The sequence below is a fragment of the Petaurus breviceps genome, unplaced genomic scaffold (assembly GCF_028583685.1).
Source record: "Petaurus breviceps papuanus isolate PSGF00001 unplaced genomic scaffold, PetGlider_PUasm1.0 90330, whole genome shotgun sequence".
Taxonomy (NCBI): domain Eukaryota; kingdom Metazoa; phylum Chordata; class Mammalia; order Diprotodontia; family Petauridae; genus Petaurus; species Petaurus breviceps.
In genome coordinates, this window is record NW_027187219.1 from 67,569 (window position 1) to 139,657 (window position 72,089).

The 72,089-nt window shown below is 40.1% G+C and overlaps 5 protein-coding genes across 5 annotated transcripts in view; 1 reads left to right on the top strand and 4 right to left on the bottom strand.

The window, feature by feature from the left end:
* Window positions 1-11,014, top strand: part of LOC138177010 (extracellular calcium-sensing receptor-like) — a 13,526-nt gene extending 2,512 nt beyond the window's left edge. The window contains exons 2-5 of the mRNA XM_069107993.1: window positions 2,461-3,285; window positions 7,951-8,178; window positions 8,453-8,576; window positions 10,107-11,014. Coding sequence (XP_068964094.1) covers window positions 2,461-3,285; window positions 7,951-8,178; window positions 8,453-8,576; window positions 10,107-11,014 — 2,085 coding nt within the window. The remainder of the gene's footprint in view (window positions 1-2,460; window positions 3,286-7,950; window positions 8,179-8,452; window positions 8,577-10,106) is intronic.
* Window positions 11,015-16,859: 5,845 nt separating this feature from the next.
* OR10W1 (olfactory receptor family 10 subfamily W member 1) lies at window positions 16,860-17,810 on the bottom strand. The gene has a single exon (XM_069108079.1). The coding sequence runs from the start codon at window positions 17,808-17,810 to the stop codon at window positions 16,860-16,862; it is 951 nt and encodes a 316-aa protein (XP_068964180.1).
* Window positions 17,811-27,099: 9,289 nt separating this feature from the next.
* LOC138177012 (olfactory receptor 10Q1-like) lies at window positions 27,100-28,062 on the bottom strand. Its single transcript, XM_069107994.1, has one exon. The coding sequence runs from the start codon at window positions 28,060-28,062 to the stop codon at window positions 27,100-27,102; it is 963 nt and encodes a 320-aa protein (XP_068964095.1).
* Window positions 28,063-43,622: 15,560 nt separating this feature from the next.
* On the bottom strand, window positions 43,623-44,570 carry LOC138177089 (olfactory receptor 10Q1-like). Its single transcript, XM_069108081.1, has one exon. The coding sequence runs from the start codon at window positions 44,568-44,570 to the stop codon at window positions 43,623-43,625; it is 948 nt and encodes a 315-aa protein (XP_068964182.1).
* A 14,637-nt stretch (window positions 44,571-59,207) lies between these two features.
* Window positions 59,208-60,170, bottom strand: LOC138177013 (olfactory receptor 10Q1-like). The gene has a single exon (XM_069107995.1). It carries the CDS (start codon window positions 60,168-60,170, stop codon window positions 59,208-59,210), a length of 963 nt encoding a protein of 320 aa, XP_068964096.1.
* Between the last annotated feature and the right edge of the window lie 11,919 nt (window positions 60,171-72,089).

Consider the following 72,089-nt stretch of genomic DNA (forward strand, 5'->3'; position numbering starts at 1 on the left):
ACTGAATTTTATTTTATCAAGAAATTAGGGAGCTCAAGTAACTTGCTTAAATAAATATAGAATGAAAATGGTGAAGCCAGGTCCCAAACCCTGGTTTCCTGACTCACAATCCAATGTGTTTTCCACTGAATTAGTATAAATATCTCTAGGTTAATAAAGGTTCATTCCCCTACCCCATGCACATGCTCAGCATAAAGGGATAAAGCATTAATTATGACACTTAAAGTTTTATTAATAAACCAGGAGGGGAGAGATTAGGGTGTATAACTGCGCATCAAATCATACTACTGCCCATTCTGCCATAGAATAGAAGCAGCTTTGCTTTGTATCAACACTAGTGCCAATGATTATTTCCCCCTAAAAACAATCTTCTACATGGGACCTTCTTCTAAGTATGACTTGGCCTATGACCTTCTTTCTCAGACATGAAACCACCTTCATCAAACAGCAAAAAGATGCCTATGATTTCAGGTCACAGTGTAATCTTTCCAAGGGATGGTGAGCTCACCATTCATACATACTTCTCTGAAATGGAAAAAACACCTCTTTCCACCCCCATCTCCCAGTGTTAACATATATTATTGGGAGTGGTTCTGGAGTATATAGAACTCTAGACTTGGGGTGAGGACGGAAGATCTGGTTTGACTCCTGCTTCATATGTGTCTTAGAGGTGTGGTGGTGAGCAAGCCACTTCATCTGTCTGAGGGGATAACAATAGCCCCTAAATCACAGGCTTGTGAGGATCAAGTGAAATAACATGTACCCAAAGTGCTTTGCAATCATTAAAATTCTATAGAAAGGCTACCTGTTGTTACTGTTGTTAATTACTGTCATCCAGCTATGGTATTTTTTTTTCTCACACATCCATATTAGACCCAGTCCAGTTGATGTAATTATAGAAGGTAAGAGTCAGATAACAGACTAATGAGTTGCTGTTGTGTTAAAATAAATTCAAAGACATGTCTATACCATGCTATTCATTTACAAAAATGTGAAGAAATTTCCCTGATGGAATTAGAAGGTGAACCAGACATTGGCTGACAAAAGATGGGCCATGCTTCTAGTGAAACTTGAAAAATTTAATGCTGGCAGCCTAGAGAGAAATTGAGACATTCAAGGCTGGCAGCAGTTTTGTGGAGTGACCCTTGTGCCTGCACCAGAGGGAAAGGAGAGGGAACTTGCTCTTCGCCCTCTCGCAATAGTTATTTACCCTGCAAGAGACACTGTATCCAGCAGGGAGCACAGTGAGATGCAGAGACAGAGAGAGTTGGGGGTAGGAAGAATCTGGAAGCAGCCCCATGGAGTGTAATCTCTGCCAGCAGGGAAGGGAATTGACAATACCTTTCTGTTTTTCCCCAGCACTTAGCACAATGCCTGGCATGTGGTAGATGGTTATTAAATGTTTATTGACTGAGCATGGATTTAAAAGGGAACTCTTCCTTGGAAACGGTGAGTTGAGTCATAGAAAGGAGCAGATTAGAGAGCCCAGATGAGTGGTCTATATGGTAAATACATTAAGCACAGGGAGAAACAGCATGAGTATATAATGAGAAGAGGAAGGACACTGGGACCCCACATTGTGGAAGAAAGGAGTTTGTCTTAGCCACCAGTCTTCTGCACATGTGTTTCCCACTGCCACTGTACTCTAAGTGTGTGACCATCTTTCCCACTGGTGCTGTGTGTATTTGTGAGATTGTGACCCAGACTTTTTGTCAAGCTGGCATCAGCTTAGCAAATGCCTTTGTTTTGACCTAATTGTGTCTACTGTCTAACTGTTAAGGGTGAATCTACTGGTCTGGGCTTGTGTGCCATAGCTTTAGGAAGGCAGACCCATAGTCTATGGTCCCAACTTAACAAACTTGTGAATTCTCAGTGCTAGTCCCTGAGTGGGGGGAGAAGTAACATGATAGGGCATCCATTAGAGAATTGCTTAAATAATAATAGCTTCTATTTATATTTTCATCTTAGAATTTTTAGGTTTATAAACTGCACTTTTCACAGCAACTTTAGGAGTTAGGTGGTACCTATACTACTGCTACTATTACTTACTTATTAATTGGGAGCACTCATATAATACTTTGAGCTTCTAAAAGCATATAATACACATTACCTCATTTAAATCACAACAATCCTACTAGGCAGGTGCCATTATTATCCTTATTTTAGAGATGAGGAAACTGAGGATGAGAAAAATTAAGTAACTTGCCCATAATCATGCAACTATGTGATTGAAACAGGATTTGAATACAGGGCTTCCTTACTCCAAGTTCAGAACTCTATTCTCTTTGCCACCTAGCTCCTTCTATCTCCAGTTTATGGATGAAAGGTCAGGTCTTTGTGAATGATGGTGAAAATCAAGCAAGGTTAATCCCCAGGAAGCTGCTGGGAAACCTCAAGAAATATCAAGCCAAGTGCTGGGCTTTTCTGGCCAGGAACATTTGGCCCTTTTTCTTCCCCCAGATAAGTCATGGATCTCAGCATCCCCAGTTTTCTGACCACCACCGGTTCCCCTCCTTGCTCCGCACAGTCCCCAGCAGAGCCCATCTACCTCAGGCCATGGCCAAAATACTTCTCTACTTCAACTGGACCTGGGTGGGCCTGGTGGGATCAGATACTGGTGCCTTTGAGTGGCTGGACCAGGAATTCCAAAAGGAGGTTGGAAAGAACGGAGGCTGCGTGAGCTTCTCAAAGAGGATTGATTACCACAAAGTCACTGTGGATGATGCAGCTTATACCATCCAAGGTTCCACTGCTAAGGTGGTCATCTGTGACTGCTACCACATTCACTTTATTCTCCTTGCCAAGGCCCTTCAAAAGAAAAGCGTAGCCAACAGAATCTGGCTCATGTCCACTTCTTTTTCACCAGATGCCTCAGTGTTGAGCAGAGAAGCCAGAGAGATGCTAAATGGGGGACTGTTTATGGGGATACACACAGGGCCAATGCCCGGCCTCGAGCACTTCCTGTCCACTCTGCACCCAGCCATGTACCCTCACAACCACCTGATAAAGTTGTTCTGGCAGGAGCTGTTGGGCTGCACCTGGCCTGGGCTGAAGCCTGAGGGTCCTCAAGCAGGACGTGTTCCCCCTAATTGCACAGGGCTGGAGCATCTGACACCCACCCATCTGTCTGTACTGAACCTGGATGATTTGACTGCTACATACCAAGCCTACCTAGCAGCCAAAGCCTTCCTGGTGGCCTATCAGAACCTGAGGGTCTGCTCCCTTGGGGAGGGACAATCTACTGGTAGCAGTTGTGCCAGCACAGGAGATGCCAGGCCACGGCAGGTGAGACAGGGACAAGGAATGTGTGTCCTTATGTCCTGCTCTGTCTAGGATGGGATGAGTGCTTGTGGGCACTAAATAGAACAAAGGAGGCCATGAGCAGGAAGGGAGTGGCAAAGGAGATTAGGAGGGCTAAGAATCCCTTGGATAAGTCTCTTGATCTCCTTGGCCTTCAGTTTACTCATCTATAAAATGAGCAGGTTGGTCTAGATTGTCTCTCAGTTCCTAGCTCTGTGTTCTACAATCTATGATACTACGTATGAATGAAGGGCAAAGACAAAGGTGGGAGAAATGTAGGAATAAAAAGACCTGGCAAAGAACTAGTCGCTGTTGCCATAAAAGGCAAAGCTAGAATAACCCTAGGGATGGGCAGAGATGTATCTCCCCTCCCATGCTCAAGGTTTTCAGCCAATCAGAGAACCAGACATGGAAGGGACCTATCCCCCAGAGACTTCAGGAGAAAGTTCAATGATAAAGGTAAGCAATGAGGGTGGGACGAACAAAGGGCTTCTCAGGATGGCAAGAGGCTCAATCTTCTGGGTCTTTCAGTCTTCCCTGAGCCAGCTTCTTTAATATTATGGTGGAATGATTGGTGAGGAGGACTCTACGTTTTCATTCTTACTACCGATATGCCCCGAGTTTAAAATAGATTCTCTTTGAAGCTAGGTAGTACAGTGGCTAGAGTGCTGGGCTCATAGTAGGGAAGATCTGAGGTTCAAATAGCCCTCAGACATTTACTTGCATTGTGATGTAGGCAAGTAACTTAACCTCTTTCTACCTCTATATCCTTAATTGTAAAATGGAGGTGATAATAGTGCCTAACTTCCGGGATTATTGTGAAGCTCAAATGAAATAATACTTGGAAAGCACTTAACACAGTGGCATACAGTATGTATTTAATAAATTCTTGTTTCCCATCTTTCTCATCCCACCCTCACCATTTTACTAACCTAAGCATGACTGCATGAAGCATTCACTTCTTCCTTATAAAACAACTCTGAGAATAATTTCAAGATAGAATCTGATAATTTTATCTTAAGGTACTGATACCCATACCATCCAGAGCTATTATTTACAGCCATTTCATCCCCCAATAACCAATCAAAATTAGACTGATAAAGGCAACCAAGAAGAAATAGTTCTTGAGTGTTTGCTCTCCAAGGAGATCAAAAATATCCATGTATTTTTCTATGATGCTATCAGATGATTAGTCAGTGTCTCTTTGGTATGAGTCCCTTGGATATTAGCCTTGGATATGTGACTAATTATATTGTGATCTTGGTAAGTTGCTTAAGAAATATTTGTTGTCTTACCACATTGAACTGTTCTCTTCTGCCCCCATGAATCTTAAGTGGCTTCCAATGGTCTGTAAGGTAATCTACAAATTCCCCTATTTGACCTTGAAAACCCTTCATAACCTGGCTCTTGCCTATCTTTTCCAGGCTTATTGTGTGTTATTGCCCAAAGTAGGATGTAAACTCTTTGAGGTAGGCAGCATTTCATTTTTGTGACCTGTGGTAGAGCCTTCCAATCTTGTATTGGTCTGCTCAGCTACAGTTGGATGCACCATACCTTGACACCAACATAGTGATGGAATTTTGGTCCTCTTTGAGAATAAAGGAAGACAAACAACTATCTCATTTTTGGATTTACGCACAGAACAGTAACTGGCACAAAGAAGGCACCTAAGAAATGTTAGTTGATTGATTGAGTAAATCCCTTAACCTTTCTAAGCCTGTTTCCTCAACTTTAAAATGGGGATAATAATAACCCTTGTCATGCCCTGTAGCACGTGGGTGAAAAGAAGATATCTTTAGGAGCATAAGGGGGCTTTTACATACAGAATCAATCTGCCTGTTAATAGAACCCTAAAACATTCCAGCTAGAAGGCAACTTAGAGAGGAAAGGGAGGTCTAAAGACATAAGTGATTGTATTGCCTAAAGCCCTTTGGGTGCTTAAAGATGTGTGAAGTATGTACCTTACCCTCAAGGAACTTATGCCCCAAACCAAGAAAGAATTCTACACTGAGTGCCATAGTCACTATACAAAGATTAAGCCTGCCTTCTGGATCAAGGGATCCAGGCAAGCTTTTTGGAACAGTTAACATTCACTAAAAGTTGTTATTTATGTAATTATTTTACATGTGCTAACATTTAATGTCTATATGTCATTTTACAGTCTCAACAGTCCTATGAGATAGATATTACTTCTCTCTATTTTCAAGAAGGGGAAACTGAGGCTCAGAATAGTTAAATGGCCTGTCCATAGTCACATAGCTAAATGATAATAGCTAACATTTATATGAAACGTCAGGTTTGGAAATCACTTTATATATATTATTTTATTTGATCCTCTCTATGACATTGTGAGAGAGGTATTATCACCCCTGTTTTGCAGATAGGGAAACTGAGGTTAACTCTAATTACCTCAACTTTTTAGGAGCATCTGCATTTCTAAAAAATCCTCTAGGAGAAATTATACCTTAACCTACTTTTTCCTAGAGGCTTCTAAGGGCCCCCCAGTATCCTTAATATTGAAATTTCAGATACTGTAGCAGGTGGTGATGGTGTTTTTAGGGATATTTGAGCATTTTCATATAATAAAACCAACTTTTCAACTGATGAACATTATTATACTAAACTAGAAGGCATCTCTGAGCTCATTTAGCACAAACAGCTCTATCTTTGGGTACCTTCTCACAGGACGTTTTTAAGGAAAGACTCTTTATTTTTCTTATGTTTCCTTGTACCAAAGGAGTGATATCTAGACTGGGAAGAATAAAAGATCCAGGGAGTTGAATCCCAAGATAATTGAGGAGATGTTAAGAGAGTTTCCCTCAATAGGTTCAAGTCATTAAGCCTGGATAAACTACACTCCAGAGTGCTTAGAGACCAGGAGAAGTGATTTTTGAAACTACCAATGATCTCTTGAAATATTGTGAAATGTGGAGATAAATGCCATAGACCTGGAAGGAGGGCAAATGTTGTCAATTTTAAAAAAGAATATGAAAGAATCTGAACATGACAAAACAGTGGTCTTGATTTTAATTTCTGAGAAAATTCTATACCTTTCTATTAAAGGGATTGTTTGGGACAATTCAGAAAGGGAAGGAGTGATCACTAAAATTCAGTGTAACTACCACAAGTAGTTAATATCAAACTAACCTCATTTCCTTTATCAACAGGACTACGAAGCTGGCAAAGTAGGGGAGGGATGAAGATATGGATTTAAGGGATTCTGGCAGAGCATTTCAGGCTAATTGGATAGGGCAAATGACAGCGTAGTTATATAGACTTAGATGTGTGTGTGGGTCACAATAGCTGCACAGTTTTGTCAGTTGGTAATGAATAGATAAAGATAGAATAGATTAGGTCTACATGTGTAGATTTTGGAGGTTTTATACATATATGAATGCTTAATATACATATGTGTACAATTACACAATACATATATGTATACAACAAAAGGCCACATATATGTATATGTCTAAATTTGTGTGTATATATGTATATAAACACACACATATATCCTTTCTTTTTGTCTTTTATCTTAATACAAGATTGAAGATAAGTAAGTGAGAAGGAATGATGGAGAGGGCAAATTATACGTAGGAAGAAATGGGAGGGAAATATTAAAAAAAGTTGACCTTGGCAAAGAGTAGGGCAACTCTCATTCAGAGACTGGTACAAAGGAGAAGAGAATGCAAGCCAAAGTGGAGAGGATTAGAGGTACTTAGCAAGGAGAAGGAATTCAAAGTGGATGGCTTCTACTTTCTTAGTGAAATAGGAGGTGGGGTGTAGGGTGTGATGCACAAATTTGGAGAATCCTTCCTAAATGTTCACATGGACTATTTGTGCCTGATGTGTGGTAGAACATTCTGAGGTCATATTGGTCTGATCAGCTGCAGTTGGACGCACTGTAACTTGACTTTAGCATAGTGATGTCACTTTGGTCCTCTTAGAGAATGAACCAACCAACCTATAAACCAATCAGAAATGGGAGGTGAAGTCCATCAATACTAATTGGAAGATTGCCATGTAATAGCGAGGGGATCATTTGAGATTAGATAACCAATTTGTGGTTGATCTGGTCAGAACAATTGTGTAACTTCATCTAGGATTAGATTATTCCAAAGGCTCCTTTAAGCTCTAATAATCTATGAAGATATAATTTTGAACTTCCCCAAGGAGAGTTACTAGACTGTCTCCAGAGGCAGTGGGTTTCTCCTCAATGGAATTCTCTAAGGTGAAGAAACCATTTGTTAAATATGCTTTAAAGGTGATTCTTGTTTGGGTGTGGGATGAATTTGGTGACTTTGGGGTGACCTTTCCATTTCTGAATTTTTGTGATTCGTTGAGTCCCAGCCTAGCTACTTAGTATTTGGATGACCTTGGGCTAGGAGCTCACTTTCTTTAAGCCTCAGTTTCCTTCTCTCTATAAAGCAAGAAGTTTTTTAAGTCCCTTCTTTTTTTTATCAATCTATGGCTCTGGGATCTTACAATCTGGGCACTTGAATATACAAGGTGTAATTAATTGAACAGCCCCAGAGAAACCCATTGAGAAGAGCCAAAATATGTGAGAATATTTACTCTGAAGGGAGTGGAAGTGGCTTTGGGCCCTCTTTTTGACTCCACTTCCTCATTGCCATACTTGTGTGTTTGTATCAGTTTTTACAGTATCTAAGGGCCGTCCACTTCACTACTCGAGCCCAGGAAGAGATTTTCTTTACCCAGGATGGGGAGATCCCAGCAATTTATGATGTCATAAGCATAAACCTTGCTCCTGACCATACTTTGCAGACTTCCAAGATTGGACACTTAGACTTCAGAGAACCTCCAGGGAAAGAGCTGGTGATAAACAGCAGCACCATCATTTGGGCTGAGGGTCCTGGGAAGGTGAGAATTAGAAACCATCCCCTTCCACTTGCTCCCCTTCAATATTAGCACCAACTAACCAGAGGAAAGAAATAACTATGGGCCCAGTCATTACATCTTACTTCCAACTATGGCCAATTGAAATTTCTTCCATTAGTGACAACTCAGAAAAGTAGAGATTTGAGGACCAGCTTTCTAAGCATAAAAAGCTCTGGCTAGTGACTGATTTTACAGATGCTGTTAGGTCTCCTCTAAACTTCCCTCAAACTCTTTTTTTCTGTCTGTCTATGAGTAGACCCCTCTTTCAGTCTGTAGTGAAGCATGTCCTTTGGGAACTCGAAAGTCAGTCATCCAGGGTCAACCAAGCTGCTGCTACCAGTGCCTTCACTGCCCCAAAGGAGCAATAGCCTATGTACCAGGTAAGCAAGGCAGGAGAATGGTGGGACCATTTTGACCCTAAGCAAATAGTGGAGCTAGGTAAGAGGTAAAAGCATTATGCAACTAGTTGGAGAAGTAAGTGGGTTGGAAGTCAGAAGAGTCAGATTGGAGAAATGGAAAAGAACAATGCTAGCAACTTCTGATGGAAGAATATGGAGGACATGAAGATATTAATTCTCAGAACTTTGCAGTTGGAAGGGTCTCAGTGGATTTCTAGTCTGATTCATACTTAAAATTTTTTTTACAGCATAGCTGAAAAGTCATTATTCAGCCATTTCTTGAAGGTTTCCTTCCAACAAGAGTAAAAAAACTAGTCTAGTTTAAAATGAGCCAGAGAACAATTGGAAGACTTGAATTCAAATCCAGATTCTACTTTGAACTAGTATAACAGAAAGATGGGAACCATAGCTGAAATGTGGCATGATGTGACTAGCATCCAAAAAGATCTCAATAGGCTGGAAAGGTGAGTTAGAGCTGTCAAGTCAGAAAGCTTATATTAACTACTATGTGTTACACAGTAAGCGAAGTTAACAAGGGAAAGTGATTTAAAATGATAATAGCTAATAATAACATTTATGTAGCACTTACTATGTGCCAGACACTTTTATCATCCCCATTTTATAGATGAGGAAACTGAGGCAAACAGAGATTTGTGACTTGCCCAGGGTCACATAGCTAGAAAGGATCTGAGGTCTTCATGAACTCAGGTCTTTGAACTCAGGTCTTCATGACTCCAGGTCCAGCTCTCTATCCACTGTGCCACATAGCCATCTCAAGTACAGAACTTGGGTCCAAAAGACCAACTGAACAAGTATAGGAAAGGAAAGATAATGTTAGAAGGCAGTTCATATTTAAAAGACCTAGAAATTTTAGTGGACCATTATTAAGTGCTTTCTATTTTTCAGGCAATGTGACTATGAACACAGTGTCATGTGGGAACTAAGAAGCTAATAGGAATCAAGTTTGTTTTAACAGAAGTAAATTTTGATAGTGAGGGAATCTGGGGATAGCTGGGAATCCTTCTGATCCCTGCTACTTGGGAGGTCAAGGTTAATGGATTGCTTGAGTCCAGGAGTTCAGAGCTGCAATAGGACCAAGGCATTCAGACCAAGGTCAGCACCAATATGGCAGACCTCTACAAGTAGAAGACCTTCAGTTTACTGAAGGAGAGAAAAACTAGCCCAGGTTAGAAAAATGCAGAAGGTTAAAGCTTCCATGCCAGTCACTATTGGGTTTAAGCCAACAAATAGCTTTTGTACTTTCAACCTGGATGTTAGAAAAAATGAAATTTCCTAAAAATCCTGAAAATTTGTGGTGGATTGTGAGCATGATGAGAGCCAGCAATGTCATATGGTAGCCAAGAAAATCTGATGAGAATGTATATTGCTTTCATACAATATAGTATCAAGAGGAAACAAAGATTTACTTGACTAAGGAAAAGTTCTCCCAGTGTGAAAAGTCCCTCTCCTCTCACTTCCTTTATCTGACTCATTACCCCAAATCTCTTTCAGACAGTGCCAGTTGCCTGAAGTGCCCAGAAGACCAATGGCCAAACAATGAAAAGGATCAGTGCATCCCTAAGATTCTTGACTTCCTCTCCTACAAGGAGCCGCTGGGCATAGCATTAGCCACCTCTACAACCTTTCTATTTCTTCTTGCCCTGACCATCATTGGCATCTTCATAAGGCATCACCACACTCCCATAGTCAGAGCCAACAACCAAAAGCTAAGTTACATCCTCCTTTGCTCCTTGGCGTTATGCTTCCTCTGCCCATTCATGTTCATTGGCCACCCAATACCCCTGACCTGTGCCCTGCGCCAGGTATCCTTTGGGATTATCTTCACAGTCTGTGTGTCCACTACTCTGGCCAAGACCATCATTGTTGTGTCTGCCTTCAGGGCCACCAGACCAGATATCAGACTCAGAAAGTGGACTGGATCAAGTTTCCCCAATTCCATCCTCTTTGGTTGTTCATTGTTCCAGGTTGCTTTGTGTATGTTCTGGGTCATAGGCTGGCCTCCAGTGCCCATGAAGTCTACAGAGGCAGGACCCAAAGTCACCATGCTGTGTGGTTCAGGCTTCTCAGAGCTTTTCTATGCTATGCTGGGTTACTTGGGTTTCCTAGCTCTGGTCAGTCTGGTGGTGGCCTTCCTAGCCCGTCGACTGCCCGACACCTTCAATGAAGCCAAGTACATCACCCTCAGCATGTTGGTCTTTTCCTGTGTGTGGATCTCCTTCATCCCAGCCCACCTGAGTGTGCGGGGCAAGGACACTGTAGCTGTGGAGATCTTTGCCATTTTAGCATCTGGGGCAGGCCTGATGGGCTGTTTATTCTTCCCTAAGTGCTATATCATCCTGCTCCAGCCTGACAAGAACACAAGGGATCAGATGAGGGGTAATCATCATTTCAAGAGATGAAGCCAAAAGCAGTCCTTCCATTTCCTCATCATAGGGGAGGAGGGATTCCCAGCACTCCCTAGCTCTCTCCAAGCTATCTTCATGTCATGAAAGGGCCAGTATCTCATTTAAGCTCTTCATACCTGGCTGTCATTCATATGGGCCACGAATTTTCTCTCCCAGAATGGGAGAGTATGTTCATGCCTTTACTTTTATGTCAATCCAAATCCGACCAGTCCTTTAGGGCCAACTCAAAGATTCCCTCCAATTATGAAGCTTTGCATGACTGTTTTTTAGTCATTCAGTCCTGTCTGACTGACCCCTGCAGGGAGTTTTGTTGATTGAGTTTTCTTGGCAAAGGTACTAGAGCGGTTTGCCATTTCATTCTCCAGTGTTGTATTTGTACTGTTCACACAGGGCCTGCTCCTCTCTTGGAATGGCATCTCCATTTGTCTTGTCGTTTTGGAGAGTCTCTTTACTCCTAGAATTGGGGCTTCACATCTTCATAGCATCTGTTGGACACTGGGGCTCCTACTTGCTATAGCAACTAATAAGTCTCTCTTTATCAGGCTATCAGTTCTTTAGTCATAGTTAAGGCTAGGAACCACCATATCCACCTAAGTGGCCAAGACGCAAGCAAAATTTTCCCTGGATATGATTAGTACATTCTTTTACTCACTTCTTCCAATTTGCACAATCACTATTTCCATCCCAAGACCTTTTCTAACTTAGCATTGGAAAGCTCTTGAAATTCTCATGAGTTCCTGGTTGCCAATTTGCATCCCTTTCAAACCAGTTCAGGTTCCATCTTCTAATAAACCCCCAATGACCATGAAGATCTGAAGTACTATGGTTTTCTTGGGCTGTCTCCCAAACCTCTAAGTCTTCCATGGAAATCAATGGGTAGGGAAGATGCAAATCTCAAAGTATCACCCTCTACTATAAGCCCTTTTTTCCAATTTTTTCATATGCAAGTGCTTCCAGAAACAAATCTCCCAGGCTACAAACCTCTTGGCACTAGTTTTTTTTTGGTTCAAAAAATCATTTCCATTTATGTAACAATTTAAATTAGTTTACTTAAGTTTACCCACTTTGTAGATGAGAAAACTGAGATAGTCTGAGATTCAGTCATCTCTATTGACTCTAAATCAAGGGCTCTTTCTTTTTTCTCTCTTTCCTCCCTTGCTCTTCCCTCCTCTCCATTCTTCTCCCCCCTCTGTTCTCCTTATTTTCCCTTACCTCTCTCCTTCCTTCCTTTTCGTATGGTTATTTTTTGAAAATATGTATAATGGGAACCACATAGTGTTGGAACCCAAACACGTGGGTTTGATGCCTGGTATAAACATTAAACTTAGTAATTTTCAGCAAATAACTGCTTCTTTGAGCTTGTCTCCTATTTGTGAAATGAAATGAATCATAATTGTGTTACCTACCTCCTGGGATGATTATATGTGATGATTATATGATATAATTATGTGAGATATTTTGTAAAGCTTTAAGCACTAAATAAATATCCACTAGATCTTCAGTTTTCTTAGCTCTAGTCCCATCTCTACTGCCGCACAATAGGGCTTCCCTAAGATCTGACAGACTCTAAGTGGAAGGAATGTTGCCCTTCAGAAATGGGGAAGGAGTGAGTACATATAATGAATCTGAATTCATAGGGTCATAGGATTACAAATCTAGAGTTAGGAGGCACTTTAAAGAACATGTAGCTGCCTTCATCCCATTTTATACCTAAGGAAAATGAGATGAATAGATGTTAAGTGATTTGCCCAGGGTCAGCCTCCTAGTAAGTGTCAGAGACACGATTTGAAAAGATGTCTTGCTGACTGCAATATCAGCATTCTATCCATTATGACAAACTACCTGCTTCCAAAGGGTTAAAAGTTCAGGCTTTGGCTTAAATGACACACTTGGATTGCAATAGTGCTAAGCTTTACCAAGATCACTAAAGTGTACAAGAATATTAACAAATAATATGATGGAAAATTGGACCCACAGAAGCTTCAGTTGGCCATAATTCCCCTTGTCTTTCTAAGTTCTTCACAAAGACTCATCCTAGGTACTTATTTATAGTAACAAAGTTTATGAATAGTGAGGGTATCCCTAGGTCAGAGGAATAATCACTTCCTCTTTGTCTGGCTTTTATCCTCTAAAATGCTTCATGCCGTAATCTGGACTTCAGGTCATCAATAATCAAAATGACATGACTTGGGTCCCCCCCCCCTTCTATTTTATGAGCTTGCTATTTGGGACTCCCATTGAACCTTATTTTCATGATCTGACCTAATTAAATTATTAGTATTACTACCGCCTTGGGAATGTACAATCATTCTAGTTCATTGTACAGCAATTAAGATTTTGTGGGGTGGAAAAGTGTGTATGTGTGTGATCAGAGATCATGACCAATTCTTACTATGTATCCCTGTCTCTTCATCCTCTGGAAAGTTTTAGCAAGAATTTAGATGGCCAGTGAAATAAAGACTAGTAATCCCCAAGATGAAACTGACTCTGTATCCTTTATCCAATAGTATTATTAGCAAGAGTTTGCTGCTGGGGTCACTGATGGTGGTCTCCCTTTAAAATGAGTCCCACATTGCATTGCTTGGAAGTACTGGGTGATGTTTTAGTCATTGACTAAGGGCAAAATTGTAATTTCTCTCATTTTTTTTAGTATTCATTTTTCCTCAGTTAGACACAAAATGATTTTTAACATTTATTTTTAAAATTTAGAGTTCCAAATTCTCTCCTTTTCTCCCTCCCTACCCCACCCCCCTTATTGAGAAGGCAAGTAATTCAGTATAGGTTATACATGTGTAGTCACGCAAAACATTTCCATAATATTCATGTTGTGAAAGAAAAGATAGAACCCAGAAAGCCCCAAGAAAAATAAAGAAATATTAAAAAGTCTGCTTCAGTCTTTATTCATACGCCATCAGTTCTTTCTCTGGGGATGGACAGTATTTTTCAGCATAACTCCTTCAGAGTTGTCTTGGATCATTGTATTGTTGAGAATAGGTAGGTCATTCACAACTGATCATCACACAATATTGCTGTTACTTTGTACATAGTACAGTTCACTTTGCACCAGTTCATGTAAGTCTTTGCAGGTTTTTCTGAGAGCATCCTGCTCATCATTTCTTATAGTACAATAGTATTCCATCAAAATCACACATCACAATTTGTTCAGTCATTCCCCAATTGATGAACATCCCCTCAATTTCCAATTTTTAAAAATTTTTGTACATATATGTCTTTTTGATTTTCATTTTAAAAAATCTCTTTTGGTATATAGACCTAGTCGTGTTATTACTAGGTCAAAGGGTACACATGGTTTTATAACCCTCTGGGCATAGCAATCCAAATTGCTCTGCAGAATGGTTGAATCAGTTCACAACTCCACCAACATTAATGTCTCATTTTTCCCCTATGCACTCCACCATTTGTCATTTTACTTTTCTGTTCTATTAGAAAATCTAATAAGTATGGGGTAGTACCTCAGAATTGTTTTAATTTGCATTTCTCCAATCAATAGTGAATTAGAGCATTTTCCCATATAGCTATAGATAGCTTAAGGGAGTAATCTCTTGTTAGGTTAATACAAATTTCATTACTCCTTTTGTTCAATTCCATCATGTCGATGCTAAAGAGAGTCAAAATGGTTAATTAAGTTAGAGGATAGTTGTCCTAGAGCAGGTGAAGGAAAGATTCCTTGTCTATAAGAGATGGTCACTGAAAATTCCTCTGACATCTCATCACCCTGTGGCCTACCTGAGAATGGAGTTTTCCATCTCCAATAAGAATGATCCTATAATGATGGGTGTAGTCAACTCTTGACCCATACTTAGGACATTTCCATCTTACATTTTGCCAGAACTTGTCCTCTGTTAACATGGCCTTTAAGAAGATTGTCACAGTCTATACCATGTTGAGAGATATAAGAAAAATATCAGTGAAGTAAAAATCATGCTACTACAGTGGTCAAGGAATTGATGTGATAAGTGAGAGACAACTTGGCAAGATTCAGCTCAAATCCAAGGACAAGAGTTGTGATAAAGCACTTAGTAGCTTAAGGAAAACTGCAAGGGTTGTTTTTCCCATTTTCTCCCCAATCCTTACTTGGTAGGGCTTGTAAACATTTTAAGGATTGATGACTAGTTCAGGAAATAAAGAGGAAGAATAATGAATGCATATTAATAGCAACTTTTAAGAAATAAACAGTAGAATCCAGAAGGAGGAGGGCTGATGACAAAATGTGTGATAATAACCTCCAGGCCCATGTATATGACAGGAGAACTGTCCTTGAATTGTGTCAGGGAGCTTTTGGGAGTGTGACAAGGAAATGGCTGGTTGGGATTATACCTGCATATATAAGAGGAAAAGGAGGTATGAACAGTCCTCTATGGCATCTGAGAGGTTGAGTAGGATCCTGAATGTATTAGGAATCCTCTACTCCCATGATCAAGCTTAGTTACATGGGATCCTCTTCATCTGCATTACCTTGCAACCCAATTCCCTATAAGAGGTAGAGGAGGGAAGCCAAATCAACATGAACTCAAAGGATAAAAATTGGTAATAATAAAACTGTTCTGTTATCAGCTATAGTGAGGTTCATGATCTCAGTTACCAACAGCATGCATAGTTCTGTAGAGTAAGATGTGTCATGAAAAACCTGAGGATATGATTTACAAGAAAAGCCATATGGTGCATAATTGAGAGTTAGTTACATTTGGATGCAGGCACATCAGCTCATTATAGGGTGATACCAAACCCTTAGTAATCATGGAATTTAAACCCCTGACCTTAAGAAAGACTGAACATCCTACTAGTTATGTATAATAAATGATTTTCTTGCCTTGACCTAATCTAGTGTTTTGAGTAACAAGTCATTCACTTCTCAAAAAGGAACTTGGATACGGAGGCAAGCTGCAGGGCTGACGGTTTGGGGGTAGCATTCAAGATAATTATACTGAACATACCTCTTTTCTCCAACTGCCCCATCCCAGACTCAACATTTCTGTCTAAGTGAAAGTGGTATAGGACCTCACCAAACTGAACTCACATTCATGCACTCTGTGCCCCACATTAACCAGTCTTCCTCGCCAGCTCCCAGTCAGGATATTTCATCTCTTGCCTCCATGACCTTGCTCAGGCTGGCCTCTGGGTGTGGAGTATACTCCCCTTTTGCCCTTGCCTCTTGGAAGAGTTCATCTCCTCCTACTCTCAACTGAAGTGTCACCTCTTTTCAGATGCCTTTTGTGAACTCCCCAGTTGTTTTTGCCCCCTCCCAATGGTAGTCATTTTGCATCTTAATAGATACATACATATATGTATGATATATATCTATATCTCTGTATCCCTAGCACCTGAGTCGTAGTAGGTGCCCAATAAACTTGTTGAATTAATAAAGTAATGAATGAATTGCTACATTAGTAGGGGGTGTCATAATAATACCTTCTGTATGGATAGCACATTATATACTAATACTTTAAGTATTAAGTTCATTAAGTGCTTTTGTATGTGTAGCTCATTTATTTCTCCCAAATAATCTATGAGGTAGACAGGGAAAGTCTTCATTTCCCAACATTTCAGATAGAGAAACCAGATCAAAGAAATGAGACGATGTTCCCAAGACCATGCAGCCAGGAATCCACTCGAATTGCCAGATCCAAGTCCAGCTCTTTGTCTTTTGATGGAGTATGTATGTTTGAATCTTGAGTCTTTTTAGCACCACACTAGGGAGACTCCTCTTCTCTCATTGACTAACCACACACCTCACTGCCCCCAGTCTCTGCCCAATGCCAGGTATATGGGCTCTCATAATTAGAGACCCAGAGTTAGCACCTTGGTTTACCATAGTACCTTAGGGACAGCTTTTTTTGGAGAAGACGTTTCTTGTGAGCACTTTTCTCAGGGCCCCCTTTACCTCACTGTTCCTTAGGGTGTAGATCAGAGGGTTGAGAAGAGGAGTGCCTAGTGTGTATACCAGCGAAAGCAGCTGGTCCTTCTTGGGTGAGTAGCTGGAATTTGGTCGAAGGTACATGAACATGCAACAGCCATACTGTAGTAGGACCACCATGAGGTGGGAAGAGCAGGTAGAGAAGGCCCGCCGGCGGCCTGATGTTGAGTGGATGCCCAATATGGCAATAGTAATGAGGGCATAGGATATAGCAATGAGGAGGAAGGGGAGGGCAATGGCCAGTGTGCCTGCCACCAGCACTGAGAGCTCATGGAGGCGGCTGTGGGTGCAGGTCAGGCGCATCACAGGGGGCACATCACAGAAGAAGTGCTCAATGCCTCTGGAATGGCAAAATGGCAAGTGGAAGATGAAGGCCACCAGTTGCAGGCTTAGGATAAAGCCTATGGCCATGGAGGCCACCACCAGGTTGACACAAAACTTCCGAGTCATGATCAAGGGGTACTGCAGGGGATAACAGATTGCCACATAGCGGTCATAGGCCATAACAGCCAATAGGAAGCAGTCAGTACTACCAAGCCCAATGAAGAATAGCATCTGGATGGCACAACCCAGCAACGTGATGGCCTTATGCCTCTTCATGGTGTTTACCAGGATGTGGGGGACCACGGTAGCAGTGTACCAGATCTCCACAATAGAGAGGCTGCCTAGTAGATAGTACATAGGTGTGTGGAGGCGAGTTTCTGTCTGAATGGCAGCGACAATAAGGATGTTTCCTGTGAGGATCATGGTGTAGACCAGACAGATCCCCAAGAAAACCAAAACCTGCATCTCTGGGTGTGTAGGATAAGCTAGGAATACAAACTCTGTTGATAATGATTGATTCACCCAAGTCATTGAGATACTGAGGTCCCCTGTATGGTGAGAGATAAAAGAAAGGATCAGTTTGTGAATACATAGGGATATCTTACCCATCACAGCAGAAGGTCTGCTCTAATCAGATCTTGAGATTGGGAGAGAGAGAGGGTGGTATAATGGAAAGAGTACTAGATTTGGATACACGCTTAGGGTTCAAATCTTCCCTATAAAACATTAGTTCTGTGATCTTAGGCCAATCATTTAGCATCTCTGAGCCTGTTTCTTAATCTGTAAAAGTAGGTTAATAATACATTAACTACCTACATCACAGGATTGTAGCAAAGATCATTAAAGTGCTTTGCAAACTTTAAAGTGTGATATAGCATTATTTTGGTGTCAGTGATGGGAAATAGAAGAAGAGTGAGAGACAACTTGGTTCAAGGGGAAAAACCCACTGGATTTGGTGTTAGATGACCGATAGTTCTGCTATTTGTTACCTGTGTTATCTTGGGTGAGTCATTTTCTTTCCCTGTGTCCATTTCCTCCTCTGTAAAATGGTGGTTGGTCTAAGAGCTCTCTGAGCTAGGGGTCCTTAACCTGCCATCCGTATACTTTTTAGAAAAATATTTGATGATGATATTACTAGGATTTTTTCAATTCTAGTGCATTTAAAAAAATTCTGAGAATGCCTCTGGAGGCTTTCCCAGATTGCTAACAGGATGCATGACCCCAAAAGATTAAGAACCTCTGCATATGTCTATCTCTTTTGTCTTTAAATCCTATGATTTTCTGGTTCTGTTTCACTTGGCCTTGGCCATTAACACTGACCACCTGTCCACTTGTTAATGACATCCTGTGAGATGATGGATGAAGTCTGGAAGAAGGAAAGAAGAAGAAAAGAGGGTAGGGAAAGTGGAAGTGATTATGGAGGGAGACCTGGGCTAGTTTTCACCTTCTCAGGTGATGCAGAAGGAAATTTAAACATTCCTAGAGAGGTCAGGATATGATGTAGTGACGGTATTTCTGAGTTGGAAGGTACCTGAGAGGACACATATCCTAACCCTATATGAGCTGAAGCCCTCCCTCACATTGCCATGACTCTTCTATTTTCTGGGGTGCAAATCTCCATTTCCCCCCCCAGTGACTCCTCACTTAACTAGGTCTCCTGTCCACTCATCACCATGACCATCCTTCTTACCTTGTGCTTGATCTGGTCCTTTCCCTCCATAATACATCATGTCCTTGATACAGGAATGACCTTGAGGGTTGGGAGACTAGGAGGCAGTTACCAGAGAGCCAAGAGGGCAAGGCATGATATGAGATTATGACAAGTATGAGGGGATGCTCTAGTAATGGAGAGGCAGGACACAAGAAGAAAAGGAAGGTCTTTGTTACCTTACCTGGAGGCTTATCCACACTCAGTCTCTCCAACAGCCTCACTTTAGGAAACTTGTGGGAACTGTAAGAAGCAGAGGGTGAGCTCTCATGGGACTTCTACTCCCTCTAGAAAGAGCACTGGACAAGAAGCAAAGAAGCAGGGTTAGAGTCCTGGCTCCCTTACCTATTAGTTAGGGTATCTCTCCTGGGTCTCAGTTTCCTCATATGAAAAATGAGTGCATATGAGCTCAGAATAACCTATTTGACATTGGGATTTGTTCTATAAAGTTTGGACTCAGTCAAAAAGCCATACTTGAGGACCTAAGAGGGCCACATATGACCTTGAGGCTGCAGGTTCTCTACCCCTGTGCTAATCATTTGCAAATACATTAAAGTAAGTCATTAGGGAGAAGGGTTAGACTCCCTAAGTAAAGCTACCCCGAAAGAGAATGAGATGCCTTTACAAATGATGAATTCCTTATTTTTATAGGTTTGCAGACAGATGTCAGATAATTAGTTGCTTCTGTTATTCTAAAGGTAATAATTCTTGAACAGTAAAGAGTTAGATTAGATGGACTCTGTACCTAAAAATGGGAGATATTATTACCCCAGTGATCCTGGAGTTGATCAGTGAAGATACCATTTTAAGTATGGAGAAACTGAAGTATGGGGTGGAATGGAATTCTGATCATGGTTTAACCCTAATAGCCTAAGACAGGGAAGAAGCCAGAAGTTCTGACTACAAGCTCATGATTCACTCCTTCTTCCAAGCCTGGGAAATGATCATACACTTGGGTAGTCAAAAAATCAGAGTTCAGGGAGATGCTAATGAAGACAGCACTGGATGAGCAGAACCGTTAAGTGATGGGAGCTTTATTTTTGGTTTGGCTACTAACAAGCTATGTGACCTTAGGCAATCTAAATACCTTTTGCCTTTCCATTTGGAAAATGAATCAGGTTGAATGAGATGATTTGAAATGTCCCTTCCAGCTTTCCAATTCTATGATCCTATAACATCTCATTACCTCAGAAGTGTGAGTGCTGTAGCTCCCAGATCTTTAGTTATATCTGCATGCTCAGAACTGATCCATCAGAGCAAATATCTGATGGGGAGTGCTCATATTTTTCCAGGGGATTGATCAAGGAGGAGGCATCTATAACCTGGAAAGCCTATTCAACAGGGATAGACATTTATATAACTGTCTTAAACAAAACCTCAATTCTTCATGCGTTAGCACTTAGAAGAAATAAATGGCAATGGGTCTTAGAGTCCTGTCTCCTCAGTCCCATCTCCCAGAAGTGAACAGTGCAGCAAAAGCTAGTTTCCCCTGAGACTGTGTTGGGAGGTAATTAGCCCAAAGTAGATTGGTCTCTCCACTTGGGATCTCTGTGTCTCTGAAAGATGGAGGGGACACCTCTGGAGAAGCAAAAGAAGCTGTTAAACACTTTCATGGCCATGTCATCATGGATTGTGCTCAAGGTTGGAGGTTCAAATACATTGAGGGGGAATATTAGAAAGATTGCCAATGGAAGCATTGCATGGAAGCAAGCACACCCTCCTTAGTTCTCCACTTCACAATTATTTGCCAACAAAATGAATAACTAAGAGCAAGTAGATGAATACTTATAAAATCTGAGTATGAAATTCTCAGAGTAACAGAACAAGAAGTAGAAAATTTAAATAACCCAACCTTAGATGTCTCATAGCACAGTTTTGTACCATTCTTGTGCATTTTTAATAAAATTCATTATATTACAGTTATCTGGGTTTAAATTTTATCCCTCTTCTAGACTGCAGACTCCATGAGGGAGAAGGAAATGTCCTGCTTAGATTATTTTCTTTTATCAGGCACAGTGAAATATCACCAGCAGCTAGAACTGGGCTACGCAAATTGCCTTGAAGCTTAGATAAACATCAGGGAGATACTAAGTAATATTGGACTCAGAGCAAGGCTCATGATCTTTGCTTTGTATTTCTACTGTTAGGGCAAAAAAACCAAACCAAAACAAACCTTGGTATCCTTATGTTAATAATCATCCTCATAATTTTAATTTAAGGATTTGCATTTTTTCCACTGTGGAGAGTCCTTTCACTACCATAGATCAGAGCCCTTCTATAACTAATAAATTTCCTAGAATTGCTGGTGAGGAACCTCTGTGGACTTTTCTAGGCTGATCTAGTCAACATATAATCCACCACTATCCCTATATATGAAACTTTCATAGCCCAGGCTTGCCAGAGTTTCTGTTCTGTTGACTGAGCTTTTGAGGATCCAGGATCACACTCATGTAATGAGGCATCATGGTAAAACTTTTGTTGGGAGACAAGTGGATAATTAAAAATATAAAAAAACAAATTAATTGATGGAATACTTGGAGAATGGAGTCTTGTAGTTTAGGAAAGCAACATAATGGAAAGACTATCAAACATCAATGCAGAACCCAAGATACACTCTCTGTGGGGCAAAAAAGTAATAGGGGTATGTTTTTACAAAAAAGTAAAATGGGGCAAAAAAATAAGGGGTATGTTTTCCTACAGAAGCTGGGAGTTAGGGTGAATGTCTGAGAGTGTGTCAGTATGAGTAGTAGAATTATTCATATGCATTTCTGGTCATACACTGGGCAAATGCAAGTGAATGTTACTTCCCTTGGGTACCCTAGAGGGTTAATGATACAATATGCACATGAATGCATTTAGATGTAGACCCCTGAGTCAGTAGCTGATGCAAAGTCTTCCTTAATATAGTCCTGTCACTCTAGCCACTATGCCACCTACCTGCTCTTACTCTGTCCATTATACCACACAAATGCCATAGATTAGGTTACTGTATTGGCACTGCCATCCATCAAGTCTTGGACTAAGATGAGGAAAAGATGAAATATGAGAACTAGATACTGCAGTGGAAAGAATAGGAGATTTGAAGGTCCTGCATTCAAATCCCAGCTTTTCTACCTTTAATTGTATGATCTTGGACAAGTTACTTCTCTCTAAACCTCAATTTCTTGAAGTTAGAAAACAGGGGGATTGAGCCAGAACATTGAATAATCCAGGATATTCCATCTTTTAATCTATTTTTAAGGATCCTCTCTAAAATAAGAACCAGTAGGAATGGGCTAAGTTATTACATAGTAAAGGCACTTCCATGGGCCCTTACAATCTCAGATACAGGGCAATCTGAGGTAATGTTTGGGACAAGCCACAGAGCATAAAACATCAAATGGGAATAATAACATCTATTTCTCATAAGGTTGGTGTATGGAGTAAACACACATAAAACACTCTGAAAACTTCACAGCCCCATCTAAATGCTACCTATTGTAGTGTGACTCCTTGCTCCAAGGCTCCCATGGCAGCTTTATCAGGGTCACTCTCCCACTTGAGTCACAATGGTACCATGGACAGAGCACAAGCTCTGGAATTAGAGGAATAATCTGATTTTAAATCCCATCCCATGCATTTACAACTTGCATGACCTTGGGTAAGTCATTAACCTATCTGAATAACTCAGTTTCCTTAACTTTAAAAGGAGGGGATTGGACTAGAGAGCTTCTAACACCCCTGAGAGCTTGAAAGCCATGGAATGGCGAGGAATTTTTGCAGTCAGTATTTTAGGCAGGGAAGTGACTGATGGGAAAACTGTGACAGCTATTAAGCTTTCCAAAATCTTCTTGATGAAGAGATGAGAGTTGCTTTCCACATGCTGAAATAACAAGAAGCCCTTGTGGGTTGCCAGATTTTCTTCCTGGCAGCTGTAAGCTAAGGCTCAGATTAGGGCCTGGGTGAATATTCAGCTTTCAACATTGTGGAAAGACATTGTACTTTTCCATTTCCCCTCTCTAATTTGTGTTCATGAGAACTATGGGCTACTTATTGTAGGTGACCAGTGCCATGCCTGGTCCTTATACAGTCTGTGATCATCCTGGCTTCTTTGGCCCTCTTTACAAGTCCAAGCCTCAGTCTCAGTCTAAGCCAGCTCAGGCCAGTGACCCTTAAACATTCTTCCAAGCATTATACTGCTATTTCCTCAAATGCCTGTGACTGAAGAGCCTGGTCACAGACACATCCCCTTTTATCTCTATCTTCCACAACCTCCAATTCTGTAACCACAATCAAATTCGCTTTGCTATTATTTCTAGAGGGAGTGCATCAATAGATTCTCCTTTTATTTTTGTCACCATCCATGGAACTTTCTAGATTAAAGTGCTCCTTCCTGGACATTAGAAGATCCCTTTGGGGGCTTACAATTTGTGACAGCAGTAGGAAATACCATTTCCCTTTTTATGCTGCATCCCATGTTAAGATGTAAGCTCCTTAAGGTTATACACTGTCTTTGCTTTTGTGTTTATATCCCCAGTATTTACATAATGCTTATTATATAGTAAGCACTCATCAACATTCATTCATTCATGTTCAGAACCAAGCCATCAGTCCAAATATTCAGTGAGGGAAGATTGTATTTTTCTAGGGGGTAGATTAAAGAGGAGATACTCATAGCCTGGGTCCCTACTTAATAGAGATGGGAATTTATATGACCTTAAACACCCCAGGTTTTCATGCCTTAGAACTCAGGTCATGGGATTTAGGGTCTTGACTCATTTCTCTCATTCAGTCATTTCTCTCAGATGTGAATGGTACAAGAAAGAGACCTGGTTTATCTTGAGACTCTTTTGGAAAGCAATTAACCCACAGTAGTGATCTCTCTCTCCCCTTGGGATCTCCTTGCCCTGGAATATGTGGGAGCATCTCTGGAGTAGCAAGGGAAGCTGTTAAACCTTTGCATGGCCACACCATCACTGATCTTGCTCAAGGTTCAAAACACATTGAGGATCAATACCAGGAAGGCAGAGACAAACAAAGTGGAACGATGGAGAAGTAGGCAGTACAAGAGTCATGGGTTGGGTGACTAGAGAACTGGATCCTAGGCCTGGCTCAGTCTCCATTTGTGTGACTTCAGGCAGATTGCTCAACCCCCAAATCTTGGCTTCATGTATGTGGGCTGATGAAGTTGTTTTAGGTCAAGGATTGTGGGCCCTGGATCCCTTTGGCAATCAGGGGGAGCTCATGCAGCCCTTCTCAGAGCAAGGTTTTTAAATGCACAAGATGATCCACAGAGGATTAAAAAGGGAAGTCAATCATACTGAAATTCAGTTATCAAAATACTAAAAAAAATCAAGTTTATAGACTCCAGGTTAAGAATCCCTGCTCTGACTGACTTATAACATTGTTATTAGCTCTCAAATGCTAGTTTTCAGAGTGGAGTCATATGTTTGGGAAGGATTTTGGCATAAAGAACCTTGAGGGTAGCTAGGTGGCACAGTGGATAGAGACTCCTCTTCCTGAGTTCAAATCTGGCCTCAGAGACTTACCCTGGGCAAGTCATTTAACCTGTTTGCCTCAGTTTCCTCATCTATAAAATGAGCTGGAGAAGGAAATGACAAACCATTCTAGTATCTTTTTTGTTTATTTTTTTTGAGGGGGGAAGGCAAGGCAATTGGGGTTAAGTGACTTGCCCAAGGTCACAGAGCTAGTTAAGTATCAAATATTTGAAGCTGGACTTGAACTCAGGTCCTCCTGACTCCAGGGCTGGTGCTCCATTCACTGTGCCATGTAGTTGCCCCTATTATAATATCTTTGCTAAGAAAGCCCCAAATGGGGTCATGAAGTGTCAGACATGACTGAACAACAAAAAGAACTTTGAACTTGGAGTGAGGAAGCCAAGGTCTGAGTACATTACTTATTAGCTCTGTGACCACAAACACCACCTTTCTGAGTCTCACTTTCTGCATCCATAAAGTAAGGATAATGATGCCATTTTTTGACAAGACATGGTTGTTCAATCAAAGTATTTATTTACTACTTTTTATGTGCTAGGTGAGGAAAGTTCTTTGTAATATTGAAATTCCAATAGAACAGTGAGTTCTGAATATCTGACCCAGTCTTCTGGCTCTGGGTGCTACCTGTTTTCCCTCAGCCTCAAAAGAGAAAAGAAACTCCTTTATTTTCAGTAGACTCTCAGGGAACATCAAGTTTCTCAGGCTGAAAAGATGGCTCTGTCCTGTCTTCTCATGAAAGTAAAGGCACTCTCAAAAAACGTAGGACCCTAAGTCAAGGGATGGAAGGAACCTGAGAGGTCAGCTAGGGGGCAGGAGGGAAAGGGCGATTCAAAGCAGCTCTCTTCAAATACTGATTTTGCAATGCACTGCCTGTATGACCTTAGTCAAGTCATTTCTCTGTGCCCAAGTCTCCTCATATGCATAAGGCAGAGGTTGAACTAGACAATCTCAAGAGACTCTTCTAGCACTAAACCTGATTCCCCTCATTTTATAACTAGGGATCATAAAAGGAAATGGACTTGTTCAAAGCAACATAAAGAATAAATGAGCAAGACAAGATCATGGGATTTTAGAATCACAAACATAAAATAAGGGACCTTAGAGGACAGTTGGAGAATGATAGAAACATAGAACTTAAGTTAGAAGGAGCCTCAGAGGCTGTCAAGTCCACCCCATACCTGAAAGGCATCTCCATTCTAACATACTCAACAAAGGGTCAGACAGTTTCTGCTTGAAGAGCCCCAACAAAGAGAGGCCCAACTCCCTCATTTTCCAGATGAGGGAACTCAGGCACAGAAGCAAAGTGAGTTTTCCAAGGTCACACAGTAAGTAGCAGAGTTGGGCTCTTTATCCAAATCCAGCACTTTCCCAACCACACCTTAGTGTCTTTATAATAGGTCTTAACAAAGGAGACCTGAGGGTTATCTGTGATTTTCTGCCCCCTAATCTTGATCTTGGTATTGCAGGCTTTCCCCCTGGATTTGTGATTTTATTAAAATTGGAAAGTCCTAGTGAGAAGTTTCCTTTACTAGGGCAGATCAGCCTCTGCTCTGTAGTTTATGATCTTGAAGCGTAGCCTGGGACACTTAGAAGTCAAGTGACTTATTCAGGGACACACAGTCAGTATATGTCAGTGGCAGGTATTCCCAGCTGCAAAACCAACTCTATTTACTATGCCAATCAACTTATCATCATCACACTGCAAATGGAAACTAAACATGTAGTACATCCAAACTGCTGATTTTATGTTTCCTAGGGACTGGCTAGAGTAGGAATATGCAAGTAGAGGGTAAATTAAGGTAACTATAATTACAAATAAAGCTCTAATGTCAACAAAAATAATACAGTGGTTCTGGTGGACATTTCTTGCCTACAGCATCCTTGTGTGGAGAGGCTATTAAAGCCCCCTCCTCAGGATGTAGATCCAAAGATAACAAAGATTCTTGAATGTTTTATATCCAGATTCCTCTTTGGTGGCATAGGCAGGGTAGTGGATGTTGTTGTTCAGTTATGTCTGACTGTGACTCTTTTTTTTTTTTTTTGGCAAAGATACTCTAGTGATTGGCCATTTCCTCTCCAGTTCATTTTATAATGAGGAAACTGAGGCAAAGAGGGTTAAGTGACTTGCCCAGGGTCACATAGTAAGTGTCTGAGGCCAGATTTGAATGCAGAAAGATGAATCTTCCTGACCCCAGGCTCAGAGCTTTGTCCACTGTACCATCTAGCTGTCCAGGGTTCTGAATAGAGGACTGAATTTAGGAGTTTAAATTTCAGTTTTGTCATTTACTCCTTGCATAACCTTGGGCAAGTCACTTAACCTCTATATGTGTCAGTTTCCTCATATTATAAAATGATTGGCTTGGACTAGATGACCTTTAGGATTCTAGCCTGTTAATTTGCCCTATTTGTAAGTCCCCTGTAAATTCTTTGGAATAACTTCTTTGTCTGTCCTTTCCTGGAATAGTTTTATTGTTAACAATGTTGAAGTATACTTAGTATTTCAGAGAACAGACAACAAATTTAAGAGACTATGTACAAAGTGCGGGGAACTGTGTTAGAATAGTGCTTTTTAAATGTCTCAATGTCTTAATAACCACAAGGTTTCCACCCTGCTTCTTCAAGGGGTTTCAGAGGTTGCTTTGCTGCTCATGGATTTTTTGAGGGCACCTTTGACATCCTTGTTCCGTAGTGTGTAGATGAGAGGGTTAAGCAAGGGGGTAACAAAGGTATAGACCAAGGCAATCTGTCGATCCTCATCCTCTGAGGTGCTGGACCTGGGACGCAAATAGACCAAGCTACAGCAGCCATATTGCAGCAGAACCACAGTGAGATGGGAAGAGCAGGTGGAGAAGGCCCGCCGGCGGCCCTCGGCTGAGCGGATGCGCAAGATGGTGGTGGTGATGAAGATGTAAGAGATGCAGATGAGCAGGAATGGGACAGTCAGTACAAGGATTCCTACCACATAGAGGACAGCCTGGTGAACTTGGGTATCGGCACAGGCCAGGCGTAGGACAGGTGGTACATCACAAAGGAAGTGGTTGATCTCCCGGCGGTGACCACAGAAGGGCAGGGTGAAGATCAGTCCTGTCAGCTGAAGGGAGAGAAAGAGAGCCAGGCCCAGGGAGCCCACCACCATCTGGGTACACAGCTTCTGGGTCATGATGAGGGTATAGTGCAAAGGATGACAAATGGCCACATAGCGGTCATATGCCATGACAGCCAATAGAAAACAGTCAGTACTGCCAAGGGTGACAAAAAAGAACATCTGAGCCCCACAACCAGCCAATGGAATGGGTTTCTGGGCTCCAATGATGTTGGAGAGCATCAATGGTACCACAGTGGTGGTATAACAGATCTCCAGGAGGGACAGGTTGGACAGGAAGAAGTACATGGGGGTACGGAGGGAAGTGTGGGTGCACACAACCCAGATGATGGCAGTGTTTCCACAGAGGATCATCAGATAGAGGAGGAAAAAGAGAAGGAAGAGGAGGACCTGGATCCTTGGGGAAGTAGTGAACATCCGGAATACAAATTCAGTGGGACTAGACTGGTTGAAATGGATAAAGTTGGGAAGAAACATCTTACCTGTTAAAGAAAAAATAAATTACTCACTGATTTATTTAAATGAAATCAGCAACCTGAAGTTTCATTTTTATTATCACTCAGCCTATGTCACAGTGGAGGCTAATTTGGTTGAGGTGTCCTTCCTCCCTCCCTTCAGTGGGGTGACTGGAACTGATTCTCCTTGACCACACCTGTCTCCATCTCCTGAGACCGTCTCAGGATGTCATCGCTTGAGGTCCCTATACCTGCTCATCATCCCTTTTCTTCCACAAGGGTAGAGAAATCCCAAAGTCTCCTCATTCAAAATAACCTGTTGGTTCAGAGATAAAAAAAAATATAACTCATGAGGGTTTTAGTGTAGGTCTCATTTCCACCTAACTTTTTTTTCTTTATAAAGTTGGAAAACTTAAAAATGGAACATAATTAATCAAATTAATCTAAAGCTCCGAGCCCCCCCAACGATCTCTTAATAACCAGCCTGGAAATGTAGTTTCTAGCTAGTTAAGTTTGGTATAAATAGCTATTTGTCTTCTTGATCTCTATAGAAAAGATGCTAATTCAGGATACAATGGAATTGTCTTTATCTAGAAAAGCTATCATTAAGATATAAACATATTCGAAAATTTAAAAGAGCAAAGAAACAGTGGGAAACAATGATCCAAGGTCATCTATGGCAAGGAAGCAAAAAGAGTAGGAACAGAGAGGATTCAGCAGCCTTCCAGAGCCTTCTCCAAGTTGATATGGTTCTTTTACTCCCTGCTGAGTTATTGTAATAAGATTCTTTAATAAAGGAAAGGGTTGACGCCAATTTGAGGCTTAGAGTCAACGTCATGGAAAGTATTCCCCATCTCCCAATGCTGTTTGCTACTCACTACTATTCCCCTTTGTCCTCCCTCACTTTCTTTGACTCTCTTATGTCTTCCACAGAGAGATTTAAAAAATTCACTGCAATGGAAAAACAAAACAAAACAAAACTCTGACCTCCAATGTCAATCTCAGTGATAGCTTCATCCTTTCACTGTCTGAGAAAACTACAACTCCCATTGCCATTGGAGAATTAGTGCCCATATCAAGGCAGTTGGTTCACTCTGTCTGAATTACCATTACACTAGGATGAGATTACACCATTTCAGACTTTGAGGTCCAGTTAAAATCATCTTAGCCAGTCATTTCATCTCTCTGGGCTTAGTTGTCCTTATCTATATGAGGAAGGGCTTGGATTAGATGACCCTATTTTATTCTAGTTTCAACAGTCTGTGATAGTTACTAAAGTTCCTTTCAGCTTAGAGATTCAAAGATCAAAGTTCTAGGGTTCATTGCAACTTAGACCTAAACCAGTGTCCCACTCTACCATTTTATTTTCTAAAGTTCTTAGTTCTGAATCCTGGGTTCAAAAGTATTTCCTGGTTCTGACATTCTATATTTTATGTTCTAAAGTACTTTCTAGCTCTGATTGTCTACATTACTTTCCTTGGCATGACAATATTATGTTCTAGAAATAAAAGTTGAATTAGCTCTTCTATGACAGAGCTTTTGCTCTTCCACAACAGCATTATGGTGCCTAGCACATAGAAGTATATAACCATTCTGTAGGCTCCAAACTTGAAGAAAGAAGAAGAGAAAGAGAAAACAAAGGAAGAGGGGGGAAAAGAGGAGAAGGGAAACAGAGAGGAGCAGGATAAGAAGAAGAAGAAGAAAAAGAACAAGAGGAGGAGGGAGTAGGAGGAAGAGGAAGAAGGGGAGGAGGAGGAAAATAAAGAGAGGTGTGTCAACAATGATTATCATGATGACAAGAGTTGGCAAGTGGATAATAGCAGGAGAGGTGGAAGAGAACAAGAAAAAAGGAAGAAGTGAGAGAAGATAAGGAAAGGGAGGAGAAGAGCAGCAGAAAGGCAGTTATTTCAACTAATATTGGTTATGCACCACCATGCCTAATGGTCATACACTCTGTGTTAAGGCTCTGGAGGCCATAAATAAATGGAAAATATCATAGAATCTCAGGGTTAGGAGGGGCCTTAGAGATCCTTTAATCCTACAACATACTTCCTGCTACATACCTATAAGCTATTTTTGAACCTTTACTGATAGACCCTAGTAAGGAATGAACCATTCTCTCCAGAGACAGTCCATTCCTTTTTAGGATAGAAAGAATTTTTTAATTCCTTGTGCTTAACACATTGCCTGGTTTATTGATGATTGGTTATTCTATGATATATTTATTTCTCTCCATATAGAACCTAAAAATGATGGATAGGCATCTAAATCTGGCATTTCTCTTTTCAGTGAGACCAAACATGTCTAAACAAATTTATTATCTTGGAATAGGATTGTAACTCATACTCAGGAGAAATGGAGACAGTTCTAATATCACCACATAAAACCTCTCTTTGATGTATAGGCCAAAAGATGGAGAAGAAATGACTGAAGGTGCCTTAATAACTGTCTTCAAATATTTGAAGCATTGTCATGAGGGAGAGGGATTAAGCTTGTTTAGGTTCACTCCATTGGAAAGAACTAGAGTCAATGGAGGAAAGTTACAGAGAAATTGATTTGAGCATGAAAAAAGGCAAATCTTGCTTATACAAGTGTAATGGGTTGTTTTCAGAGACTGGAAGATATTCATCCCTGATCATTTGTTAGAAAGATAGTAGAGGAGATTCCTGCTCCAATATGGGCTGGGCAAGATGACCTCTAAGGCCTCTTCCAAAATGGCTGTATTAAAATTTTATAAAGTAACAGAATATCATTATCCCTTGAATAAATCCTAGAACATTAATAAAACCATAGATAGGTGTAGAAAAGTACTTATAGAGGAAACTGGGGTCCCAAAAGTTATAATGACTTGTCTGAGGTCACACAGCTACTGAATAGCTTAGTCAAGATACAAATCCAGCTCTTCTGCCACCCAGTCTAGCACTTTCTGCTCCAGAAAGGCTTGCAGTCTCATTAGGTAGGGGGACAAATCGCATCCCTTAGACAGAGCACATAACTTAAAGGACACATATTCATTTCCATTAACCAGACAGAGGAACTGGTATACTCTTAGTAACTGAAAAAAGATTCTCTACAGGAATGCTCTTGGTTACATTATAGATTTGCATTATCTAACTTCATCTGGACTCTCACAGAGTTGAGACAATTCTTTTATTATTCTTTTTCTGTTTCTTTATCTTGTTCTCCAGAAAAGTCTTTCTAAGCATCCTTTTCTCTGCTCAAACCTCACAACTCTCCTCTCCCTTCACCCTTAGTTGAGGACTCTGTGGATTACTCTTTTTGAAAAAATTGAAATTATTCACTGTGAACTCCCTCTTCTCTCTTTTTCATCTCGACCCCCTTCAAATTCCCCACTCTCTATTTTACATCTCTGACAAAGAGGTAGCCATTCTCTTTCATGAGACCAATTCCTCTATATGTCCCCTCGATCCCATCTCCTCTTATCTTTTCCAGTAGATCAAAACCTCAATCATTTCCCCATCAATCTTTAGCCTTTCCCTATCTACTTGCTTCTTTCCTCCTACTTTTTTAACACATCTCCCCCACATTAAAAGAACAACTTCACTAGACTTAACCACCCCCTCCAGCAATTGTCCTATTTCCCACTTTCCTTTCTCAATTATACTCCAAGAATAAACTACACTCACTGTTTCAACTGCCACTTTTCTCAATCATGCCTCAATCCTTTACACTCCGACTTCCAATCTCATTACTCAAACTCATTATTCTCTACAAAGTTACCAAAGATCTCTTAATTGATTAAACTGATGTTTTTTTTCAGTTCTCATCATTCTCAAACTGTCCGTGGAGTTTAAGCCTGTTGAACCTCCTCTTTTCCTAGATAATTTATCCTCTCTGGGCTTTTTGACATTACTCTCTCCTACCTCTTCAATTGCTACTTTCTAATCTCCTTTGCTTATTCATTATCTTGGTCATGCTTGGGGGTGTCACCCAAGACCCTGTCCTAGGTCCTTTACTCTTCTCCTTCTGTATTCTTCTTGTTGACCTCATCAACTCATATTTTAAATGATCATTCTGTGCCAGTGATTCTCAGAGCTGGATATGTATTTCCAATCTCTCTTCTGACCTTGAGTCTTATATAACCAATTGTCTATTGGTCATTTAAAAATGGGTGCCAGGAAGATATCTCAAACTTCATGTGCTCCACACAGAACTCATTATCTTTCCCCATAACACCCCTCTTCCAAAATTGCTCATATTTATTGAATTACTCCCCCTTTTTCAGGTTCATAATCTTGGTGTTATCCTGTACTCCTTACTCTCCTGTATCTCACTGGCCAAATCTTGATGTCTCTACCTTCCCAACATCTCTTGCCCCTTCTTTCTGCTCACACGGTTGTCACAGTTACTTTAGTATGGGCTCTCATCACAACAAACCTAGATTAGTGCAACACCCTCTTGGCTGGTTTCTCTGTCTTAAGTATCTCCATACTTTAATCCACCATCCTCGATGCTTTTTTAGGAAAAAAGTAATTTTTTCTTAAGTACAGATCTGACTATACCAACTCCACTTGCTTCCTATAGGTTCTAGAATAAAATATACATTCTCCTGTTTAGCTTTTAAAAATCTTTATAATCTCTTTTACCTAGCTGCTGAGCTTAGACAAACAACTACCCCCCCACTATGGGTCATAGGTTCCTTGTCTATAAAATGAGGGTGCATCAGATACTATTTAAGAATTTTCATATAACCTGTGATTTCATGACCCACAATGCTCCTACTCTGATGATCGACATCAGTTTTCTTCAAGCTTATGCTTCCTGGTTTATGTGTCATGGCACTAGGCAATGATAAATTGATAAATGACAGATACACTGAACTGAAAGAAAGTGTTGGTGGGACAAAGCTACCTTGTGTATAGGGTAGTAGTGACTTCAAGACAAAGAACACTGGTAAAGAACCTGGGTATTTCTCTTCCCTTCTAATGGCTAAAATCTCTAGGGATTTGAGAGGGATAATGAAATATCTCAGGTGATGTAAAAGAACTCAGAAAATGCAAAAAGACCTAGAACAGAACTTTTTAACCTTCTTTTGAGTCGTTGGACCACATTGGCAGTTTGGTGAAATGTGTGGGCCCTTTTCAGAAGGTTTTTAAATGAGTAAAATAAAATACATAGAATAGCAAAGGAAACCAGTTTTTGCTGATTAAGATGTAATTTACCACTTAAGTTCTATGAAATTACTCCATAGTTTCCCTATGGATATCCTGGGGTCTGTGGACCCTAGGTTAGGAAGCCCTGATCTAGAAGAAGGCAGTCAGTACACTGAGTAACTTCTCTATGGAGGGTATTTGGGAGAATATAGAGAAGAATGACTAGAATAAGGTATAAATATCTTATCTCTTCTTCCCAAGGAAGGCATAAGATTCTTAAGGACAGCATCTGTGGGCTGCCATCTGTACCTGTACAGATGAATATCCATATGTGTAGTAAAGAGGAAAGAATTCTGGCAACTAGGCAGTGAAATGGATAGAACATAGGACTTGGAATCATGAAGACCTGAGTTCAAATCATGCCCCAGACTCTCATTAGCTAGGGAATCCTTGGTAAGTCATTTAATCTCTATTTCAGTTTCCTTATCTGTAAAATGGGGAGAATACCATCTATTTCATAGAGTTATTGTGAGAATCAAGTGAATTAACAAATACAAAGTGATTTGTAAACCTTAAAATGCTATTTAAAGGATCACTACTACTATTACTACTGCTGTTACTGTTGCTGCTGCTGCTGCTGCTACTACTACCACCACTACTACTACTGCCACCACTACTACCACTACCAGAATGCCTAGATTCAAATTGAAGTCTTAGATTGTGTTTTTCCTTTGTTCTCCAAGAGGACCATGACATCAGGGAGATGATGACATGACTTGCAGTTGACTTCGATTTGAGTGAGGGAGGGTTGTGAAACTTTAGAACTCCCCGAGTACCCATGAGCAAGTTCACTTCTCTGGTATTCTTGAGTTTCATCATGTAATAGCAAGGGATTGGACTGGATAGATAGATAGACTCCATCTCTGAGTCTATTATGCTATGAGATCATAGATTATCCCTGTATTTAGCCATTTAGGTGAAAGTTTAAATAAATTTCTAAGGATGATCCCTTTTCCATGAATTATAGGGATGAACATGTCCTGCAACATGGTCCTGAGGGATGCCACTTCATCATTATAGGGTAGAAACTTGGCTGTTTTCTGACTTAAGAAAGTTGCACTCCTTGGGCCTTGGGCTCTGAGCCTAGGATGGATTAACCAAGGAGGGAAAGGTGAGCAGGAAGATGCTGTGTCTACTTTCTCCCTGATGCAATCGAGAACCAAAGCTAGCGGACCTTTCTGGTGCTGTGGCATGAAGTCTACTTAAGTTTACTTAATCATTGAATGAACAAACATCTATTGAACATAATTATGTGCCCACAGTGTACATGGTGCTTTGGGGGATACAGAGGAGTGGGAGATGTGGGTCCTGCCCTTAAGGAACCAGAGTCGTTGAATGTTACAGCTGGAAGGGACCTTAAAGATTATTAAGTCTACCATCCCTTTAATTTTACAGATGAGAAAACTGAGGCAAATAGGTGGCACAGTGAATGGAATGTTTGACTTAATAGTAAGGAAGACGAGTTCAAGTCTTGCCTCAGATTTTTACTAGCTGTGTAACTATAGGTAACCTAACTAACCTCTCCAAGTCTCAGCTTCCTCATTTCTGTAGGAAATGTAGGGTTGGGCCAGTTGGTCTCTAAAAGAACTAATTGAAGTGGAATGAATTAATGCCCAATATCGCATGGCAAGTTAGCAGCAGAATTGCTTTGAAAGCCCACTTCTCTCTGTTCTAGGGTCTTTCCTGTACGTCAGTTTATGGTGTACTTGGTGAGATAATGCTGATAGCCCTGGGCTATTGAAGCATGTCATAGAAGAAGGAGATCCTGAGGACTGGATCCCATGACAATGAATCGTTAATATAATATGTGGGAGTAGGTTCAATTAATCTGCTTTTTTCTGTCTTTAAACTTTTCTTTATTGTTGTGAACCTAATAACCATCAATAACTACAAACATTGCAATATACAAAAAATTAAAAGAGGATTGTGTAAGAAACAGTGAATTTCTGTAACAATTCGTCTTTCAGAAACGTGTGTGTGTGTATATGTACATATATATATAGGTGTGTGTATACATACACAAAATTTAATAAGTTTTTACAAAAATTTCTGTGTTCTACAGTTCTTTTTCATTTCTTCTGTGAATTTAATCTATTGCCTTGATGCTCTTTTTTTTCTTCATGTTATCTATGACTGCCCATTAACGTACTGACTGCTGACTCCCCTCTCCCCAAAAGCAACCTTCCTTTGTTACAAAATAGTCTAGTAAAAGAAATGACCATATCGGTCATATTTGGAAAAGCATATCTCTGGATTTGATTGATGTCAAAGACCCCTGTTGCCTCTACCAGTCTATATAATCTATGCCATAGTGCTGCCTGAGGTTTCAGTAGCCAGGCTAGTTTATATACCCTTCAAAGATAACCCTTGCGAAGTCCATTAGAATGAAAAGAATACTGGATTTGAAGCCAGAACACATCAGCTAACTATATTTTCTCGGGAAAGATGCTTCCTTTCACTGGTACTCAGTTTTATTGTTTGTAAAATGACAGGATTTGTACTGAATTATCTCTAAGGGACTTTCCTGGTTCCAAATCGTGGGATCTCAAATCATACAAGTAAATGAGAAGGAAGCAATGAGATTACCTCTCCTTACCTTCTTCCAGTGTCTCTGAATTCATCAGCCATCTGAGGAAAAACTCTGATCAGCAGTCTGCTTTTGTCCTGAGATACTCCTGTGCCAGTCTATGGCAGAGCTCAATTACTCTCTTCCTTACCTTCTCACATATTTAAATGGAATTAGGTTCCAGACTTTCAAAGGGTACAGTGATTACTAGAAAAGAGAGACCTACATAGTGGGTACTCCCCCTTCCTTTGTTCTCTGGCTAGGTCTCATAGAGTTGAAAATGGGAACAGACTCTGGCATCCTTCCCTACCTGAGGGTCTTGGAGTGGAGACAGCTTTAGCTTATGGTGGTCATTTGTACCATGGACACTTTCTAGATTGAGGTTCAGGATGCATCTGTTGTATGAGGAAACCCGACAAGGGCAATCCCTGTTGATTCCATTAACAACCTAGTCATATTCTTCTTTAATCAGGTTATTTACTGTCCTCTATGAGGTCTCTCTCAGAGGAATGTGTCCCTGAAGCAGAGAGGTTTGGGGAAAACTTTGTGAATTGAGAATAATTCATATAAGGTCAATGGGCATGCAGATCTCTATGGGCTTGTTCAGTGGACATCCCAACTGGAGCCTAGAGGCCAGTAGGAGAGAATCTTACTCTTTTTGTCACCTATTTTTTCCTTCCCTCCACAGGGACTTAAGTTGTCTTCTAGCAAATTTCTCTAGGGGGAAATGGCTAAACTACCACTTCATGCCAACTTATGAGGGGTGTGACTAAAGGGAGAAAAGTTTCACTTTTCTCAAGTGAAAAAAATATCCAAAAATTCCAATTAAACAAAAATGATTTAAAGCGTTTCCCATGTACAAAGCATTGAACAAGGTACTGAAGATACAGGGATAAAATGTAACACAGTGGCTCCCCTCAAGGAGCTTCTACTCTTTGGGGAGTGGGAGAGTAAGAGATTTACAAAGAGAAATGTGGTACAAAAGGGAATGATTGCAGCAAGAATATCCAGAGAAAATGCTCCAGAAAAATGTGAGGAGGGAAAGATTGCTTCCAGCTGAGAGGATCAGGAAAGGTTCCAGTGAGCAAGTGGCACCTGATATGGGCCTGGGAAAAAGAGTTACTAATATTTGGAGCTCATATTTAGATAGCACTTTGAGGTTTGCAAAGCACTGCAGTATTTTACGTTGTTTGATCCTATCAACAACCCTGTGAAGTAGGTTCTATTATTATTTCAATATTATAGATAAGGAAATTGTGACAGAAAGAATTAGTTGACTTGTCAAGAGTTATACAGCTTGGAAGTATCTGAGACCAGATTTGAATTCAGGTGTTCCTGACTCCATGGCCAGTATTCATTAGACAACCAAGGTCACTTCTCTAGCATACCTGGTTGAACTGGTGAATTCCTGGGTGCCTCAACACATTGGGGGCAGACAAAGTAAATGTCATTCTGGAACCCAAAACATTCAGATTCTAGACCTGTGGTGACCCTGTCAATGAGAGGTGAGAAGCAGACTTTGAATGAAGCATGTGAGACCACTTGAAGTCACAGATATGTGGGGGAAATGTTGACATGCCAGCACATCCCTTCATTCCCAGGACAGATCAAATTCATTAGGGTACCAATTTTCCCCAGATCTGTGGTTGGAAAGAGTCTAGCTAGAACAAATAATATTTTAACTATAAAAATTGTTCTCAAACAGAGAAAGTAAATCTTATTAAATTGTCTCAATGTGAAATTATAATTACGGGTCCCCAAATTTGGCAAATATAAAGCAGAAAACAAGAAAATGTAGTGGAAAGGGTACTGAGCTTGAAGTTGGACAACATAGTTTCAGATTCTAACTTTTAGTATACATGTGACCTTGGGAAATTCACTTTACCTTGCTGTGCCCATTTCCTCATCTGTAAAATAAGGGAGTTGGACCAGATCAGCATTTAGTCCAGGTACAATTAGATCTTTTCAGGCAATTCATGAGGTCAAAATGATTTTCACTAAAAAAAACCTAAGCTGTTTTAATGTCAAATATAGTAAATAACAACATCTCCTCCCCATCTCTCACATCTATATCCCACATAAACCAAAGATCTTTAGGGTCCTCAATAATTTTTAAGAGGTTAAAAGGGACTACATGTGTAAACATATTTATGGTAGTCCTTTTTGTGGTGGCAAAATATTCGAAATTGAGAGGATGGCCATCAGTTGGGGAATAATTGAACAAACTATGGTATATGAAAGTAGTGGAATATTATTGTGCAAAAAGAAATGATGAACAGGCATTCATAAAAACCTGAAAAGACTTATATGAACAAATGCAAAATGAAATGAGCAGATCCTGTATTAGCAACATTGTGTGATGATCAACTGTAAATGACTCAGCTCTTCTTAGCAACACAATGATCCAAGACAAGTTCAAAAGACTCACAAAGGAAAATGCTATCCACATCCAGATAAGGAACTGGTGGACTCTGAATGTAGATTTTCACTCCCTTAATTCTTTTTTTTTGGTGCTTTTTTTGTCTTTTGATCTATTTTTTTTATCAACTGTGACTAACATGGGAATATGTTTTACCTCATAGTGCATGTATAACCTATATCAAATTGTCTACAATTTTGGAATTCAAAATCTTGTAAAAACTATGCCAAAAATTGTCTTGACATGTAATTGGAAAAAAATACTATTTAAAAATGGGAAAAAAAGAGGTTAAGGGGGAGCTGAGGCCAAAAGTTTGATAAATGCTGGTCTAGGGGGTCTCCAATGTACCTTCCAACTCTATTGCCTATAAGGACAAATTGGAGACCGATGTTATTAAATAATATCAATACAAAATATTAAGTGACATTCTGGAAAATTTAATATAGTATAGGTTGAAAATTATCCATTTTGATCAGTTGGCAATCATACCAGGAATACAAATGTAATTCACAGTTAAACACCTAGAATAACATATATAATCATTGGTAATCGTTACCATTTAGATAATACTTTAAGATTTGAAAAATGCCTTTCAAATATTATCTAATTTCTATCCTCAAAACTGAGGAGGTAGAAGAGAATTATGATCTCTATTTTATAGATAAGAAAATTGAGACAGATTGATGTTAAGGGATTTGCCCAGAATGACACAAGAAGTATGTGAGGCTGCATCTATACTGAGATTTTCCTGACTTCAGGTCCAAGACTGTATTCACTGTGCCACAAGGCTGTGGATATTTACATAACAGATAATACAAAAAGAATAAAATGAAAATATAGAGAATAGGATCAAAAGAATATTTAAATAAAAATAAAAACCAAGAGTTATCTAAGAAAATAGGACACTCATTTCTGTTTACAAAAAGAAAAAAATCTAAGGATGAAAAGAGCTTATTTGCAATTAGGAGATAGCATGTAAAGGAGAGGTATGAAAAGCTTTCTCACTAAGCACAGGGATAAGGTACGGTCAACTAATATCATAAGATTCTCAGAATCAAAAACCTCTACCTAGAGGTTGCAATAAATGACCCATAGGTCTCTTCTAGCTCTAGCATGCAGGCTCCAAAGTCTTTTTTAAAAAAAATCTTAGGAGTGTATGAGTGTTATAGAATTAAAATCTTTATTTAGACAGACATAATCAGAATGAAATTATTAGACTAAAAATCAGGGCAAGTACACGCATTTTTCCAAGGAGGAAAGAGGACCTGTAATTCAAGAACCTTATCAATAATTGATGCATGTATATGTGAACCTACACACAAACACACATATGTACATACACACCCAGGTATAATCATATAAGCAATACACACAGACTCCTATGACATGCATATATGTGTGCATGTATGCATATGTCCTAAACAAAAATAAAATTCATCATGCCTCAGAACTCAGGTCAGGGAAAATAGTAGCAGAACTTAGGATGGTGCCCCTTCAATTTCATTTCCAACAAGTCAGCTCTGCAATGACAGCTATTCTCCAAATCTCTTTTGGGTGATAATTAGCCTCTGACCCATAGATGATCTGGAGCACATCTAGATGATTTCTAAGTCTCTCTATCCACTCCTCCATGTCCCAGCTCCAGGCACTCTCTCTGTCTGGAATCCTCTCCCTCTTCCACTCTGACTATTAACCTCTTTGACCTCCTTTAAACCCTAACATCCCATCTTCTACAGAAAGTATTACCCAATCTTCTAATTCTAATGTTTTGCCTCTATTAATTATTTCCTACTTATCCCATATAGAGCTTGCTTTGTATGTATTTGTTTGCATATTGTGTCCCCTATTAGAGTGCAAGCTCTGTGAGCACAGAGGCTGTCTCTTGCCTTTTTTGTGTGCCTGGTGTTTAGTATAGTGCCTGGCACATAGCGGGGGACTTAATAAATATTTATTGTTTGACCGTCTTCTGATTTTCAGCTTCAAATCACCACCTCTTGCTGGACATTTCTACCTAGATGTCCTTGAGGCATCTCAAAATCAATGTGCTTATTTGTCAGGTTTTGTTCATTTGTTCATCCACATTGCTTCTGTTCCTGTCTCTCCACTATGGCCACCAGCTTAGACACAACCCCCATCAATCTTGACTTTCACTTTTGCAGTAATCTGCTAACCAATATCTTTGCTTTTAGTCTCTTATCTCTCCAATATGCCCTAAACAATCTTTCTAAATAACAGATCTGGCATTGTCCTTTATCTCTGCAAGAATCTTCATTGGCTCCCTATTGCCTTAATGAAAAACCTCTACAGCTTGGTATTGAAAACTCTGCATAATTTTACTGCAGGCTACCTTTCTACACTTATTTCATAGAATACCCCTTAGTACTTTACATTCCAGTCAACCTGGCCTACTTACCATTCCCTGACCTCAACATTCTATATCCCACCTCTTTGCCTTTGCTGAGGTGGTTCCCTATACATGGAATTCACCCTCCACTAACCTTCCTCTATTAGGATTCATAGCCTTCATTAGGGCTCAGTTCAGATTTCACATTCTATAGAAATCCTTTTCTGAATCTCTTAGTTATTAGAGATATCTTCTTAATCAAAGTACCTCCATTTATTTACCAGTTTTCATGTTGTATTATCTAGTAGGGTGCAGCGACTTTTTTTTGCTTTTTGGAGGGCAGTTGGGGTTAAATGACTTGCCCAAGGTCACAAGGCTAGTTTTTGTGTTAAGTGTCTGAGGCCGGATTTGAACTCAGGTCCTCCTGACTCCAGGGCCGGTGCTCTACTCACTGCACCACCTAGCCGCCCGCAGCGACTTTTAAAAATTAAATTTCATCTAAAATGAAATATTTTTCATTTGCATCTTTGTATCAATATATACTACAACATTCCCTCTCTGCTTCTAAAAGCTTGTTACCCAGAAAAGTTCTCAGACCCATCACAAAAACTCCATTTTCTACTTCAGACTCCCTTGGAACCCACACTAAACTCTTTGCGGATTAAGGGCTTCACTTCAACTAGTGCTCTTGTCTCTCATGATCCTTGAACACAATGAATACATGGCAAAAAGTTATTCAACTCTGGGTGTCTATTAGTGAAATATGATTTGGGGAATACCGGGAATGCAGACAGAGAAAACCAAGCTATTCATTGGTGGGGATTCCATTGGTGGAAATTTGCAAGTTTTTTTTCTCTTTTCTCAAATTATTTTTGACTAATTGTCTCAGTTACTTCTTTGCCCCAATCAAAACTCATTTTACATTATATATGTCTCTGGTCATGCTGTTGACCTCCTAGAACAATGTAGAAAACTTACTGAGGGCATGGACTACCATTAAAAAGATCGATTTTTTATGCTATAGATAAAACCAAATACCATTGGTACTGAGCTGTTCCTTGGAACAAATAAAAAAATAAACCAAACCCATCACCAAACCACTTCACTTGACAGCATAGATGTCATTCTATGCTTTTGGTACTATAATTTTTAAAATATTATATAACCATCACTTACAAATAGTTAAATTTTAATAATTTTTTAAATGAATGAATGATAGTAAATCTGTGTTTCTCTATTTTGTATCTGTGGATTCTGTATTTTTATCTTGTAACCACAAGGATAGGTTGTGCATTATCTAATTTTAAAAAATCTCATTTGGTGCTGAAAACCAAACTTTATATCTAGTAAATATTTAACACATATTTACTGTATACTTTAAGAGGTCTAGTACAGTGTGCTTGGCCATTAGTAAGTGTTCAATACTTGTTGAATGAGTGAGAAAATAAATAAATGAATGAAGAGCTCTCAAAAAACATCCTTCAAACATAAATAGAAAAACCTTTCTCCCTGAAGCCACCTCTTATGGATAACACCTGACATCAATCAGCCCAAACTCTCTGGAATTATTCTATATTTCCACATTGACCAAGGAATTTCTCATCCATTTGCTCATGTGATCTGTACAAGGCCCACGTGAGGAAGGTGTAACACTCATGATTATTCCTCCTGATTAACGTAAATTAATTATTTGACTTAAAAGTTATGTAATTTCCTATTACATAGAATTCAGGCTGTTGTTAAGACAATCCGGCCAACTGGTCAACTAACAACCTCATGCTAACCTCAGGTTGACCTCACTATTTCTGAGAATGACAGAATATTAAGCAAGGGCTTTCTCTTGGCAACCTGAACATATCCAGAGGGTATCTGTATGTTTTTGCCCAAGTACTATGGTATAAGACTAGAGCAAACATGTTTATAGTAACACCATGAATTTCCAACAAAAAACTGGAGATCTTGGTCTGCTACGAGAAGAATCAAAGGAAAAAGCAACCTTGATAATGTATACCATTTATCATTGAATTTAATTCTGCACTCCCATAGTAACCTTATCTTTTTTTCCCAACCACATTTATAGTCCAATTAAGTGTGCATGCACATACATGTGTACATATGTGTGAACACAGTACACATATATGTACATGAATACCAGTGTGTATATTTGTATGTATGTGCCTGAGTCATTGGATTCAACTAGATCCAACCGGTATAAGGTGTTCTGTGTTGCTACCTGACTACAGACAATGTGAGTGTTCTTCCAGTTTGTGGTTATGGGATGCTGGAGAGTGAAGATTGCACATGACAAAGACTTTGTACGATTTATCTCACAAGGAGTTTCTGGTGAGGTGCAGGAATTCCACCTTCACCCCAAGAGAAGCACCACAAATAATACTCCCACCTTTGCCTTCTGGATTCACTCTTTACTTACATTTAGACTTTGCTAGAATTTCCATGTAAGTAGGGTTTTATGCTCATTAATTTATATATGTATATATGTATTAATGTAATGAAAGTAATGAACCTGTAAAAGGAATTCTAACAGTGATATGTTGAAAATCATCACTCAAGAATTGGCATTAAATGATCTGATGAGACAAAAACTTTCCCTGAAGTAAGAACTGGAGTGTGGTGTGTGGGGGTTGAGACAGAAACACAGTACTTCATGTGTTGACTATGGGCAGGCCTTAATACCAAAGGAACTCTACCAAATTGTTTATCTTACCTGGTATAATGGATAGAGTTGATTTTGCTGTCAGGAATTTAGGTTTGAATTTTGCCTCTTGTGACATTTATGATCGATACATTTAAAAATAATGGTTGTGCTTACTTAGACTGGGACATTTGTTAAAAACAAGGAAAATAAACTAAGTCTCTTGGCTGAATTTAAAGTACAACTCCAGTGACCCTAATTTCTCCCCCTCCATTCAGGAACTGTCAGGAAACTTCATTAAGGATCTAAATTCCTTAAAGTTAGGGACTATCAATAAAAAAAAATCCTCAATGCTTAGTATAGTATTTGTCATATAATAAGCACGTAATAAATGGTTTGAAATGAATTGATACTGAGTAGATCTGGTTATCTAGTGTTGCTCATGATTTTTTTCAGAGCATTTTTAACATCCTTGTTACGAAGGGTATAAATGAGGGGATTAAGCAGGGGGGTGATAAAGGTATAGACCAAGGCAAGGTCTCGATCCTCTTCCTCTGTGGTACTTGCAGGAGGACGGAAATAGACCAAACTGCAGCAGCCATATTGTATCAGGACCACAGTGAGATGTGAGGAGCAGGTGGAGAAGGCCCGCTGGCGGCCCTCAGATGAGCGAATGTGCAAGATGGTGTTGGTGATGAAGACATAGGTAATGCAGATGAAAACGAATGGGATGGTCAGGAGAATGATGCTTACCACGTAGACAACAGCCTGGGGAATGTGAGTATCAGCACAGGCCAGTCGTAGGACAGGTGGTACATCACAGAAGAAATGTTTGATCACCCTGTGGTACCCACAGAAGGGCAGAGTAAACACAAGTGATGTGAGGTGCAAGGCAAGAAAAATAGCCAGAATCAGGGAGCCAACTACCATCTGGGTACATAGCTTCTGGGTCATGATGAGAGTGTAGTGCAAAGGATGGCAGATGGCCACATAGCGGTCATAAGCCATGACAGCCAATAGGAAACAGTCGGTCCCACCAAGGGTTACAAAAAAGAACATTTGGATCCCACAGCCAGCCAGTGTGATGGGTTTCCGGGCTCCAAAGATGTTGGAGAGCATCAATGGTACCAGAGTAGTAGTATAACAGATCTCCAGGAAGGACAGATTGGATAGGAAGAAATACATAGGGGTATGCAGGGAGCTGTGGGTAAACACAGCCCAGATGATGGCAGTGTTCCCACAGAGAATCATCATATAGAGGAGGAGGAAGAAGCAGAAGAGAAGAGCCTGGATCCTGGGGGAAGTGGTGAACACTTGGAATACGAATTCAATGGGACCAGATTGATTGAGCTGGAAAGCGTAGGGAGAAGACATGTCTCACCTGCCAAAGGAAAATAGGAAATTGGACTTTTAAGATCACCTTAGGCAAATCACTTCATATTTCTGTGGGTCAGTAATTTTTGCCTGATTAATGAAGAGGTTTTTGTTAAATTTCTTCTAAGACCTCTTACAGCTTTGGTCTTTTGTGTTCAGTGTTCTAAGGTCACTTTTAGTTTTGACATTCTATGTTCTAAGTTTTTAAAGAAAGAGGAAAAAGACCTATATATACAAATGTATTTATAGTAGCTCTTTTTTTTGTGGTGGCAAAGAATTGGAAACTGAGGGGTTGCCCATCAGTTGTGGAATGGCTGAACAAATTATGGTATACGATTGTGATATAATACTATTATTCTATAAGAAATAATGAAGGGCTTGGTTTCAGAAAAATCTAGGAAATTCTCTATGGACTGATTCAGAGTGGTTAGCAGAATCACAAGAACAACTTATATATAACAACATTATCATAAAGACAAACTTTGATAGACTTTAGAACATTTTTCAAAATTATGATTCCAGAGGACTCCTGATGAAACATGCTATCTACCTTAGCGTGGAGATTGAGATCTCTCTCTCTCTCTCCCTCCCTCTCTTCCTCCCTCCATTTTATGTGTGTGTGTGCATATATATGTATTTTTCACACACATATGTTTGGACAAAGTCAATGGGGAAATTTGTTTTGCTTGACTACACATGTTTGTAACAAAGATTTTGTTCTTCTTTCTTTCTCAATGAGGGGAAAAGAGAGAAGGTGGGACAAAGAAAAGTTGGATTTTTATTGGTTAAAAATATTTAATACAAAAAGAAGGGGAAAACATTTGAGAAGAGTAGGAAATGAGTGCTTATTAAATCCAATCTCACCCACAATGCACTGTGATTGAAATTCATTCTCTTTGTGTTGTTGCTCTATAGGCTTCTCTCCAAATGAGAATATCACATAATTTCAGAGTTTTATGGGCCCGTAGAGACCATTAAGTCCTGAACAAGAATGGCTCTTACAATGTGCCCAAGTCTTCACTTATAAGCTTTCACTAACTCTTGAAGTAACCTATTCTACTGTGGGATTGTGCTAATTATGAGAAAGTTCCTTGCTACATGAAGCTGAAGTGGCTTTCACTTCATCTTTGTTCTGTCCTCTGGAGACAAATAGAAAAATTCTTCTTCCTTGTTCATGTTAGCCCTTAAAATATTTGATGGAAGCTAACGTGTGTCCCTGAAGTTATCTTTTAAAGACTTTAATTTTTTTTAAACATGGTAAAAACACTTCTATAGGAATTAGAAATTCTAGAGTTTTGGGTTTGTCATTTATTAGTTATTGGATTGTATAGCTTTTCTCCTGGGGACTCATTTTTCTCATCAGTAAAATTTGGAACATAAAATCATAGCTCTAGAGCTGAAAGGGTCCTAAGACATCACCTAGCCCCATCCCTTTATTTTAGAGATGAGGAAACTGAGGTTCAAGTCAATTAGTGATTTTCCCAAGGTCATATGGGTAGTAAGCATTAAAAACAGGTTTGAACCCAGGTTCTCTGACTGCAGTGCCAGGATTCTCCCCACTGGGCCACAAGAAAGTAAAGGGTATCCACTTACTTCTATTACTCAGAGAAATCGCTATGATCTTATTTTATAAAAAAGGTGCTCCACAGAAATGCCTTCTTTTTGAACTAGGAACCAGGAAGCCTAGGATCTTTCCTTAACTGTGGTATTAACTAGCAATTTACCTTGGGCAAATCAGTTCCCCTTCTCTGGACCTCAGTCTCTTTGATCAGTAAGATAGAAATGGACTGAACATTCTGTAAAACTCTGCAATTTGGGGGTGGCCAGGTAGCACAGTGAGTAAGAGCACCGGCCCCAGTGTCGGGATGACCTGGGAATCGAATCTGGGCTCAGACACTTAGCACCCACCCAGAAACACCTGGCCATGTAACCTTGAGCAAGTTACTTAACCCCAATTGCTTAAAAAAAACAAAAAACCTCTGCAATTTAATGAGCTTTTCTCCCACTCCTCTGCCTGATAATAGATGAGTAGTGTTACCTGTATCCACTGTCCAATACAAAACAGGTGCTTGATAAATGTTTTTCTTCCTCCTTTTAAAATTGAACTGAATGTAAGCTTAGGTGCATCAAAGATGACTCATTATAACATAATATCAGATTCAATACAAGCGGGTCTTGGGATGTTTTCGCTTCCTGGTGGCAGCTAAAGACTGTTGAACTTGAAGAGGGGTAATTGGACAGCCCAGACAGTGAACTGGTGTCCCCAAAATGTGGAAAGACTGAGAGAAAGGCTATAGTGTGTTGGAGATCCCAGTTCAAAGCTCTTTCCTATATATAAGTGGCATTACCTCAGTTACTATGCATTTAGTGAGATAATAATAGCACCATGAAACATTTACATTATATTCTGGAATTAAGGTTGCTGGGAGAAATATCAACAATCATGCAGATGATGTCACTCTGATGGAAAAAAGTAAAGAGGAATTACAAAGCCTCTTCATGTGGGTAAAAGGGGAGACTGTAAAAACTAGCTTGAAGCTTAACATCAAAAAAGTCAACCTTGGCAACTGGTCTCATCATTTTCTGACAAATAGAGGGAGGAGATACAGAAACACTGTCAGATTTTATATTCTTGGGCTCAAAGATCACCATATATGGTGACTACAGACATCAAATTAAAAGATGCTTGCTCCTTGGGAGGAAAGCTATGGTAAATCTGGACAGCTTTTTAGTAAAAAAGCAGAGACATAACTTTACTGGCCAAGCTCCAAATAAGTCAAAGCTATGATGTTTCCAGTAACAATGTATGGCTATGAGCATTGGACAACATGGAAAGAAATTAATTCAGACTATTCACTGGAAGGTTAAATGCTAAAGCTTAAATGTCCACAAAAATAAGAAGACGGGGTTCATTGGAAAAGTCCCTGATATTGGGAAAGTTTGAAGGTAAAAGGGAAATTACATTGCACAAGATAAAATGGATATATAGAATTGTGGAAGCAATAAACATGAGATGGGACAGACATTGGGAGATGGTGGAGGATAGAAGGGTCTGGTATGCTATGGTCCATAGAGTCACGAATGTTGTACATGACTGAACAACTGAACATCAACAAAATGGATTGAAAGAACATGTCAGAAGGGCTGGTGCCTGGATCAATCATTAACCAGCTATGTTAGTATAGGCAAATCACCTCCCTTCTCTGGTCCTAACTCTCCTTTTCTATAAAATGATGTACTTGGTATCATCATCATCATCATCATCATCATCATCATCATCATCATCATCATCATCATCATCAATACAGCACTTTAAGGTTTGCAAGGCACTTTACTAATAGTATCTAATTTGCTGCTCACAATAATCCTTTTAGCTAAGTGCTATTATTATCCTCACTTTATAGGTAAGAAAACGGAGGCAGACAGATGTTAAATAATTTGACAAGTCATCACCAGTAATTTAAACTTGGGGCTTCCTGACCCCCCATCCAGTCCCCATCCCCCTGCACTAATTGATCTCAAAGGTCTTTGCTACCTCTAGTAGTCTAAGAAATCTCTGACATTCATCTTACCTAGTGACTGAATAGATAGGACAATTAAAAGCCCTTTGTAAGGTGATGCCAGATAATTGTGGTTTCTTAAAAAGAATACTGGATTTTAAGTTTCAGGGCCTGTGTTCCAGTACTGTTTCTGATTGGGCGAGTTGAATTCTCTCTCTTTGTCTTAGTTCTTTGTACTTTAAAGGGAGGTGGCTAAAATAGGTGAAATCTATTATCCATTTCATCTCTGAACCCCAAGACCCCAAGCCAAATATTCATCTAAGGAAAGCTCTTATCCATTGTCTATCTTTACCTTGAGATGCTCTGGGGAAGATCTCCTACAGAGATGTCCACTTATATTTCTTCTCTTTTCTTCACTTTGAATCAAATGGAATGGCCATGACCTTCAATTGGCACATGGGCTCCTAAAGACAAGAGAAATTGACATGTAAGTAGGCTTCCTGCTTCTGTTCTGTGGCTGAACCTCATAGAATTGAAAGTGAGGAGAGTCTTTGGTGCCCTTCACTACAAGCACTTTGGAGAGGAGATGCCTTAGGGACACTCTGGCCAGGGTATCAGAGAGTTTTCATAGCCCATGATTCAAAGTATCTCTCTAGGATTAAAAACTCAGTGAAGGCAGTCCCTGGTATCTCCATTCATTATCTAGTTATGTCTGATTTATCCAGGTTTTGTTATTTAACATTATCTTAGCAGTCTTCCTCAAGAAAATGGATTTCTGAAGCATAGGGGGCTGGGGAAAAACCTTTAGAATGGAGGATAGCAAAGGCAAAGTTAATGGGCAGTTAGATGTTCTTGGATTTTCTAGTTGAAGAGCACATCTGGTCTGTGGGGAGTAGTGAGTGTGAATCTTGTTCTCTTGCTCTTCTTCCCATTAAAGAGCATATTCTGGTAAATCACTTCAGTATGAAATGGTAAAGATTTAAGTTTATACCATCTTGATAGTCACAAAAGGGTTGGGATGTACTGGGAAGAACCTTGAGTGGAGACTCAGGAGACTTGGGTGCCAGTTCAAGCTATAATAGTCTTTTTCTCTAAAAGACATTTCCTGGTATTCACCATTACCTATGACTTGAACTTTTTAAAGGAAAAATATTTCACTAAAATGGACCTCTCCCCATTCACCTCCCCAAACCTTACCTGACAGCATGTACAATGCCACATTCTGCATCACTGGGCATTGGCCAATTGTGACTTTTTCTTGATGGTCAAGTGAATTAATGAATTAATGTTACCTATCAAAACTAACTCCCATCCTTGGTATTATCTTTGACTTTTCTCTCTCCTCAAATTTCAAAACTGTTGCCTTTTTGTTTTGATCTTCCTACCTTTGTAACATTTTTTTCCTATAAATTCTCTCATTCCATCACCATCCTGGCCCAGGCCCTCATCCCTATATGTCTGGAATATTGCAATAACTTGCTGTTACATCTCACTCCTTTCATTCTACTTTCACTCCTATTTATCCTCCAATCAGCTGCCAAAGTGATTTTCCAAAAGTGCTACTCTAACCATATCATCACTCTCTATTCAGTAAACTCTATTGCTTCCATACTGCTTCAGGACCAACTACAAAACACTCTGTTTTTTAAAGACATTCATGCCCTGGCCACTTAGCATATTTCCAATCTTCTTACACTTACTCCCTTTCACATTTTTTTACTGTCCTTCTTGGTGTTCCTCAAACATGACTCTTTATCTCCCAATTCTAAATACAATTCTCGTTACACATATGAAGTCATACAAAATATTTTTTTTGCATAAAACATGTTACAAAATATAAAGAGAGAAAAATGCTTCCATCTACACTTTGAACCCATCTGGAGCTCTATTTGGAGGTGGATATCTCATGATATCATGAGTCCCTTGGAATTGTGGGAGATAATTGTATTGATCAAAGTTACTAAGTCTTTAAAGATGAATAATCTTTACAATGTTGCTGTTACTGTGTACAATGTTCTCCTAATTCTGCTCATTTCACTTTGCTTCAGTTCATAGAAGTCTTCCCAGGTTTTTCTGAACCTCCCCCCCTTCATAATTTCTTACAGGAATACATTTACTATTAAATTAAATCATATTTATAGACCATAATTTCTTCAGCCATTTCCCAATTGATGGGGATTCATCCACTTTCCAGTTCTTTGCAAACACAAAAAGAGATGCTGTAAATATTTTTGTATATATGAATCATTTCATTTTTCCTTTGATTTCTTTGGGGGTATAAACCTAGTAGTAGTATTTCTGAGTCAAAGGGAGCATTATATTAATTTTTTTTAAAAAGGAAAGCTTTATTTGATAAGAGTATGAGACATGGAAGGGAATCTATTTAGTTTCTTTAGTTATGCAGAGAATCAGTGATATTCTTAGGTTAAAAAAAGACACTTAATGGGACTATTACTCTTTTAAATTAGGTAGCAGGAATCTTGGGTTCCAATTACAACTCTGTAACTATCTAATTGTGTCACATTGGGTAAGTGGCTTCCACTCTCAGAACTCCAGTTTCCCTGCCTAAATATAATGATGAGAAAACCTAACATTTATATAGCCTTTACTAGATATGAGGCACTGTGTAAAGTGCTTTACAATTATTATCTTATTTTATCCTCACAACAACCTTGGGAAGGTAGGTGGTATTATTATCCCCATTTTATAGATGAGGGAACAGAAGCAAATGGAAGGTAAGTGACTTGCCCAGGGTCATCCAGTTATTAAATATCTGAGACTGGGTTTAAACTCAGGTCTTCCTGACTCCAAGGTCCAGTGCTCGATCTACTCTGCCAACTAGCTGCCCTATTCCACATTCCTTATAGTCCTTGTATTGATCCATATCCATCCTAGCTGTCTGACAATAAAACAGCAGGATTTTCCAAGCCTATAATTCCTGGCATGTAGGATGAACTTGAAGAATGTTTTTTGAGCTGATGACCTGAAGGAGACTTCAGTGTAACAAAGATACTCAGTCAGGGTGATCAGTGATCTCAAGGCAAAGAACTCTGGAGACCATGGTCTAGTTTCTTTCCACGCTTAAGTTTCCAACTTTGAGGACTTACTTAAGGTTAGGAAGACAGTTCAGCGTACTCATACCAGTAAATGCACAAAGATCTTGAGAATGTCTCTCAGCACCCTGGACAGCTTTCCAGTGGAGCATTTCTAGGAGGACACAGACAAAAATGATACAAGATGAGAAGGCATGGCTTGCATTTCATCTACACCAGTAGAGGCAAATTACTCTCTCAGCATGGTGCAAAGAAGATTGGGGTTGGAGTTAGAGGATCTTGGTTTGAATGCCAGCTGTCCTACTAACTCCATGTGTGACAATGGGCAAGCCAGTTTCCCCATCTTTCCTTTGAACAGCTTCCTTCTCCAAACTTCCCTTTTTCTGTCAGAATCGCTTTTGCCCTTTTAATGTTCCAGTTTACTATCCCAGATTTACTCTGGACTCTTCAGTCTCCCTCATCCCACATGCCCAATCAACATTTCTACCTTAACAGTAACTCTTGTATTTGATCCCTTCTCTTCACTCACACACTTGCTCCCTTATGCAAGCCCTCATTGAGTCTTACCTGGATCATTGAAACAGCCCCTTAATTAATATCTTCACCTCATGTTGCTCCCTACTCCAGTCCATCCCACATGCTACTGACAAAGTAATTTTCCTTAATCATAGATTTGACCATGGCTCCCCCAACCTAGTCAATTCCACTGATTTACTATTGCCCCTGATAAAAATAAACTCCTCTGTTTAGCTTTTAAAGCTTGAAAACCCTGGCCCCATCCTCTTTTTAGCTTTATTGAACATTACTCCCTCTTTTCCACATTGTGATACAACCCAGCTGTCCTCCTTTCTGTTCTTTACACAGAATTCTCCCTCTCTATGCCTTTGCACTGGCCATCTTCCATGCCTAGAAGGCACTCACTATTTTACTCTGCCTCAGTGAGTCCCTTTCTTCATTTAAGATGTAGCTCAAATATCATCTTCTGCAGAAAACTTGTCATGATCCCACCAAGAGCTAGTGCCCTTCCTCCCAACTAATTTGTGTTTTAACACTTTTAATATGTTTATATTTGTGATCATATAGTTTTAGAAACATACACATATTTATTTATATGTACTTGTTTCCCCCATTAGGATGTAAGTTCCTTGAAAGTAGGGATCATTTCATTATTTGTACTTATATTCTCTGTTCCTTGAATAGTACAAACCATAGTATAAACAGATGGTGCTACTGCTTATTGTAGAATGAGAGGGTTAGACTAGGCCTCTGATGTCTCTCAGAAGTTCTAAATCTAAGATACTGTGATCTCATGGGATCAAAGTTCCCCCTCAACATCAGACTAACTGGCTGGCTCATGGACTGGGGACTTTGGATTTAGGATTTTCTAAGAGAACCAGATTTTTAACAGATCAAACATGTTAGTGCCCTGCTATCCTGTCCTGAGGGGAGCAGTGTCATCTTCACAGCTCCTAGGTTGGATTGTTCTGGTCAACCAAGACAACCTAACTTAGTGCTGTTTGCTAGGGCACTGGACTAGCTGATCTCCAAGATGCTTCCAATTCTAAATAGCAGCCTACTTATTCAGGCAACCTAATGAAAACAAAGAAAAAAATAGTTTCCCTTACCACCATCCAGTGACTCTGACTCCATCAGCCATTTAGGGAAAATTTTGGTTTTAACAGGTTGCCTTTGTCTCAAGATACTCATGGAACACTTTGTAATTCTCAACTTGCTCTTGTCGAGTTAAATGGAATGATGGGCAGCTAGATGTTGCAGTGAATAGAGCACTAGCCCTGGAATCAGGAGGACCTGAGTTAAATTCTGGCCTCAGAACTTAACATTTACTATCTGTGTGACCTTGGGCAAGTCACTTAACCCCAATTTCCCCTCCTTCCCCCCACCAAAAAGACATGAACAAAAAAAAGTTAAATGGAATGAGAATCCATGACTTTCCTGAGAGACCTGGGTTTGTGCATGGACTCCCTGTGTCTGCTTTCTGACTGGATTTCATTCAGCTACAAATGAGAAGAAATTTCAGTATCCTTCACAAGCTAAGGGCCTTAAAGGACATATGCTTTGGGTGTAATGATAATTATAAAATCTTCTCAGATTGTGATCCAGGTGTGTTCCCTGGGTCAACTAACCCAGTTACCTGACACAGCATCCCTATGTCCATCGACAGATTAGACATTGTCTTCTTATCCATGTTGTTTTGGGTCCTCTTTGGGTTCTCTCTCAGGAGAATGATTCACTGAATCACAGTGGTTTTCCCTGTGGTTGTCTTTAAGTGGATCTGTGATTTGGGGAAAACATTCTGAATTGAGAATGACAAAGATAAAGTTAATGGGCAGTTACATCCTCTTGGGTTTACATGTGGAGGCCACAGGTGGTGTGTGGGGACTAAGAGAAGGCAAGCTTGCTCTCCTATCCTCTCCCTCATCAGAGACTTAAGCTGTGTCCCAATAGTTTTCTCCAGTGGGAAATGATAAAGATAAAAATTTATGTCAAATTAAGATGTATGAAAAGTTTTAATATTGTGGAAAGGGTTCTGGATATGAGTGGGGGTAGGGAAGGGTTAGAGAGTCAGGAGTTCTGGACAACTGGGTGACTAAGAGTCCCAAGCTGGCCTCTAGGTCTTTTAGCTTAGTAATTTTTCAATAAATACTGCCACACATTGCATTAATCCTTGTCTCATAAGCAAGAAAAATCAAATAAACAGAACTCACCTCAAAAATGACTTCATTGGATAGTTCATGCATCTTTGGAACTATCATTTAAAGCCCTTGATAACATATTTGTTGAATGAATAAATGAGTTATAGTTACCTGTGTCTCACTTCCCAGTAAATCTCTACCCTCCATGGAGTCAGGGTATTAGAGCTTCTCTAAACTTCAAGTCTCCTAAAGTGTCATCATCACAGAGCTTTAAATAGAATGTGCTTTAGGCATAGTGTGTTTTCTAGATCCCTTATGGAGTCTGGAAGTGTGATGGTTGGACTATTTGTAATGGCTTGCTTGTGGCTCTGCCTGCCTCAAGTCTCTCCCCACTTCAATCCATCCTCCCCTACCCCCACTCAATAAACTCCAGTGGCTCCCTATTGTCTCAAATAACAAATAAATTACTGCTTGTCATTCAAAGCCCTTCATAACTTCTCTCTTTGCTAGCTTTTCAGTCTTCTTACTCTTTATTCCTCATTGTTTAGTCTTTGATCTTGTGACACTGGTCTTCTGATTGTTCCATTAGCAAGATGCTTTGTGTCTTGGCTCTGTGTATTTTCTGTTGCTGTCCCTAATGCATGGAATGCTTTCCCTCCTCTGCTCTGCCCATTGATTTCCTTGCTTCCTTTAAGTTCCAACTAAAATCTGCTCTTTTATTGGAAACCTTCCTTATCCCCATTTAATTTTAGTTCTTTCTGCTAATCATTTCCTATTTATCCTCTGTAAGACTTGCTTGTATATGTCTACTTGTCTGATTGTTTTCCCCTATTAGATTGTGAAGTTCTTGAAGTCAGGAACTGCATTTTGCCTCTTTTTATATCCCTAATGCTTAGTACAGTGCCTGGAATGTAGTAGGTACTTAATATATGTTTATTGATTGATTGATTTACTAGAGACTTGGTCTCAGAGACAGGAATACCTGAGTTCAAGTTCTACTTCTGAAACATGCTGTCTGTGTTACCCTGGCTAAGTCATTTCCCCTTCTTGCTCTGAGAAAAGTAATCCCTTCAGTATTGTCATTTCTTCTGAGAAGAGCATTGCAATCATTGATTAGCATATAGATCCATTCAACCATCTTGTGACCCTCCCCCCACCAAGAAAAACTCTTCTTCCTTCAGTTCTCTTTATGTCCTAGCTCTCTTATTAGGATGTAGTCTGTGAGATACTTAGTCAGTACAGTGATCACTTGAATGGGAGTCAGGAAGATCTGAATTCAAACCTGCCCTCAGATATTCATGAGATATGTGACCATGGGCAAGTCACTTAACTTCTATTTGACTCTAGTAACTCAACTGTGTATAGAGATTATAATAATATCTACTTCCTAGGGTAGTTGTGGGGATTAAATGGATAGTATTCGTATAGTGCTTTCTAAACATTAAAATTCAAGTTATTATTATTGATTATTATTATTATCTTTTTTTGAGGGAAGAGACTATATTTCTTTTATAGTTGTATTCCCAGGGCCTGAGCAAAAGTATAATTTTCCAACCATCTATCCATCTACATGTCCATCCATTAATCTATCCATCCTTCCATCCATTCAATGTCTAACTGTCCCAGTGAAATTTCTGAGATTGTAAATTGTAGATCAGGTACTAAGTCACCTGCCTTGGGAGAGGGAATTTCCTCACTGGACATTCCTACAAATATTCATGACATCATAGATTGTGTTAGAAAATCTCTGACTAGGTCTAGAATAGTATTTAGTACATAATGGTTATCCAATGGATAGTTGATGAATGAATTAATGAATCAATATCCTAAGAAATCTATAGAAATGCCTTCTTTCTAAAACTATTGACCCTGCCTGGCCCTAATCAATGCAATTATTGGGAAATTACCTTTAATTTTTGATGAGTGCTATCACTGATTACACATTTTCATATCCTCTGTCATGTGACTCAGAAGAGTTATGTGAAGAATGAAGGACAAGATACAATATCCCCAGTTTTCAGGTGAGAAAAGCGAGTCTAAGGTATTCCATAGCTTGCTGTGTGCTTTGCTGTGCAATACAATCTGATCGTAACAGATTCAACCACCTAGTCAACTGAGACCCTCTTGGCAAACTCAGCTTGAACTAACTGCCCCAAGGCCAAAGAGTAGGCCATGGGGGGCCTCTCTAGATGAGTCCAGTCCACTTCAGGCATTCCTGACACTTGTTTGGGTATGTTCTCCCAAGAATAGTGGACCAAGGCTAGGAATGGACTATTTGGACAGAGACAAAAGATCTACAATAGTCCCATAGAGATTCTGTCCTCCAAGGAGGGAAGAACAGGGCTAATAAGCTTTAACAATGTGCAAAGTACCTCCCATACTCAGACTAAGAAGCACAGGGCCAGGTCACTCACTTGTATTTCCTGGAGCTGACCTGCAGAACATAAAATGAACTGATGTTCCCCATCTTTCCCATCTCTCTCATGTGAGATCTGGAGAAAGCCTGGCATTGAGAAGGGCTTGATTATTTCCCTAAATATTAAAATCAGCTTCAGCTGAAGTCTATAATATGAGGAACAAAGCCCAATTGTTCTCAATCTGGGGAAGGGAATGGTGACCAGCTCTTTTGACATCATTCAGAGGGAAGTAGTACTGAGCCATCTTCCTCTTCATTCTCATCATCCATAGTTATTTATATAGTACCTACTATACTTATATAATATCCACTGTGCATCAATCATTCTGCTAAGCACTTTAGGAATATTTCATTTCATCCTCAAACACCCCGGGGAGGTAGGTGCTATTATTTTTCCCCATTTACTTATGGGAGAGGTAGAGCCAAGATGGTGGAGCAAAGGCAGGGACTCACCTGAGCCCTCTCCTGAACCCCTCCATATACCTTTAAAAATGACTCTAAATAAACTCTAGAGTGGCAGAACCCACACAAGCATGAAGTGAAAGAAATTTCCAGGACAAGACAACTTGGAAGGTCAGCAGGAAGCGTCTGTTGGATCTGGGTGAAAGACAAGTACAATCCAGTGCAGGCCACACAGCCCTGGCCCAGCAGAGCTGGAGCAGGCCCATGGGTGACTGAATCAGCAGTGGCAGGGGCAGCAGCTGCTTCTGGAATTCTCAGTCCACAGATGGTAAGGGAATTGGACAACTGGTCAGAAGAAGATTACAGGTGTCTCTTTGCTAGCACTGAGGCAGAACTGTTGCTTTGCCCATCCATGGATCCAGTTCGTAGTCCTGGGAGGCTGTCCAGGGGTGAGGAGGGGCACTGCCATGGTAGTTCTTGTGGTAGTAGTGGAGGAGGGACCCTCCTCACAATTCCAGGGCAGAAAAGAGAGCTTGTGGTTGTGTGCAGGCCAGGAGAGGAGGAAGCACCTCTCCTTAGTTCATACTACTTTGGAAGAACTTTAAATCATTTACTTACAGAACAATGGAGGCAAACAGAGGTTCAAAACATTACATAGCTAGTAAGTGTCTAAACTCTAGTTTTCTGATTCCAGTCCCAAATCTCTATCCACTGTACTTCTTTGGTCCCTATATCCATAGGTACATGCCATCTGATGGTAGATGTGCCCAAGGAGTGACCATGATGAGAGATAGGTTGTTACCTCTAGTTCAGGGATAATTGTGGGGTTTTGCTTATTTATATTTTTCTAAGTTCCAAAGCAATGGGTCTGGAAGATTCTCAGGGGATGCACTCAGAGTATCATCCCTGAAAAATGAAATGTCAGAAAAGACTGAAAAAACAACTCAACAGCAAATATATGGAGATTTAAGGTTTGGGAAGTGCTTTGTATATGTTGTCTCATATGTTCTGAAATATTAGTATTATACATAAAATTAATATAATGAATTTAATAATAATAATAATTATTATTTATAATATTAATGTAGACAGTGAGATGGCACAGTGAATAGAGTGCTGGGCCTGGAATCAGGAATATCGTCCCAAGTTCAAATCTGGCCTCAGGCACTCACTTAGTTTTATGACCCTGGGCAAATCACTTAATCCTGTCTGCTTCAGTTTTCTCACCTTGAAAATAAGCTGGAGAAGAAAATGACAAAAACCACTTCAATATTTTTTGCCAAGAAAATCCCAAATGGGGTCATGAAGAGTCAGACATGACTGAAACAACAACAATAATGGTATTATAGTATAGAGAAGTGTCATTATCTCGAAATCTGGTAACAGACTGGCAGAAAATAAAAGTTCACTGAAAAACTGTAGGGTTCTACAAAAAGGTAAGATAGTTAAAGTCTATAGGACTGCAAGGACCTTAGCCATCATTGACTACAACTACTTCATTTTAAATGTGTGAAAATGGATGGTCAAAGAGGATAATTGATTTGTCCTGGTTAAAAGGGAATAAGAAAAGAGACAAAAATTTCCACTGAGAACCACTGACTCCATATCTGCCGTCCATTCCCCAATATCATGGAATGGGAGGGGATGCTGTGTTCCCATGTACATCTCCTCCAATATCCCTATCAACTGATATTTCAGGTGATTACCACAGAGTTAATGGCAAATTGTTATGTATCACAATTAATATTCCCATTTTTGCTTTTCTGTAGACTAACTAGATATATCCCTGAGAGATGTACAATCTAATGGAAGAAAATTAGAGTTATTTAACACATTATTACATTTTAGTTCACACTGTTAACTCTGTGTCAGAAATTCTTTCTATTAACATAGACATTCCAGCCATAACTTATCTTAGTGCTTTCATGGGATACTGTGAAGTTAAGTGACTTGTTGAGTGTTCTACAGTTAGTCTGTGTGCTAATGTGTGATATTCTTAAATGGTGATGATGATGATGATAAAGTAGGCTCCTTTCTGTGGGAAGATTATTATTATGGTTCCTTCCTGAGGAGGCAGAATTCATGGTGGCAAACTCCTATCTGGCCCCAGAGTGAGAGAAGAGCATGTATAGATGCCAAATCTGATCAATATGTAGTCAGAGAACCTGAGGTCCACACTCTGCCACTTTCTAGCTCCATGACCTTAACACAGTCATTTCCTTTCTCTGGATCTCAGTTCTCTGAGAAAAGGGAGTTGGCATACATAATATCTAAGGTGCCTTCCAGCTTTGATCCATGAACTGATCATGTGATATTCCTTGGGTAAACAGTTGCGACAATGAGGAATATACAGGGGGCATAGGGTGTCACTTAAAAAGGGGCTGTCTGTTTATAAAATGTTTGTATTTTAATCCACATTTATTATCCTGGTGTAGAGTCTCACTCCCTCCCCCCAATGGTGATACAGACCTAATCAGTCAGTTGACAAGCATTTATTGAGCACACACTATGAAATGGAAGAAACTGAAGAAGTATAAATTATGGAAATGATGCATTGGAGCTGTGCTTTTTAAAGGCTCTGTGTTTTAGGAACCATGTCCTACCATCTTCCTTCACAGATTCTCACAGGCTGCCTTTTTGCTCAAGGCTTTTTTCAGAGCATTTTTGACATCCTTGTTCCTTAAGGTATAAATGATGGGGTTGAGGAGGGGAGTGATAAAGGTGTAGACCAAGGCAAGATGCCAATCCTCATCTGCAGGGGTGGTTGATGGGGGCTGAAAGTAGACCAGGCTGCCACAGCCATATTGTAGCAGGACCACCGTGAGATGGGAAGAGCAGGTGGAGAAGGCTCTCTGGCGCCCCTCAGCTGAGGGGATGTGCAAGATGGTGATGGTAATGAAGACGTAGGAAATGCATATGAGCAGGAAGGGGGCGGTCAGTACAATCATGCTTATCACATAGAGCACAGCCTGTGGCACACGAGTGTCAGCACAGGCCAGGTGTAGGACAGGTGGTACATCACAGAAGAAATGATTGATCTCCAATAAGTGTCCACAAAAAGGCAGGGTAAAGACCAATGATGTGAGTGGCAGGGAAAGGAAGAGAGCCAGGCCCAGGGAACCAGACACCATTTGGGTACACAGCTGTGGGGTCATGATGAGAGTGTATTGCAGGGGATGGCAGATGGCCACATAACGGTCATATGCCATGACAGTCAATAAGAAACAGTCTGTGCTGCCAAGGGTGGCAAAAAAGAACATCTGGGTTGCACAACCAGGCAATGAGATGGGCTTCCTGGCCCCTATGATGTTGGAGAGCATCAGCGGTACCAATGCAGTGGTATAACAGATCTCCAGGAAGGACAGGTTGGACAGGAAGAAGTACATGGGGGTGTGCAGGGAGATATGTGTGTACACAGCCCAGATAATGGCAGTGTTCCCACAGAGAATCATTACATAGAGAAAAAGGAAGAAGCAGAAAAGCAGTACCTGGATCTTGGGGGAAGAGGTGAACATTCGGAATACAAACTCAGTGGGGCCAGATTGGTTGAGATGAATAGAATCAGGAGAAGACATGTCACCTATCAAAGAAAAATAGAAAGTCAAACCCTGTTATTGGATTTCTTTGATAATATAATCAGCTCTCAATTTTTTTTTCTAGAAACAGTGATAGAATTTTGTGCTTTTGACATTTATTAAGGATCCATTGTCAGAAGTAATTTTACCTCTTTGGTCCTCAATTCTATTAGTTTGTGGAGCGAGTGAGATTTCATGGTCTCGATGGTGCCACCTTTCTCTTGTAGTCTAATAATGTGTACTATCAGTGAAAACTCTCTGTGCTCACTCTTCCAACCTTGCACTTGAAAAGTCAAGTTCAGTCTCCAAAGGTTAGTCCACTACAATTCTAGGTGTAGCGGTGAGTGGTTATACTTTTAACGTCATTGCTCATGAACTGTCATTCTGAGTGATCTTCCCAATTAACTAACAAGCAGATATTAATTTTCTTTTACAAAGGTATTTGTACTGATAAGGTTTAGAAAAGGTAGAAATTTGAAAAAAAACTTCTGAAAACCTGCCTTGTAATGGAGTCCTTGAAGAGCATAGACTCAAATTTAAAGCGATTGGTACAAAATATTCCCCTTCTACCCAGGGGTCTGCCCCACCCCCTGAACTCTCATGCACACCTCCCCCACAACCCACCCCCCCACAATACACACACAGACATATGCATGCACACACATACAAATATGTATAAGAAAATCTCCAGGGAGAGCAGACTCCAATTTCACTGACCAATGTACTGAAGAAGTAAATTATAAAATTTAAGTCATCACATGATATGTGATATATAAGACATCACCTGGATATCCTTTTCTTTCCCAGCATATCCACCAAGATTACTTCTGGGAATGACATAATCAATGAATTTTGAGCAAACTTTATAGCTTGGTTGGGCCAGTGTCCTGTAGGATGAGGTCTAGTGGCTGCTGGAGCAATGCATTGCTGGCCTGGGTCAAGCTAGCATTACTGCTGCTACCAGCTACAGTGGTCTCTGCTACTGTCACAAGTAGGTCAGGGTACTTGAAATGGTTCTTCTGATCTTTTGGATTTCACCAGTTTCTCCCTTTATTCATTCTATCTCCAGATTAACATTCACCTAAGATCAGGGAATAAGAAACTATAAAAAAGGAACGGTGTCTTTGGTGCCTCAAAGATATCAGGGGGATATTCTAAGGAAGAAAACATGGAAAAGAAAAATCCCTATAGAGACTGTTGTGCAGAAGAAAAGATTGAGTGTCAGAGAAGATGTGGTGCTTTGTTTCAGGCCACCTAACTGGGAAATTTTGGAGGCAGGATTTCAGTCTAGTTTACTTGACTCTAAGACCAATCCAGGAAACTTCTACTCAAAGGGCTAGAAGGGTGGAGACATGGAAGAAGCAGCAGAAGCAAAAGGAAGAAAGAGGAAAAGAAAGAAGAGAAGTCTGGAGGGGAGGAAGAGGAAGAAGGATAGTTAGTTGTTACTCTACCCCTTTGGGTTACTATAGCTCCCTCTCTGACCTGCCTCTCAAACTGGGAGTTTGGGTATCCAGTAAGTGGCTGACCTTTTCTCTCCTCAAGGCTCTAGGAGCAGCCCTGAGGGGTTGGGGTTTTTGGTATTCTGGCTCATGACCCCCTATCAGTTGACACTAATTAGAATTCACAAAAGAGTGTTTATTGGGAAGGTATAGAAAGAGCAGTAGTTCTAAAACAATTCCCTCAAACAAGGGTCATTTTTTCCCTTGCATATCCACTTGCCTTTGAGGAGAGTTCAAATTAAATAATAATGATAATAATATTAGTGCCTTAAGGTTTGCAAAGCACTCTATAAATATGATCTCTCTCATTTTGTCCTCCCCAAACACTGAGAAATAGGAAATATTATTATCCCCATTTTACAGATTAAAAATGATACAGGCAGAAGTTAAGTGACTTTGATAGGATAACACAGTTACTGTGCATCTTTTTGGATTTGTACTCAGGTCTTCCTGACTCTTTGTTCAGCTCTATCTCCATCGCCCCACTCAACTTTGATTCAAAGGTAGCCAAGCACACATGTAAAAATCACATAAGACTCCCAGCTAGCTCTCCACTCCTGGTCCCGGAGTCCTTTTCTACAATGACAATCCTTTCAGTTCATGAAGACCATTGTCACATGTTTCATATGTTTCCAGTGTGTGTTGAGTCTTGGATCCTTTTCTATTTCCTACTGGCTGTGTCACTGTGGACAAATCCCTTTTCCTTCCCAGTACTCAATTATCTCAATGAAATGAGGAGGGTGGAATATGTTGTTTATATGGTCCCTTTTAATGTTTAACCCTATGATTCTGTGATAGCTGCCTTTTTTGAACCTAGGAAAGAAGATGGACAGCAGCATGTGTTTGGAACCAAGTGAGACTCTCCTAAATGGTGAGACCTCGCCCATTAGGACACATGGTGCTAACTTAGCTATTACTGTGGAGGGCATTACCATTCTCCTAGTCATTCAACTTCCAATAGAGATGCTATCAACTCCTCATTTTCTCTCACTCCCCAGATCCAATTATTTGCCTTGTCTCATTATTTCTACTTTCTTAACATTAATTACATATGCCCACATTCTTCCTCTGACACTGGCACTACCCTGGTATAGACCCCCATCTCCATATGCCTAGACTATTTTCCGTAGCCTGCTAGCTGGTCTCCCTGCCACAAGTCTCTCCCCATTCTAACCCACCCTCCAGTCAGCTGCCAAAGTGATCTTCCTAATGCTCAATTCCAACCACGTCACCTGTTCTTTCTTCCTCTACTCAATCAACTCCAGTGGCTGCCAATTGACTCCAGAATTAAATATAAAATCTTCTATTTTTTAAAAGTCATTTTTATCTTCATCCTTTCTTACCTTTCCAGTATTCATACTCATTAGACACTCCCACACATTCCATGATCCAGGGACATTGTCCTCCTTACACAAGCCACTTCATCCCCCAACTTAGAGCATTTTCTCTGGCTGTCCCCCAAGCCAGCATGCTCTTCCTCTCCTCTCTCCTCTTCCTCCTGACTTCTCTGGCTGTAGTCACATTAAATAACACTGAAGAACTTGATAGAGAAGCATGGCTTCCACCTCTCACCACTCATGGAGAACAGTTGGTGTGGAATGAGGCATGTGCTTCCAGACAAATAAAATACATTGATTTTTTGTTGACTAAACTAATTCATTTCAGGAAGTGTTCTTTTGTGGCGGGGCAGGGGGAGTCACTGAAAAATGACAGTGTTGTATTAAAAGGAAAGAAAGAACAAAAACAAAATTCTTTTTAAAAAAAGTAGGACTCAGATGTAGTGCATGAGACATAAAAAGGAAACTATTCAGTTCTATAAATTATACAGAGCACCAGTGATATTCTCAGTTTTTTAAAACTGAACTCCAAAGGACTGTTCTGCTCCTTTAATCTAGGACAGGAGTGGGGAAACTTCATAGAACAAATTTCCTTAATAAAAGGATTCTGTGAGGTTTGGCTTCAGTCAAAGGGCTGTACTTGAAGACCTAGAGGGCCACATGTGGCCTTGAAGCCACTGTTTTCCCATCACTGATATAGGATCTATGCATCCTGGGTTAAAATCTCAACTCTGTTAATAACTAGGTGTGACTTTGGGCAAATTGCTTCCTTTCTCTGAGCCCCAGTATCTATACTTAGAAATGAGGAACATGGGCTTCATATTCCTTACGGTCTCTTCTAAACCCCTTGGATTTCCTGACCCATATCCCACCTTGTCTTCCTGATGATCAAGCAGTAGGTTTATCCAAATCCATGGGGCCTGGCACATATGAAGAGCTTGATGAACATTTATTGAGCTGAATTGATCTGAAGGCAGCTTCAGTGTAACAAACACTCCCTGAGTCTGTGTAAGTCATGACTTCAAAAAGCTGTAGAGACTGTGGGGTATTTTCCCTCCACACTTAGAGTTCATCAATTTAGGACTTATTCAGGATTTAAGAGAACATTTCAAACAATGAACTTGGTCCCCAGGAATGTGCAAAGGCCTCAAAGAAGGCTCTCTATGCTTTGGATGGCTGTACTGTGGAGGGTTTATGGAAGGATATGGGCAAATCTAACACATGATGACAAGGAATGTCTGGTATTACATCTGAACATTTAGAGGTGAATTTTTTCCTCAGCATGATGGCAGAGCAAAGAACTCTGGGTTTGGAGTCAGAGGCAGTGCATTCAAATATCAACTCTGCATGACTTTTCTCATTTGTAAATAAAGGAGTTGAACCAGTTGACTTCTAAAGTCACTTCAGAGATCTAAATCTAGGATTTTATGATTTTATAAGGTTGAAGATCCTTGTATTGTCTTCTGGACAATGGACGGGGGACTCTAGTTTTAGACCCTCCTAAGAAGGACCAAGTTTTGAGCAGCCTAATGAGACATAAATGCCCCCAGTACTCTCCCGAAGGAATCAGTTTCCTCAATAGTAAAGCTAGCCTTGATTATTCAGCTTGCCAGCTTCCTCTGGACAGGTGGACTTAATGTTTACTGGTGTCTACACATTTCCCCAGTCTACACAGGATCAGCCAGAGGTTGGAGCTTTTGTAAGAGCTGCCTGCGCTGCTTAAGGAGCTGTCCACTGAACCCTTAACTAATATTTATTGAATGCCCATCACATGCCTCTAACCTGTGTGGTGCTGCATGGAATGCAGAGAAGAAGATTGCAGGTCCAGTCCTGAGGATTGTGAGTCACATAACATCTGAGCTGGGAGGGACTCTAGAGGACAGTGCTGAAAGGAATATTGGAACACATAACATGGAATGCATCAGAGCTGAAGTCAAGTGGGCAAGCATTTATTAAGTGCCTACTATGCACCAAGAACTGCACTGTGTGAAGAGTAGCTTAGACAATGAGTCCAGCTTCCTCACTTTACAGATGAAAAGCCTGAGGTGCAGAAAGGACAAGTGATGTAGCAAGTTGGCGGCAGAGCTGGCATAGAACTGAGCATGCCCGGATCGCAGTTAAGGGTTCTGTCATTTATAGCAGTCACTCGGCATACAGAACATCAATTTTCCTGTACTTGAAGAGGCAAGATTAGCACATGCCAAACAGCAGCAGTGTGGCATAATGGAAAGAGCTGGGACCCAGCTTGGTCATGAGCCAACTCTGTGATTTTAGGCAAGTGACTCATTGGTCCCCGACCTCAGTGTCCTTTTTTTTTTTTTTTGTAAAATGGGAGAGTGATTGAGAATGAGCTTGAAGATATCCACCATCTCTTAAGTAACCAGCACCACCACAGCAACTAGCATTTGAATAGCTTTTAGGTTTGTGAAATGATTTACTTAGTTAAATGAATTTGATTAATATGTGACACCTATGAAATCCTTCCGGCACAAGGATCAAGTAGAAGTATAAAAGATATTTGAGGGATCCTTCTGAGGAGATCATGCAAGAAAAGCTTAGTCTGGGGTCTGCACCCCAGATTTGTAGCTGGGCGGTATTGGTTTCAGTCTCATCCTTGCTCAGGAAAGTCACTTCTCCTTTATAGACTTCAGGTTTCTCCTCATAAAACAAGAGGGTTGGATTAGATCTCTGATGCTTACCCTGAGGGATATGAACTTTTTTTTTCATTTTTCAGTACCATTATTTCAATATAAGTGGTTTATGTTGTATTCTTATTTATTTTATTTGATGCATTTAAACATATGATTTTTGGGGAGACAGAAGTCCATTAACTTCACCAGGTTGCTAAAGGGGTCCATGATACTAAAAAGGTTAAGAACCCCTGGGCTGGAGGACCTCTAACATCCTATCCAGCTTTAAAAACTATGATCCTTATCTAGACAACTCAATGAAAATAAAGAAAAAATCATAATCCTTACCACCATCCAACTTCTGTGATTCCATGAGCCATCAAGCAAAAGACTGTATCTAAGGACTGTCTTGAGCATGAAATGTTTTAGCCTCAGTCCTGTTGCAAAATACACCTATTCCCTTCCACCTCTTTGCTTTGAGTTCAGTGGAATAAGGGTGCATGGCTTTCCGGGGGAGCAGGGTTTTCTCTGAAGGAGAGACCTTGATTGGTGCTTCAGTTCCATGCCTCTGATTTCTGGCTGGATTTCATTCAACTGAAGGTGAGGAAAGACTTAGGTGCCCTTCATGACCTGAGGACTTTAGAGAGTTTAGACCTTTGGTGTATGGAGGGTGGTTAGAGGTATCACAGTCTTCCCAGATGTAGTCAAGATTATGCCCTAAATTAGGTCTCCAATAAGTACAAGTTATATGTCCATTCAAAGTGTTTCCTTTTCTACTTTGACAGGGTTATTTAGTTAGTTGTCTTTGAATACTCTCGCAGGGGAATGGTTTGCTGAAGTATGGGACTTTTCCCATTGGATCTCTCTAAGTGAGTCACAGACAAGATTGATGGGCACTCAGATCCTCTTTGCAATGTGGAACCACAACTGCTACCTAGGGACTTATAGGAGGGACTCTCATTGTTCTATCCTCCCCTCTCTTCCATCAAGGACTTCCTGAGGCCATGTTCCAGTATATCTTTGTAGTGGGAAGTGATAACAGTATGGGTTTATCCCAACAGTGGCAAGAAGGCTGTATTGGGAATCAGACTGGGGCTAAAGTCTTTGCTCAGCCACTAAACAAACTGTGTAACCCTGGGCTGATTCACTAAGCTCTTCAGGTAGGATGGAGATGGAGTAGGCCCCAGGTATAGGCACTAACTTGGCCATCTTCTTTTCAATCAACATTTATGAAACATTTATTCTTGGAGAGTCAGAGAAAGTAAAGCTCAGATGCTGTCTTCAAGGAGTTTTATCATCTGATCTTATGCCACATTAAGCTCATTTCTTTTTTTACAGGGGCTGGTTGATTTTTTTGAGTTAAAAATCTCAACTCCCAAGGGATGTGGTAGGGCCAGATGAATTAAGAAGTGAATTCTATTGAATGTTCAATGATGGCTCTGACTATTAGTATGCTTTTTGTTACATTAAGCCTATATCAATCAATCAAGCAACACACATTTATTAGGCACTTATTATATGCTAGGCACTGGTACTGGTGAGCACAAAAGATAAAGTGAAACGTTCTTTTACTCGAAGAACTTATATTTTTTTCAGAAGAGATAAAATGTACATATACAAATGTATGGAAAATAATTAGGAGAGAGTTTAGGTAGGGGCACAATTATAGATGTGCCTTTTTTCAATTTCAACTCATTGGTCCAAATTCTGCCCTCTGAGGCCATAAAGAGAAATGGTAGATCATAGATTTATGACCAGAAGGAGCTTTTGTCTGGCCAATTTATTTATTCATTTTTAGCTTTCAACATTCATTTCCACAAGATTTTGAGTTACAGATTTTCTCCCCATCTTTCCCCTACACCCACCCCAAGACAGTGAGCCTACTGAATACCCCTTCCCCCAATCTGCTCTCTTTTATATCCTCCCCCAAATCCCTTTAATTTTCTAGCAGGGCAAGATGGATTTTTATACCCCAGTGCCTGTGTATTTTATTTCCCAGTTGCATGTAAAAACATTTTTTTAACATTTCTTTTTAAACTTTGATTTTCAGATTCTTTTCCTTTTTTTCCCCCTCACTCACCCCCACTGGGAAGATAAGCAATTCAATATAAGTCGTACATGTATAGTTAATGCAAAATGTATCCATAGTAGTTATATTGCAAAAGACTAAATATATTTCCCTCCATCCTATCCCACCCCTCACTTATTCTATTTTCTCCTTTGACCCTGCCCTTTTCAAAAGTGTTTCCTTCTAACTACCCTCTCCCCCATTCTGCCGTCCCTTCTATCATTCCCTCTCTCATCTCCTTCCCCCCTATTTTTCTACAGGGTAAGATACCCAATTGAATGTGTGTGTTATTCCCTCTTCAAGCCAAATTCAATGAGAGTAAGGTTGACCCATTCCTTTTCATCTTCCTGCTCTTCCTCTCCATTGTAACAGTTTTTTCTTGCTTCTTTTATATGAGATAATTTATGACATAATATATGAGATATTCTATCTCTCCTTTTCTCCTTCTACCAATATATTCCTCTCTCACCTCTTAATTTTAATTTTTAGATATCATCCCTTCCTATTCAACTGATCCTGTGCCCTCTGTCTATATATACATGTACACACATATGCATACACTCACACACACACACATATATATATATATTTATAGACACATACACCCTCCTATACATACATATATGTGTATACACACATATATTCGCTTCAACCATCCTCATACTGAGAAAAGTCTCATGAGTTACAATGATAATTTTTTCCATGTAGGAATGTAAATAGTTCAACTTCAATAAGTTCCTTATGATTTCTCTTTCATGTTTACCTTCTCATGCTTCTCTTGCTTCTTGTATTTGAAAGTCATATGTTATGTTCAGTTCTGTTTTTTGTATCAAGAATGCTTGAAAGTCCACTAGTTAATTGAATGACCATATTTTCCCCTGAAGCATTATACTCAGTTTTGCCGTGTAGGTGATTCTTGGTTTTAATCCTAGCTCCTTTGACCTCCAGAATATCATATTCTAATCCCTTTGATCCATAAATGTAGAAGCTGCTAGATCTTGCATCATCCTGATTGTGTTTCCACAATACTCAAATTGTTTCTTCCTTACTGCTTGTACTATTTTCTCCTTGACCTGGGAATTCTGAAATTTGGTTATAATATTCCTACAAGTTTTCTTTTTGGGATCTTTTTCAAGAGGTTATGGGTGAATTCTTTCAATTTCTATTTTGCCCTCTGGTTCTAGAATATCAGGGCAATTTTGCTTGATAATTTTTTGAAGGATGGTGTCTAGACTCTTTTTTTTTGATTATGGCTTTCAGGTAGTCCAATAATTTTTAAATTATATCTCCTGGATCTATTTTCCAGGTCAGTGGTTTTTCCAATGAGATATTTCACATTGCCTTCTATTTTTTCATTTGTTTGGATCTGTTTTTATAGTATCTTGATTTCTTATAAAGTCATTTGCTTCCATTTGCTCTAATCTAATTTTGAAGGAATTATTCTCTTCAGTGAGTTTTTGAAATTCATTTTCCATCTGGCCAATTTGACTTTTTAAGGCATTCTTCTCCTCATTGGCTTTTTGGACCAACTTTGCCATTTGAGTTAGTCTATTTTTTAAGGTGTTATTTTCTTCATTCAGGCTGTTGACTCACTTTTCATGACTTTCTTGTATCATTCTCATTTCTCTTCCCATTTTTTCCTCCACTTCTGTAACAACAATGCAATATTCACAACACCCATGGTGACTATAAATATTCTGGTGTAGTTGTGAATCACAAAATGTAACAGGCTCTCCACATGGAGGACAGAGCCAAAGCATTTATTCAAATAGCAGAAAGCTGAGTTCCTAAACCAGAAAGTAAAAGTCATTGCAGTAGCCATGAGGTTGGTACACATAGTTAATGAAATGAACACCCACATTCCCAAGCCTTCAAAACAAAATAGGCTCCCTCAGGCAAAGATCCTTCTCTCCTCACTCACAGTAGCTGCTCAGCCTCCAGGCTGCTCACTTCCATCAGTTCTGGCTCCCAGCAGTTCTCATTCCCAGCAGTTCTCAGCAGAAGTCCTCAGCAGAACTTCTGGCTGGCTCTTAGAAGAAGTTCTGTTACTACAAGTTCTGTTCTCAAAATCTCTTCTCTCTATGTCCTGGGCCTCTCCCTATTGATGGCATTAGCTCCTCCCAACTCACCCCCCCTCCTTCCATGTCAGCAAGTTCATCCCACCACAGGATTCACAAGCTCTGGGCCTCAATACCTGACACAGCCATGAACCTGAAACTAAGTGTACCTGTTAGCCTGCCAATAAAAGGGGCACGGAAGATCTTCAAATCCTATTACCATCACAACTTCTCTTACTTGATTTTCAAAATCCTTCTTGAGTTCCTCCATGGCCTGTAACCAATTCATATTTTTCTTGGAAGCTTTTGATGTAGGAATTTTGACTTTGGTGTCTTCTTCTGGTTCAAGTTTTGACCCTTTTTGTCCCCCCTCCTCCAAAAAATTCTATGGTCTGATTGTGCTTTCTCTATTTGCTCATCTTGCCAGCCAGTTTTTTTTTTTACCTCTTTTGAGCTCTTTGCCATGGTAGAACTCTGCTTCCAGAGTGTTTTGTTGTGTTCCAAATTGCTGGGGTTTTTGCAATCATTGTCAGAGCTATGAGGAGGGTGTCCACTCCACAGCCACCACAACCTCTGGCACGCTGGTGTTCCTCACCCCAGGACTACCACCCAACACTGCAACCCAGACCCAAGCAGGTCAAAGCAAGAGTGATTACCCTATGAATGGTCTCTTGGTCCCCCTATCATCTTCAGTCCAGGAGCTCTGGAGCCACCTTTCGCTCTGGGATGTGGGGGGGAAGGAGCCAGACTGTTCTCTCACCCAGTTGTAACAGAGTTACCTATTGACCTTTTACTTTCTCTTTGGAATTTATGAGTTGAGAATTCTGGAACCCACCACAGCTGCTGGTGATTCACTCTCCTGAAGTCTGTTCTGGCTGGTCTGGGCCACAAGTCTGGGCTGGCACAGGTCACATGGGACTGTGCTTGGCTCACAGCCAGTGCAATAGACCCTTCCTATAGGCCTGCCAGTCTGCCTTCAGAGGGAGATTTGTTTCTCTCTGTCACTTTGTGAGTTCTGTAGCTCTAAAATTTGTTTAGAGTAATTTTTTTATAGGTTTAGTAGGTGGTTGGAGCAGGAGCTTAAGCAAGTTCCTGCTTTTACTCTGCCATCTTGGCTTTGCCCACTAGAAGGAGTTTTAGAGGCAACTAAGAACAATAATTTTACAGAATAAAGAAACTGTGACATTTAGTAATTTGCCCAAAATCACACAGAATGTTATATGACATCCTCAATTGTATCCATAGTTGCCTTAAAGAAATCATTGATAATAATAATATAATAATGATGTTGATGGCCATAATGTTAAAATGTACCTTTTGGACCAAATTGACATCACTTTAATAAAAGATAGAAAAAGACTTACAATAGATATATGCCCTTGAATTTGTCAAGTTTAAGCAAAAGTGTTTTACATTTGAATCAGGGAGACTTATATTCCTGAGTTCAAATTTGACCTCTGACACTTACTAGTTGTATGACTCTGTGTAAGTCCCTTAACCCTGATTACCTCAATTCCTCATATGTAAAATAAACTGGAGAAGGATAAGATAAATCACTCCATTATCTCTGCCAAGAAAATTCCTAATGGGTCACAGCCAGATACAACTGAATAATAAAGCCAAATTCATCTACACATTGCTGTGCATAAACATTACCCTTAAAATAAGACAATGAAGGCCGTTATAACCTGAGAATACAACATGGTCTTGTAGTTGGGAGGAAATTCTTCTGCTTATAACCTACTTTGGTAAGAATAGATTCTATAGGTCATGGGGTTGGGCAGAGCCAAGATGATAGAGAAAAGGTGGAGACTCACCTGATCTTTCCCAAATTCCCCTTAAACAACTTTAAAATAATGCTTCAAAACTAATTCTGGAGTTCAACTAAAGGACAGGCTGAAACAACTTTCTTGTACAGGACAACTTAGAACATCAGTAGGAAAGGTCTGGCACACCAGGGTAAGAGTGAAGTTTACCCCAGAGTAGGCAACACTCTGGCAAGCCAGTGGCAGGCGGCACCTCAGCAAGCAGGCATCTGACCTTGGGGCCAATTGAATCAACAGCAGCAGCTTCTGGAGCGCTCAGCTCACAGACAGCAAGGTGGGGGGGGAGCAACTGGTCAGAAAAAGATTTCATGCTCCCTTAGCTGGCACTGGGGGCATGACTCTGTTGCATTGCCCATATGTAGATCCACTTCAAAGTCCTGGGTCACAATCTCAGAGCATGAAGGGGCACTAGCATACCAGCATCAGTGACCAAAGGGAATGAGGACCTTGATCACAGTTCCAGGAGGGAAAGAGTACTTGTGGTCACAGACCAGATAATAGA

Excerpts from the sequence above, each read along its gene's own strand:
- OR10W1 (XM_069108079.1), bottom strand. The coding sequence starts at position 17,810 with ATGACTTGGGTGAATCAATCATTATCAACAGAGTTTGTATTCCTAGCT.
- LOC138177012 (XM_069107994.1), bottom strand. The coding sequence starts at position 28,062 with ATGTTTCTTCCCAACTTTATCCATTTCAACCAGTCTAGTCCCACTGAA.
- LOC138177089 (XM_069108081.1), bottom strand. The coding sequence starts at position 44,570 with ATGTCTTCTCCCTACGCTTTCCAGCTCAATCAATCTGGTCCCATTGAA.
- LOC138177013 (XM_069107995.1), bottom strand. The coding sequence starts at position 60,170 with ATGTCTTCTCCTGATTCTATTCATCTCAACCAATCTGGCCCCACTGAG.